General features: G+C 45.1%; 2 protein-coding genes across 2 annotated transcripts in view; both read left to right on the forward strand.

The window, feature by feature from the left end:
* The first annotated feature begins 26,195 nt into the window (after nucleotides 1-26,195).
* On the forward strand, nucleotides 26,196-60,562 carry LOC146191463 (cytochrome P450 2J4-like). Its single transcript, XM_084599954.1, has 9 exons — nucleotides 26,196-26,396; nucleotides 29,040-29,266; nucleotides 35,193-35,314; nucleotides 38,880-38,986; nucleotides 39,194-39,498; nucleotides 42,963-43,075; nucleotides 44,077-44,335; nucleotides 55,394-55,584; nucleotides 60,182-60,562. Exons 1-9 carry the CDS (start codon nucleotides 26,379-26,381, stop codon nucleotides 60,358-60,360), a joined length of 1,521 nt encoding a protein of 506 aa, XP_084456080.1. The 5' UTR covers nucleotides 26,196-26,378; the 3' UTR covers nucleotides 60,361-60,562.
* Nucleotides 60,563-61,532: 970 nt separating this feature from the next.
* The window catches only part of LOC146191464 (uncharacterized), a 12,445-nt gene continuing 6,507 nt past the window's right edge, over nucleotides 61,533-67,470 (forward strand). The window contains exons 1-2 of the mRNA XM_084601997.1: nucleotides 61,533-61,797; nucleotides 63,390-63,494. Of these exons, the coding sequence (XP_084458123.1) occupies nucleotides 61,620-61,797; nucleotides 63,390-63,494 (283 nt within the window). The 5' untranslated portion in view covers nucleotides 61,533-61,619. The remainder of the gene's footprint in view (nucleotides 61,798-63,389; nucleotides 63,495-67,470) is intronic.

Below are 67,470 nucleotides of genomic sequence, written 5' to 3' on the forward strand. Positions count from 1 at the left end.
GCCTGCTTCTTTGGCCTTTGCTGCGGGATGCAATATTAAACTCTGTCTCGGTTAGTAGACCCTCGTCGTTGCCGGGAACTGCCGATAGCAGCCCTAGCCTATATGCCAGCGCTACCCTTGAGGCTCTCGAGCCTCTTACAACAATTGCTTGTAGTGGTGAGATGTCTGCAAGCCCTTTGCAACAACTGGTATAGCTTTGGTGGGATGTCCCAGGCGAAACCGTGCCACACAATCCGCGGAGACCACAGCGGATGGCAGTAGAGAGATACGGTCAACTATATGCTGACAAGCTCTACGGCGTGCCAAGAGCAGTGCAACGAGCCCAGCTTTGTGATGACTTCTTACCCGCAGTGCGACTACTGCGCTGGATTCTTGGCTGTGAGGTTTGATGAGTGCGAGACTCTTTGCTACGAAGGTTTTCCAGGCTTCTGTTAGTGTATAAAACAGACCTGGTAATTGTGGTTGTCGCTGCTGCTGAGATATTTGCAGCAAGGCAGTTAATACGCGCTAGAAAAAGCCGCACCCAGAGCAGTCATGGATTGAAAGTCGTTGCGCAAACCGAAATTGGTGGAGCTTGCGAAGGGGTTGGGTCTGGATGTCTCAGACAAACTCAGATAACCAGAACCGCTAAAGGCTATTCTTTCGTTGGAAGCTGAAGATGACGAGCTTTCGGAATTCCTTGAAATCACTGAAGAGAGCGAACGTATCGTATCGGTGAAAAAAAACGGGAACGTAAAGCGAAAGAGTAACGGGCACTTTAACGTAGAGATAAAGAGGAACGCGAACGTTAACAGAAAGGAACGGGAACATTTTGAACAACGAGAGAAAGAGGGTCATGACTGGGAGCTTCAACACGCTCTGGAAATGAAGTGTCTCAAGGTAAAGATGGAACGGGCTCGTATCGCAAGACAGCCGCATGGTGCAAGAGAACGGGAGTCGTTCAAAATGAGTGACTTTACGTGGCCGTTTATAAGCTTGGAGAGGACATTGGCTTGTTCCTCGTTGTCTTCGAGCGAACATGCGAGAAGCAAGGTTTTTCTCAGGAACAAAAGTCAATGGCGTAGGAAAACATTTATCTAGGCCAGTGATATCCATCCACTGAAAAACCTTGAAAAGTAAGAGACACGCTTTCTTTGTCCATCGAAGAACCACCCACTGAGTTTTTCGCAAGGCAGCGGAACATCAGCTTTGAGAATCTAGGCGAAGCTAGAAGTTAGGCTGACAAGCTAGCTCTGAAGTTAATAAAAAACAGCGCGAACAGGAAGACACAAGACAAGATAAAAGGAAGCTACATAACAAGCGCTGACTCACAACTCAGCCCCAGCTTTTACTCCAAGGCCCCCAGGAATGCAGGGGTTCCCGTTTGTCAGCTTCAAGACTGGTGTCGTGTACTGGTTTCCACTCTCTTGTGGAGCCTGTTATATAGGACAAACAGAGCGGTGTATTAACAAGAGGCTACCAGAGCACCGAAACAACTTGGAAAGTGGAAAGGACAAAACCTTTCCTGGTCTCACGCTGCCTTTCCTGTGAGACAGTGAAGAATAAGAAGAAGTGTACTCCCCTATTTTACAAGGTTACAAGTTTGTATCGGCACAAAGAAAAACTGACGAGAGAACTGGTTGAAACATATTGCATATTTTATTTCAAGGGACATTAAGTGCGTCAGCAAGGCTTCCCTTGCTCTTTCAAGTAAAATGATTTCTTTTTTGAGTGAATTTTTGTTTAGCAGATGAACCCAGGGGTGTTTCACGCGAAAGCTTCGTTTTCGTCACATTTGTTTTTGTCTGAGCCTTGGAGTAAAAGATGAGGCTGAGGTGTGAATCAGCGCTTGTCATGTAGCTTCTTTTATCTTGTCTTGTGTCTTTCGAATCGCGCTGTTTTTATTAACAATGGATGTTTACCAACTCGCCCAACAAAGTGTCTAGCTCTGAAGAGGCTAGTCTCGTATATTTTCAGTTCTCACGCCAAGTTTGGACTTGAATTTTGTAAGAATATCAGCTTAAGAGACACAGAACTGGCTGTGCAAAGCGTTGTGTTGACTGTCGGTGGTGCCAAACCATGCAGCGTCATGCGTAAATAACTAGGGCGCAAACATTTGAAACGATGTTAAGAAACTTTCAAACAAATTTTAGCGTTTTGTTGTTGCTTTGCATCCGCTTCCGAGTTTTTGCGCAGGGATGCAAACTAAGTTAGCTATTGCTGAGGAAAGTTAGGGAAGATAATAGCACGTTTGAGAAAGCGGAAAATGTCCATGGTATAGCTCACATTTGTTTATTTCATAGCAGCATGATTATGTCATAAAAAGTGAAAGCTTGTCGTTCGAGACAGAAGATGCCCTCGCAAAGCTGGAACTTACGCCCACTGTAAGCATGAAGCTGTAGTGGCCTTCATCTAACTTATCACGAAGTAAATCCATGCACCAGTGGGGCAATAACCAATGTTTATATCTCTCCGCCCACGAGCTGGAAAATCATTCATGGTTTATAATTAAGAAATCTGGTAAAATGAATTCGTCAGTTCTTAACCGACTACAAATGCTATCCGGCTGGAAAATGTTCATTTTTAATTGAAAGGACCGCTTCCGCTTTTTAAATAAATCATTAGCCTGTTCAACTCTCATTTCATCCTTGATGACAGACAAGGTCACCAGCCGTTCTGGAACCGAAACCTTCTGAATCAATTTTTTTTCTTTTTACTTTTCGGACAAAGGCACCCATTGAGATACCAGCATGATCGGTGCGTATAATTTCCTCTCTGCTTCATATCGACGCCGCTGCCCCTTGAAATCGTTGCTTGCGCAATACTAATAAAAAAAGTTGCCGACTGCTTGTTAATAAAAACTTGCTGCAAGCAATTCAATATATACTTTATATATGAGTGTTTTCATTTGTTCTGACATTTTGCTTTCCTTCGTTTTCTTGTCGTGCTTGCTTTCAGTCCTAGCGTTTACTGCATAAATTTACTCTTAATAGCACTTTCTGACTCAGCACTTTTGTGTGCTTACCTCGCTCGTAGTCGGGCCACATACTGGCCTGATAATAAAGTGTGCGTTTTTTAACTGTTCACTGTTCGTTATTTCAATCCCTGTCAGAAATACCTTCGTCCGGTCGGCGCAGGTGGATTTTTCAGTAAGGCGGACATTATATATGTGACACAGTTCAGTAATTAAACTACTGATTGAATAAGAATAACTAACAAACGTTCTATATTTTTGTTACTTTAGGGGACAACATATATAAAGAAAATGAAGGCCGTCAACAAAAAAGCTGGCTCCAGTTCTTGAATTTCTCGGTATCGAAAATACAGTTTAAATTATATAACGTCAAAAATACGTATTTTTTAGATCCTAAAACTGGCTTTCCCCAATGCACGTTTTTAAAACAGCGTCGTCGGACGTGGTATTGTCTCGTAAATAAATTTTACTGCTTCTACAGCATAAAAGAAAAAAGACAAATCGAAGCCATTTAAAAAAAATTCGTATTTTGTCATTAAATATTTCTGACTGCATGCCGATAAAGAAAACTTAAAAATTACAATCAACTTCTAGTCTGCCGATCTTCATTTTCGTATATAATATTGGCCCCTAATTTGAAAAATAAAAAAAAAATTGTCCTTGATTACGTTACTTCCTAATGCGGAATTTGAGCGCAGCTCATCAGCTGTTTCACCTTTTCGATAGATTGAGGCAAAGATTTCGAGTAAGACACGTATGTACAATTACAGACAACTTTTTTTTTTCATTTTTCACACGTATTGCTCCAAGGAACACTCCACTAACAGTTCTTGGCTGTCATGAAAGAAGCTTTGTGGTCGGAGAAGTGAAGAGAGCAATTGAGTTATCGGGAGGTTGCGGGAGGCAGCGCGTGGGCCCATAAGAACGTCGCGCGACGAACAGAAAACAGCGGCGTGACTGATGCCGCTGACGCCGCTAGCGAGTGAAGCGAGTGAGAAAGGGATGCACGTACAGTGATCCGCTGATAGCGAGCCGGCGTTTCAGCAACCGGAGAGCACCCTCGCCGCCACGCAGGAAGAGGGGGGACCCCTCCTCCTCTTTCTGCATGGCGGCGACGGTGTTCTATTCTACGCAGTCACGTTGTCTTGACTCGCTAGCGGCGTCAGCGGCATCAGTCAGTCGCTGCTAGCGCTGCCTCCGGCGACCCCCCCCCCCCCCTTTCCTTGTGTTCTCGGTTGCTGCGCGCGCTCCTGCCCCCATCGTTCGCCGCTGAGTGTACCCACCCCCTTCTTCCTGCGAGGGTCCGGTTGCCGAAGCGCCGGCTCTAACTTAGGGGATGAAAGGGGGGCAGAGCTGGTTACGAGGCCGACGCCGACGCGAAACCCAGGAACGAGCGCCAAAGAGCTCTGCTCTAAAATGTTAGTTAATTGTACTTAATGGGCTCTCTCACTTGTAAAATGTCCGCCTTTCTACGCAATTCGCTCGGACAGACGGATGTAACGTATCTCACACAAAGTTAAAAATAGCAACCTCTAAACAGTTAAAAAAAAAACACCTTGAATATTCCACCGCTAAATATTCCGTCCCTAAAGATTGATTTGGCGCTTTAAAATGCGGCATCGTAGTTTTTTTCTTAACTGAGAGCTAGAGATTGTCTTCTTTTTCCAATTTTCTTTTTGTCATTTTTCCGCATTGTTTAGCGACCGCAGCGCTAGACGCTAACGAACAGCGTTTGTGAGGCGAAAAGACTCATATATTATCGCTGATTAAACAATCAGTATATATTGCTCTGAAATTAGCGGTAATGTAAACGTGACGCTTGGCAACTAATAAAAAATAGCCAACTTACTCGTGCTGGGAAAACAATTCCTGAGAATGGCACGAAAACTTACAATATTCCAAGATGACGAACGCACGTTGTTTCTTTTTCTTTTTTAATCTTCGCGCTATAAGGCGTCTATTAGAAACCAGCTCATTAACACTATATCAACCAATTACATGTGCTTCCTTTTTAAAAATATGGCTAGATTTCTAGAAACAGACTCGGAGCAATCTGACAAATTGGACAGATGTCGTGTTATGTGTTTACTGCTTGCTATCAAGCCTTCATTTTTATCGTTACACTAATTGGTAGGGTGAGTCAACGGCCAGCTAACATCCATATCAGTGCATATGCTGACGATTTCTGCATCTATGCTTCTGGTTCCACGCACACACAACTGTATTTGAGTTGCAGCGGGGTGTTAGCGACATCAACGTACCTGGGGCGCCAGAGTTTGCTGTCCGCAGCATAAAAGAGTGCAGCGATCGCATTCACGCGCAAATCAACCTGCCGTTACCAGATAACACTTCGCACCGCTGTGATACTACCTGTATCCAACCGCGGATTCTTGGAATTATCATTTACAGCGGTCTGAATTGGTCGAGGCAGGTAAACATTATCAAGAAAAGCCTCACTAATTTTGCCATGTTCTTCACTTTATAGCAGGCGACAAGTGTGGCCCAACTTAGCGCTCCTTACTAAAACTCTACCAGACTTTTTTCGTAAGCTACGTTCGGTACAGTCTCTCAGTAGTATGTGATATGAGCATTTCCTGCTTGTGGACTTTAGACTGTGTACAGGCGCAGGCCCTTAAGATGTGCATTCGGTTGCACCAATGCACCTCTAACAAAAGCACTATTGAAAAGAAGACTTGGATAAGTGGTTGGACAGCAGTTTTTCAAGTGCACTTCGATTCCATCAATCACAAATATACCATTCCTCTATTCCTTCCCAATCACCCCACCTAATCATCATGGGTGATGCCTCAACCTTCGGAGCACCTGCATGTTCCCGTGTTCCCAATACAGCGATGAAATTTATGGTGCCAATTAACGGACGAAAGCAAAGAGAGAGAGAGAGAAACAGAAGAACAGAAAGGCAGAGAGGTTAACTAAGCTTTTTCAAGTAGGCTACCCTACACTTGGGGAGGGGGTCAGAGAGAAAAAGGAAAGAGCGGCAATGAAATTAGTTTTTCACTTGTTCATAGTGCACTATGATGGCTCAACCCCGAATCTTTTAAAAATTGAAGACCGCCTTCAACGCTTTTCTTTGAGGTAAAATGTTTGTTTAAGGCCCCAGAATCTTTGCATGTGTAAGATACGAGTCAGAGAGTGGAGTGTATCAGCAAGGAGGACGCGCCTACGATCGAACCAAGGGCAGTCACAAAGCATTATCAAATCGTTTCATCACGCCTATACTGCTCACTGGTTGGAGAGTCTGCCATTGCGATTAGATGGCAATAAGCGTCAGTAAATGCCCCTCCCAGCCAGAGGAAGCACAACAGAGTAGCATCACAGCGAAGGAGGCCGAATGATATTTGCAAATGGTGACTCGAGATCGAATCCCAGCTTCAGCGGCTGCTTTTTGATGGAGGCGAAAAGCCAGGCGTCCGTGTGCTGTGCGATGTCAGCGGATGTTAAAGAACCCCAGATGATAGAAATCTCCGGAGCCTTCCAACACGGCATCTTCCTTCCTTCATTATCCTGTGTCACTTGGGACGTTATATGCCATAAACCAAACCGAATGGAATTTGTGGTTGGAGTAGGGGGCCAAAGTGGTGTGAAAAGGATGTCCAGCCTCAGGGGGTAGACCATGGAGTAGACGCTCTATCAGCAGGTCGTACATCGTAGTGGTCGCTTCTGTCGGCTGGAAAAAGAAATAAAGCTTTCTTTTGGGATGCTCGCATTCATAAATATGACAAACAAAACGTAATTAAGATGTGACCCTGCTATCACATGCTTTTTATTCCATGTCCCACGTGCGGTCATGTTTCGGGCGAGCAGTCGAAGGTGCCTTGCTGCATCGGCCCTTGTGAAAAGTATCTGGACAATTTCGCTTCTGCCGTGAGCCGATTAAGCAGCATCGTCAGCTACGTCGCTGCCAACAATGTCACTATGGCCTGGTATCCACTGAAAGGTGATTTCGTTACCATCTTTCATTATCTTGTCTTACCTCCACTACAAGTTGCTCATGGTTGCCGCGGCTCAAGGCAGATTGAACATATTGCGGGGCACTTTAGAGTCACGAAATACAGCCCTTGTTTGAGGGGTTTGTTGTGAAATGTACTGTACTGTCGAACGAAGGGCGGCCAATTCTGGTAGTCCTGTGTGAAATTAGTCGATTGATTTTGGTATGTCTCGCAGTGACGACCACGGCACAAGCAGAAGTAGTGGAGGTTACCGAACCATCCGCTAGAAGTAAGTATACGGTCCCAATAATCAGTGTAACATGGACAGTGTCATTTTCTTGAAGGCTGGTGTCGATAAATTCGAGTTCTTCGTTATCCTCGGAATCAGGCTCATACATGGAAGCCCCAGACACCAAAACGGAGGGGCAGGTCATGCTGTCAGGATGAACTATGTAAGGATGGACGACTGTTGCGTTACTATGGCATTGGCAATGCAGAATGTGGTGTCTACAGAGGCAAGGTGATGCTGTGGAATCTTTGAAATATAGAGTATGTGCATTCGCAAGGAGTCTACGGAAATGTACGTCGAAAGCGGGTGGTCTTTGGCGAGTGCATGGCACTCGCCAATAATCACTCATCAATAATAAATAATACATGAACCACATTCACTTATGCACTGACGGATCTGTTTCATCACAAACATCGGCGGAAAACGTGGTGATGGCCGCTCAGACGACGACTATCTAGTTCGTTTCAGGGCATAGTTCTACGTGAACCGTGTCTGAGCTTGTGGTCTTTCGAGCTTCCTTTCGATTCACTACTGGTCGCTTGACCAGACAAATGAAAAGCTGTACAGGCAATGGGGGCCTTTCGTCTTCTTGGGTGACACGATACTCGACAAGCGATTGTGATGCAAGCTACCGTGCCTGTATATATTTTCATACCTCTTCTCTCCACATAGTCATGCAGCACGACCTCTTTTCTTGTCCTCCTTCCGTTACCCAGTGCACAGCAGCAGGTCAGATGTTTAGCTTTCCAGTCGACATCTCTGCATTTCCATGTAATAAATTCCGCCCATCGATCCGTCTGTCCTTCCTTCCTTCCTTCCTTCCTTCCTTCCTTCCTTCCTTCCTTCCTTCCTTCCTTCCTTCCTTCCTTCCTTCCTTCCTTCCTTCCTTCCTTCCTTCCTTCCTTCCTTCCTTCCTTCCTTTCTTCCTTCCTTCCTTCCTTCCTTCCTTCCTTCCTTCCTTACTTACTTACTTACTTACTTACTTACTTACTTACTTACTTACTTACTTACTTACTTACTTACTTACTTACTTACTTACTTACTTACTTACTTACTTCCTTCCTTCCTTCCTCCCCTTCTTCCTTCCTTCCTTCCTTCCTTGCTTGCTTGCTTGCTTCCTTCCTTCCTTCCTTCCTTCCTTCCTTCCTTCCTTCCTTCCTTCCTTCCTTCCTTCCTTCCTTCCTTCCTTCCTTCCTTCCTTCCTTTCTTCCCGAAAGTATATATTCACTCAGCACTAATGCCTGCATTGGGCTCGAGCTCCACCACTGGAGCGGGCTTCGCTAGAGTCGACCTAGAGGAGCAAGTGGGATAAGAAGCAGGCGCTGGATTGAACTTGTGCGTTTTACAAGCTATACTTTGTGGTTTACTCGGCAGTATTGCTTTTTTGACGTGTACCAGCATCATGCACTTTCATCTTGCGTCTTCGCTGTTGCTTTAGTTTATTTGAGCTGTTGATATGGTTCGTTACTGCTCTGCGTACGCGACAGAACCCGGCCCACGCTCTCATTTCTACTCGAACATTTAGCTGAAGGAATGTAAAGAAGGGGGCTGGCATTATTGTGTGTGCTACATGCGTTTCATTGAGCAAGATTTTATCTATATAGAGTTTGAGAGTTCCGTGAGTTGAGGCCGAAAGACTGGCGCTAATTAAAGTTTATGTTCTCGCACTTGTCAAGTTATGAACCTAACGAAGACTATTATCTGGATAGAAAGTATACTGGCTTCTTCGCTGAGCAGTACTTATCCAGAGCAAGCAATGTTCGTCCGAAAGAGAGGAGGCGTCAAATTTCTTCTCAGTAAAGGCGCTAATGCCAGAAACAAAACGTTTCTGCTGCCGTTCGCAGCGTCACCCATTATGACTCGCCTTAGTCAGCTTCACAAATAATCTCAAATGACCGAGATAACAAATAACTTTTCATATCATGATCTTCTTAAGCAAGGGTCAACACAACTACGCGGAACAACAAGCACCCACCCGAAGCTCGAGTGGCAAGAATCGCAGTCAGTGTGCAAGAAGGAACACATCTCTGCACAATTGCTCTAAAGATTTCTTCTTGTCATCCTCACTGTAAAACTTTACTATTCAATGATCAGCCGAGTGGTGCCGCTTCTGCCGGCACAGTGCGAAGTGCCCCGCATCAGTCACTACCTGAAAGTTCCGTTCCTCCTCTGGCAGAGAAATATCATTGCTGAGCAAAGCAACAATGTAGCGGTGCAGCCCGTAATTTTCTCAAAATGATTACCGTGATTCATGACCGCTTACTTCTGACTGGATATGTAACATGCTTACATTATTTAACAACAGCGACAACAACGCTGCCGCTGTGCGGCGTCGTAGCTCTAGTTCAAACTCGCCGGACTACGCTTCGACAGTCTGCGGACTCTGTGAAATGCCTTCTTGCCGAATAGAGTTGGCGTAATACATCAAATAGTCTTCAACACGCCTAGACCGAAGTTTATATGAAATAAATAAATAAATAAGTTCAGCATCAACGCGAAAATTTGCTGCCTCGGAAAGCATCACACAGCAACAGTTCAACGCGCATTATCCCACTTACTGCGTCACACGGCGCTGCCAATAGGTGGCGCCACGATATGTCCTCGCTGAAGTTCAGTTGAGAAGTTCAGTCATCGATTTTTAATCTCTGTAAGCAAAGTGAAGCGGGGGAGAAATTTACAACGTGCTTCCAATGGGTCTTCTCTCGTATCAGAGTCGTTGATAACACAGCCGAGGTTTTAATTGTGTCAGAAATCAGCTCGTCTAAAATTACTTAGAGTTTGAAAGTGCGAAAACTTTGTAAAAACTCTTGTGGCACACTATGCTTCGATCACCTGTGAACTTGTCGTGTGATGCGCTAGGTTTGTGAAGAGAAATAGGCATCCTCGATGTTACCCTTCGCGTACTAAAAAGCGTCTAGACTGTTGTGCTATTTCCCCTTAGCGCTGTAATACTGGCGTTGTGAGTGTCGCTCATTTCTTCTATAGTGTGCCAGTGCTTTTTTTTTTTTTTTTTTTTTTTTTTAGAGCGCGGGACGTACATGCGGTAACCTAAAAAAAATGAGTACGCCACTTGATAGCGTCGCTCGCTTGGTGTTGCGTGAAGGCAAAGAGCTGAGCTACCTTTGGCATTATAATTAAGAGAAAACGCGCCTTCTAGGGGACTGCTAGAAATTATATTCTTTCTATAGGTTATGCGACACAGAGCTGTCGTCGACACTATCGATGTAAAAATAATTCCGCCTACTTCTGAACATCACTACACCACTACAACCGCTTCTTGCGACTCAGATATGACCTAAAAAGTGCGATAATTTTATGAAGAATATTTGGGAATTACAACGCTTTGTTAAGTTTGTTGGAGCATAATTTCTCATTAGCACCCTTGAAACAAAACTAATGATAAATTTATGGGAAGACAAAAAATATTTTGACTGCTCGTGCGCTGGCGATCATGTAGCAGGGGGGTCCATTTCGCACCAGATGCTCAGGCGACAAGTGATTCGCTGCTTTGTGGCGTAATCTACGAAGAAGCAGAATTCATGGAAGCCAGGAGCCGGATTACATACCGCTCTAAGTAGAAAACCAGTTTAAAAGAGCTTGCAATGCTGCGTTCGTATTTATTGGCTCGGCTCTTACCGTCGGACAACAAGGCGGCCAATAGAACTGGGACATTGTATTTTAAAAGTGATTTGTACTGAGAGCGTTATGTAATATGGACCCATATTTCGGTTTTAGGAAACTAATAAAATTTCACCACGTGCGCAACGTGCTTATGGTGCGCTTTACTACTGTATTTTGTTCATTTTCCTAATACTGAACGTCAACAATAAGGAAATACCGGAGAGCCAAAATGCTTTACTTCCTGATGACTACCTTAGCACAGTGAAGAGCATTTTCATACTTAACACGTCCATTGCAATGTTAGGCGCACGCTGCAACTCAAGAAACATCGTTGGAGGCACTAAGGTCTCCCTTAAGTGCGGTAAGAAGAAATCCTTTCCTTCGACTCCTTGCTTTTTTAATCATTTTCTTTATTTATTTATTCCTTTCTTTTTTTCTTTCCTTTCTTCCTGCCTTCTTTTTGTCTTTCTTGCTCCTTTTTCTCTTTTTCCCACGTCTTTTTATTGCACAATTTTGACGTATTTTGCACATTTCGACGACTGTGGCTGTTTTAACGTCTGCATACTATATCGATGTCTTTGGCTACTTTGATGTCGGACTATTTTGGCTCTAATAATTGAATTATTACTCCACATCAACGAATTTTTCAACAGAGACACATTTTTCACTCTGTACCTCATGCAACCATTATATTACTCATCAATCAATCATTTCTAGAAAATGACGGTGTGACACCCACCGCGGACGTACGAATCGAGTCTACTCTCATGAGTTTACAAAGGCTTTCTCCTTAATAAGTGGTCTATACAGATTAGTTGCAATTTTATACGAACTATTTACGCGCAAGTTATGATTATAAACATACATTCCTTCTGAGCATGCATGGAAGAAATAAATTAACACCCGAGTTCTTCGGATGGAATGCTGCATGGCATTATCATCATCATCATCATCATCAGCCTGACTATACCTACTGCAGGGCGAAGGCCTCTCCCATATTTCTCCACTTAACCCGGTTCTATGCTATCTGCATCCACTTGACCCCTGCGAACTTCTTAATCTCATCCGCCCACCTAACTTTCTTCCTCCCCCCCCCCCCCCCCCTGCGACGCTTTCCTTCCCTTGAAATCCAGTTTGCTACCCTAAGCGACCATCGGTTATCCTCTCTTCGCACTACATGTCCTGCCCATGCCCATTTCTTCTTAATTTCCACTAGAATGTCGGTAACCTGAGTTATTTCTCTGACCCACTCTGCACGCTTCCTATCCCTTAATGTTACCCCTACCATTTTTCGTTCCATAGCCCTCTGGGTTGTCCTCAACTTAAGTAGAACTCTCTTGGTTAGCCTCCACGTTTCAGCGCCATAGGTGAGTACAGGTAAGATGCAACTGTTATATACTTTCCTCTTTAGCGATACCGGTAAGCTGCTGGTCATAATCTCCGAGTGCTTGCCAAATGCGCTCCATCCCAATCTTATTCTTCTTGTTATTTCCTTTTCATGGTCCGGATCTGCGGTTACTACCTGTCCTAAGTAGACATATTCGCCTACTACTTCCAGTACTTCGCTACCTAATATAAACTGCTGTTCCTTCCCGAGGCTGTTGAACATTACCTTAGTCTTCTGCATATTGATTTTCAAGCCTACCTTTCTACTTCTCCTGTCTAGGTCATCAATCATTATTTGCAGTTCATCCCCCGAGTTGCTTAGTAAGGCAATGTCATCAGCAAATCGCAGATTACCGAGGTATTCTCCATCTACCCTTATCCCTAACTGCTCCCATTCCTGGTCTCTGAATACTTCCTCTAAGCAAGCTGTGAGTAGTACTGGGGAGATTGTGTCTCCTTGCCTAACACCTTTCTTTATGGGAATTTTGTTACCTTATTTATGCAGAACTATGGTTGCTGTACAGCCACTATATATATCTTCCAGCACTTTCACGTACGGCTCGTCTAACCCCTGATTTCGCAATGCCTGCATGACCGCCGAGGTTTCAACTGAGTCAAATGCTTTTTCGTAATCAATGAACGCTATGTATAAGGTCTAGTTATATTCTGGGACAGGGTGTTACGAATCCGATAGTAGAGTACCGTTTCCGAAAGCCTGTTTCATCATTCGCTTGATTGAAGTCTAAGGTTGTCCTGATTCTATTAGCGATTACCTTTGTAAATACCTGCTGCGTGTATGTAGTCCTTGTTCTGCTTTTTACTTACCCAAATCCGGCAATGCTCGCTTCTTGCAGCTACCGTCTTTTCTATCCGGGAGTTTAAAATGTGCCTGTCACATTCGAGTACTGTTTTGTGAAGAATCCCTTTAGGTTTCCTCTCGTCAACTGCTAGAATGCTTCCAAGAACAGTAACCAAGAAAACATAGTAGCAAAAAACACCGAGATGATTGCTCTAATTTGGCTGCTTTTTCAGTATTTCATAATTGTCCCTTTGTTTTCAGAGTTGCCTTTGACCTTTGCCTTTGACTTTCTTTTCAACCTTCCGCATATATCACGAAACGAGCAAAGAAACAAAGAATGATCTCATCCATCTTCCATAAAAGGAGTTGCCGTCTTCTCGGAATCGCTGAGCAGAAGCTGGTAAGAGCGTTTAACAGCATGTGAGAAACGTGCTGTATTGGGGGTACAGAGAACCCTTCAGCCCAGTGTTGTCAAGGAGCTGCGACGACTAAGCAAAAAACAAGCTCTACGCCGTTAGGCAGAAGACCATAGTGGCAATGTCGTCCAGCCTTCATGTTCTAGCTTACGTTTAAAACCTATTCTACAAACTTCATGAAGTTACCGGATATGGAGAACAGCGTATTGACTTTGACTATAACTACTTTTCTCACCAAGACATCATAAAGGTAAAGAACTAAATGATGATTTCTCCTCATTTATCCTGAGCGTCGGCATATCAAAGTACGGTGCATATTTATCGTACTTTTATAAAGCTGGACATTCACCACGGTTTCTTATTTTTCATAAACTGCAAATTATTTTCCACACAGTGAGATTTTTACGGACAAAAGGGTGCGAACGTTGAAGCAAGTCCTTCCTGTCTTGATTAACTTTGCTCATAGAATATGAGCTTAGAAATCAACATGCGATACGTATTACTGTTGCGTATTAGTTTTGAAGACGCTGTTGTCCCGTGGCGAAAGTTTATGAGTTGCGCCAGTCAAAGGGGTTATAATCCAGGAAAACGAACCGGTGGGCAAACGTAGTCTGTTCCATATAAGAACTGCTATGGCTCTTATTTGTTTTTTACCTGTGAGCTCTCTGCGCCCAGCATGCCGGTGTGTCGTCTCTTCTTCAATACCGGTTTTCACTTCGTTCTTCGACGTCATTTCATGTTCGAGCCATATGTCAGGTACTTTGATTTGACAACAAATTAAGAGCAAGTGTAGTGGCTAACAAGTACTGAACGTAACACGTGTTATGAAGACTCTGCATGAAGCTCCGAACTATACAGAAATTTTGTCACAGCTTTCTGGGATTGTTGAGGCCAAAAATGGAGTGTGCTGAAGAAAAACGCTTGTTACTGTACTTTCAGGCATTAAACCAATCTGAAAAACAGTGGCTCTATGGTATCGACTACGGCAGTACAGTGATGGATGAGACACAATGCATCTACTTCCGTACAGAGAGTTTGTCGTCTGAACAAGTGAACTTCACGAGTCACTACGGGATCGGCGATGCACCGTAAGTACGCAGTAAATCAACCGAAAACCTGTAAAGGTATGTTTGGCAAAAACGTTCAATAAATATCTTCCTGTTGTGAAAACTCTACATACACCTAGATTTTTTTATTTTTTGACCAGGGGCTTAGTTAACCTCTATGGGACATTTTATACGGACCACGGTACCACCAGTTCCCCAAATAAACGTCAAAGTCCGAACAGCGTTACAGTGCGGGTAACCTCAGGTATTCTTGCGCATGTTTTTTTTTTTTTTTTTTGTTTTTTTCACGCCCGTGAAAAATTTAGCAAAGAATGAAATATCTGTTGTCGTGAGCTTTTGTTGAAGCATAGCTTCACCTTGTTTGTCTATCAAAATTGCTTTTTTTTTTTTTCATGGTTTTATTCGTCTCGTATAGGTTGGGTCGACTGTCAGGAATATTTTTCCGCGGTACCTATCGCCCGTTTTTAATATGCGCACTTGGTTTATTTGAAGAAAACCAAACAACGCATACATTCTGGGCGGATTTTTGCAGGATATGCGCCGAGGATACAAGGTGGAAGGTGGTTGCTCAATATAATTCGACGCTTAACGAGCGCTTGGGTGCGCTAGTTTTGAACGTATAGCGCATGAGCGACTGTCGCACGCGCATAAATTTGGCAGGCACCTTAACTCTTTGTTCCCTTGCAAGTAATTTTCAATCGGGCAAGATGCACCTCCAAAACAACGCTTCAGTCCTCTTCTTCACACCCGCCAAGAGGAAATTCGCACATCTTATACGGTTAGCCTTTAAACACGCCTATGAGGCGTTTTCTCAACAGCCGCCTTTTCCAACATGAAACCAAAGACAGTGTGCTTGTCCAGCAACGTACAACCGGAAGAATAAAGCGGTTATTCAATATCCACAGCTGGGCGCTTCACAATTTCCATTGAGTTTTTCCCGGTACTACCTTTGCACATGATGAAAGACGCAGCTGAACAGACAACGATGCATAGAAGAGAGACACCCACAAATACAAGGAAGATGCTACACTGACACACGCGCACCTTCTTGTTGTTGTTGTTGTTGTCCAAATAACTTATGGCACATACCCACAGAGGGGGATCGGCCAAGAATTGGGTAGCAAAGAATTTTTTTTTAAGTATACTTGCATAAAAAAAAAATTATTTGAGGGGTAGAGGAAAGGAAACAAAACGCGAAATAAGTGAAATATAAAATTAAAAGTGGTAACACTCACCGGAGATTGACACTACAATTGTAGAACAAGTGATGTTTAAATATTTAGCAAGGCAAACGACTTGAGCCCAGTAAAAAGTTTGCATGGCGGTAAAAACAGACCTGTGACTGTGCCCAAGGATGGTGGCGCCAAATGATAACAATGTCGGGCTGCTTAAACTAAGGCCAAGCTGTTGCAATGGCCTCTCCATCAACTGTTTTCTCAACGTAGTAAAGCGGCGGCAAAACAATAAAAAGTGATCTGTTTCTTGTTCACCGCAAAATGCGCTGACGGGAGACAGTGCCAAACCAGACCTGTAAAGATAGAAATTTAAAGGTGGGATACGGCATCGCAGCCTTGTTAGAGAAATCTCAAGTTGCCGTGAATGACATAATTTTCTATTCCAAGAATAATTTAGATGCAGGTAGTCATCAGATCTTAAAAGATGTCCATTTTTTCATATTTAATAGAACGTTTCTCCGAAACCTCGCTGCGGTGATGTGTGCTGTCGCCGGAAGGATAGATAATGGGGCCATTAAGGGACTCTTTTGCCAAATTGTCAGCATAATTCTTCCTTCACTGTCCTGCCAGTAAGCTAGGAATTCCATCTCCTTCTCTAATAAGGAAACGGAAGGAGTACTATCCCATTTGTTCACCAGCCACAGTGATGACCCGGGCTTCCAAAATGGTGTATGCGCGACCGGGACATGTGTGAACGACAGGATTAGAGGGCACACCACCGCAATATCGGAGAAGTCTGGCACCAACCTTGCGGTGCATTGCAAAGACTGTAAATTATGCAATAAACAAAAACTCCCAGCTGACCTTCTTAACGTTGAGGTTTTGAAAAAGAATAAGGACAAGGTTGTCAAACCATATCCCGTAGGAGCACTCGAGCAAACGACGCTCTAAGCGAATTAAAGACGATTGTTGCTGAAAGGTGTCTCTTAGCGCAGCCTAAAGGTGGCATAAACTCGCTGAAGGCAGGAAATGATTACCATGAAGGTAATTGCATAGTGTAACCGTTGTCATACCCTCGTAGCTCTGATCGCAGCGAGCGGGTTTTCCGGCTATTAAAAACCAAAAACATCACATAATACAGGCTAAAAGGAAATACAGGCCAGGAAGGTTGTTGGTAACTTATTTTACTATTTTAATGCAGAAATAATAATTCAGAAAAAAACTGCACTACCCAATTCGAACAGATGTTTCAGTGACATCAGTGCTGAGATGATTAGTGTTAATCCATTGCGCCACAGAAATGTTTTTCTTTATTGCCAACTTCAAAACCAGATTTCGACGGGAACAGTGACATTTAAATACGCTCTTTTTTATTCTGACAATATTTCCCCTATTTGTAGCCAGGTGACGCTGCTCTGAGGAATCACTAGTCAAAGCGTCGTCTGCTTGAGTGCTCCTACGGGATATGGTTTGGCAAAACGCGTCTGACTGGCCAATGTTCTTCTTTCCACAAAACAGAGGAATTTAATACACAATCCTCTGAATGCATTCAGAACATCTCGATGCGCAGATTTACATTTTAATTTATTCTTTTTCTCATTCATTCGCGCACATATATTTTTTTACCTTGTTGGGAGCCGTGGGAATGATTTCAATGCCACGTTTCTGACTAATTTTTATCAGGTTGTGTGTAAAGCTATGAACATGGGGTACCTCCCTTTACCCTTGAGAATACATAGGTATCGTCATTACCTCCCGTTTTCCAGGTGGTCGAGAAACAGTTAACTACACGTTGATATATTCAAATTACCAGAACTGCTCAATTTTTCGCATTCGGAGTGAGATGGAAGGTAAGTGCAGTCCAAAACACGGGATATATACCCTAACCAAAGTATTTCCGAGACGCTAGAATGCTTTTCATTAGCTCTTATGTTCGGTCGGAGGTTTAATGTGGTACAACGTTTGTGTACAAATGAGTATTCGAATTTACCACGAATCAGCAGCAGATGACCGGCTCACGTCCGCCGAGAACTCAGCATAACCAAGCCTAGTTTCGATGGAACCCAAAATGAGTACGCGTACTTTTTGCGTTCAGACATAAATGCGCGAAAGTAGCAGTCTCATGTGGGCCTTGATCATTGAGGAACTTAGACTGGAAAAAGATTGGCGTGTTTATAATTTAACTATATTACGACGGTGATTTTCTTTCTCGCAACTGAACATCCATTGGCTCGTGGAAGCCAGCTAGTCGGCAACCGGCATGCAAAAATTGCTTCATTAATTAGATCCCATCAGGCGTTTTTCGTAGATGTAGCTTGAAACCGTTCAATGTTTATGAGCAGTGCTTCATAATTTTCTGTTTTCTTTTATTTTCCAGCTCATATGTGTATTGTGCTCCTTACCACTTCTGCTGTACACCCAGGCATGCCGCATTATTGTGCGACGATGTACGGTAACGCATGCAATAGGTACAGTCACTCGCTTAGAAAAGTCTTTAACGACACTTGCAAAACCGGTGAAGGTGATACTGGTTGATAAACAAAACTTATCATCCTTTATGCTTGTGCACTGAGTGTGGGCGAAAAAAAAAAAAAGCCTGTAAGCCTCTCTATTGTATTTGTATACATATATATTTCAACCTTTCCTTTTTCTTCCTTTGTTCCCCTCCCCACGTGCAGGGTAACCTACTAGGCATCGCTTGGTTAACTTCCCTGCCTTTCTATTCTATTCTCTCTCTCTCTCTCTTTCTTTCTCTCATCCTAAACATGCAATAAACATACCCTATGGTACACAATCGGCTCCTGTCTTTTAAGCGCCAGAAAAAGGATTGGCTGGCGCTAACCGCGCTTGGCGAGGCCCTCTGAGAAAGCTTCGCGAAAACCGCCAGCTTGAATATTTTGAATCACGGTGGAGTTTACAAGTCAGCTGCGCGTGACAGAGCGTAACAGACGCGCGCGCGCGCGCGCGTGTGTGTGTGTGTGTGTGTGTGTGTGTGTGTGTGTGTGTGTGTGTGTGTGTGTGTGTGTGTGTGTGTGTGTGTGTGTGTGTGTGTGTGTGTGTGTGTGTGTGTGTGTGTGTGTGTGTGTGTGTGTGTGTGTGTGTGTGTGTGTGTGTGTGTGTGTGTGTGTGTGTGTGTGTGTGTGTGTGTGTGTGTGTGTGTGTGTGTGTGTGTGTGTGTGTGTGTGTGTGTGTGTGTGTGTGTGTGTGTGTGTGTGTGTGTGTGTGTGTGTGTGTGTGTGTGTGTGTGTGTGTGTGTGTGTGTGTGTGTGTGTGTGTGTGTGTGTGTGTGTGTGTGTGTGTGTGTTGCGCGCGCGCGTGTGTGTGTGTGTGTGTGTGTGTGTGTGTGTGTGTGTGTGTGTGTGTGTGTGTGTGTGTGTGTGTGTGTGTGTGTGTGTGTGTGTGTGTGTGTGTGTGTGTGTGTGTGTTTGCGCGCGCGCGCGTGTGTGCGTGTGTGCGTGTGTGTGCGCGCGCGCGCGTGTGTGTGTGTGTGTGTGTGTGTGTGTGTGTGTGTGTGTGTGTGTGTGTGTGTGTGTGTGTGTGTGTGTGTGTGTGTGTGTGTGTGTGTGTGTGTGTGTGTGTGTGTGTGTGTGTGTGTGTGTGTGTGTGTGTGTGTGTGTGTGTGTGTGTGTGTGTGTGTGTGTGTGTGTGTGTGTGTGTGTGTGTGTGTGTGTGTGTGTGTGTGTGTGTGTGTGTGTGTGTGTGTGTGTGTGTTTAGAAAATTCGAGAAGTTCCGCGTAAAATGCCTCACAGCCGAAGAGCTGCTTTACGAGTACAAATCAATCAATGAAAAGAAGTTTCAGCGGCACGGCAAAGTATACATGTGACGGTGTCAGTTTACCAAGCGAAGCCACAGCACTCAGTAATGTGACCAATTTATTACAGGCGAAAACATTACACGTCCGACTTTCGAAAAGAAAGCTTCATTCAAAAGCATTTTGTTTTTTCTCAGTTCACAGCAAGGGCCAGGTGTCCAGGATTGCTTGTGAAGAAACATTCAAATACATTTGGTGTCAGGGGTGTTTTTTCCGCAGTTCAAGGTATTGATTAAAGGCACAAAAGCAGATGATGTTTACCGATTTTTATCTTAAACCGATGTGAGAGTCATCGATGACGCCTACACAGAGGGATAGTGCAGCAGGGCGAACAACATACCCGGGATACAGCTTAGTAATTAGAAAGATATCGAGATATAATTGCCTGATAACTTTTATTTTTGTTTTAGAGCCAAAAATATACTGCAGGATTGCACGCCATTTACATTGAACGAGAACCTAGCTTTTAAATTTTTCTAATCAAAAAATAGTTATAAATATCGCATTTTAAAAAAATTAGCACATTTGTAAGCAAACGAGTGGACTCTCCCACAAATCATTTTAATAAAATTTCACTGCGTGCGTAATCGTCATCAAAATCGTGTCAACTATGTGCGCCATCAGAAAGACAGCGTCTGTGTTTGACACGTAAGAAATTCGAACGATGCCATTTGACGATTGTGTAACGCGGGAAAGCCGACTGAACGAGCTTTCAGATGCGCATTTTTCACGTTTAATGTTGCAAACCTCATTGTCGACTGAGAAAACTTTAAAAGAAGGCTCTCCTTTAATTCTTACGACCGCATATTGATTGTAGTTAACCTTATTTAAACGCTCTTCTCGTCATTAAGCTCTATCACGTACATGATGTCCGCCTAGTCGTTCAACCCGCCCGCACATACCTTTGATACGTACCCCTCATAGGTCTTAAAATACAAATCTCAAAATGCTAAAACAATTGACGTATCGTAGTCGCAGCTGCTTTTGCGCCATTAAACCCAACTAACTAACTAACTAACTAACTAACTAACTAACTAACTAACTAACTAACTAACTAACTAACTAACTAACTAACTAACTAACTAACTAACTAACTAACTAACTAACTAACTAACTAACTAACTAACTAACTGACTAACTAACTAACTAACTAACTAAGTAACCAAAATGCTAAAACAATCGCCTGGTATACATTTATTTTGATTCTGATTAGCCGCATTACCTCCTGGGTTCTATTTTGCTCTTTAGGCGCCCTTGTTTTAGCATCCATGCTAAGATTGTTGAATAAGTTGAATGCCATATGTTAAGCTCGGACTCCAGATTGCATTTGCGGCCGCCTGGAAGATTATGGTCCTGTACTAGCGAGAACTATAGCTGTTATGTTCCTCATTTCAAGAGTTGGTATTCATTAATTTTCGCTTCACCTCTAATAATTACAGCCTCAATAATCTCCCCCCACGCGTGATATACAAAATTAGTGCGCTAAAATACTGCCAAGAAAAGTTTGAAACTTTACATTTTCTACCATATTCATGTTATATCCATGCTTTCAGCAGCCTGGATTAGTTCATCTCAACGTCAGGAGTGGAGCTAAAGTCAGCTTTATCTGTGTTTCCCCCCCCCCCCCCCCCCCTTCCATCTGCTTCCGGATATCGAAACATGTGTGAACTATGTTACAAGAGTGTCGCAACTAGCTCGCTTGAAGAGCTCTGAGTCATGCCACACAGCTCAATTGATGGCGGCTCAAACTGGTTAAGCCTGGATATGCGTAGCGAAAGCTACCAAGCGGATTGCTCACGAAGTCCGACTAGAGCGTTCTCGTCGCCGATGCACTGACTGCAAACCGTATGATGTGAACGGTGATTCGACGCGCCTTCTTGGAGTCTTCCGAATCATCTTGTTCTATTTGACCTCCTCCTCCTCCTCCTCCTTCTTCTTCTTCTTCTTCTTCCCGTCTTCTTCTTGACGTCTTTCGAATCTGCTTGCTCCATTTGACCGGCTTCTTTTCCTCCTCCTCCCTCCTCTCTTTCCTTCTCCTCCTTCTGTGGCTCGCAACAACTAGTTACCATGGTTACGGTGCATTCTCAGTAGTGATGACCGACGCTTACCCGAAATGCGCCATTGACTAGACCAGTGCAGCTTTCGTTGCAATACTGAAAAATGTTCTTGCATCTGATATCGTCCACTAAATCAGGTTAACTTCTACGTTCTCAAATATATAATGGGCGTCTCTCCATGCTTAAAAATGCTATCGCGACCAGACTATCATATACAATACGTGAGCCACCACTCACTAAGCTTTCAAATTCATATATTTTACGTTAGATATTCCGAACCACGTAACCGATTAGGAAAATTTAGTAACAGTACTCAACCTCGATGTTCGCAGCCTTCGATTTCGCAAAATAAACGTGCTATTTAGAATGAAAACTAAAATGATTGGTTATTAGGGCAGATGTGTAGGCCAGATAGTGAGGTATTGGCGACTAAAATTCGCAACAGATAAAGGGCGGACATACATTGTTGTCGCCTCCATCCGTCCCGTGTCTATTGCAATCATTAGCCTGAGTGATCAGCGATTTAGTGGTCTGATAATAATAGCAATAATATTATTTTTATTTTCACGAAACCCGCATTTCACATGCAAACAAGCTGGGCTAAGCCAGGGTTGGCTTGTGCGACCATGCCTACAAGCACAAAACAGCTGAACTATTAACACCGATGGAACAGAGAGCAAAACGAAAAAATAACAGAAAGTGGCGAATAGCGCTATAATATAGGGTTATTCTACTCCAAGTAAAAACAATTGAAGCGCTAAATATCACAATGCCAAAAGTGTTTAGGGTTTGGTTTAAAAAAAAGCATTTTTTATAACTCTTTCAGTGTGATTTTTGACGATTTATCTGCTATTTTATTAGAAATGTCCGGAACATAAGCACAGCGTCTGGCCATGACTCATCTTGTGGCTGAGCAGAAAAGGACATATAGAACGAAAGTATTTTTAAATGATCTTGTTGCGGTATTTTCAAGTTTGAACGCTGAATCCCAGAAATGTTTAACGGCAGTTCTGATGAATAAAGATTCAAAATTTGGTAGACCCAGTTCAATGAAGATATTTCCAGCTGTTACTGTTGGGATATTGTAGGCAACATTTTTTAAAATAGTATTTTACAACGCTGTCATCCCTGCTTCTCCATCGGTCCACACTGAAGCCGAATAATGGAGTGTCACGTCTCAGAGAGATCTGTTATAACTCCCTACCCACCAGAAAACACGACCGCCAAGCTCGGCAGCTTCCATAGCGTCCAAAATGTCCTGATGAATGACGTTGTCATGTGCGCCCTTTATATCCAGGAAAAACGCCGCGGTTAAACGCTTCAAAATTTTTTGACGCTGTTCAGATGATACCAGGTCAACCACGTTGTCAATAGAAGACAGTTCACGTCGAAACCCGGACATTATATCCGGATATATACAGTAGGACTGCAGCTACCACTCACTTTGTGCAAACTGAGGATGGCCCAGTACCTCCTCATTTCACTTCCCTTGGAGTTCCACAGGGTGGAGCTCTAAGTCCAACGCTTTTCAGTCTTACTCTTGTCGGACTTGTCAAACTTAAAAAATTCTAGAGGGCACTTTGGACCACTAAAGTCATGAGGAGCGTCAGTACGGTTGATGCTCCAGATATACAATGCATTATTCATGGGATTTCTTCGGTACAGCCTACCTGCAATTGGAAATATCAGAAAAACCAACATAAGAATTCTACAGAACGTACAAGCTCAAGCTCCGCGAACTTGCCTGGAATTGCCGAAATGTGCCTCTACGGCTGCTACCGCATTAATTGCTCAGGAGCATCCCATCACTACCTACCTAATAGTTGACGCCCTAAGGGCACATTTCCGACACATCTTCCGGGTTTCCTCTCATTTGGCCAGTCTTCCCATTACCAGGCCGCGTACACCGTTTACAGAGACCGTTGATGCACATTGCGCTATTCTGCTGTTCCAATTTAACTCGCCTCTAGACTTTCCTCTCCACTATGGAGCCTGCATCAACCCCGCATACTTCTTTCAATACCCAGCATCAGGAAGAAGGTAGAGCTGTCGCCGACAGAACTAAAACAAGTCACGCTTCAATACTTCCATGAGCACCATGCAAATCGTTTGCACGTCTACACCGATGGTTCAGTGAACGCCGTGAGTTCTTCAGGCTCCATGGTCATCCCTGCAAAGTATACAGAAATAAAAGTTAGGACAATTCACCATGCAGACTTCTTCAACAGCTGCAGAGCTAACCGCTCTTCGTGTCGCAATTAGGCATATCACTCAGCAGAGCCCCCAGCTGTGGTCTACTTTCACAGATTCAAAAGCAGCCCTGCGAGCCTTACAGGCGGCTGTTCACCGTGGAGCCCATGAGCACCTCGTCGCGGAAATACGAGAACTTATGCCATCAATAGAGGACACGAAATCATTTAACAATGGTTTCCAGGACACAGCGGCATAGCGGGCAATATCCGTGCGAACGAGGTCGCGCGAATCGCCCACCAAGACAGCTGTTGTTTGTTAATCTCCTTTTCCAGAGCAGATGCAGCGGACAGGATTCGCGCACTGGCACGAGAGCTCGTGCTCGCCTCCAGGAATTCTGGCCAGTTTGCGAACTCCCTCTTAAAATCCCTATACCCTGATCTGAATCTCCAGCTTCCACTCGGCCTACCCCGACGTAAAGAAACTTCGCTGTGCCTCCTGTGGGTTGGTGTAGCTTTCACGAACTCTTATTTGTTTGTGATAGGCATGGATAATAGCCCTGCATGTGCAACCTGTGGGTACGACGAGACTATAGGCCACATTCTTTGTGAGTGCCCCATATGCAGTGCAGAAATCCAGTGTATCTGCCGTGCGCTGGAGCGTCTAGATGGACGCCCACTGGCTGAAATCAAAATTCTAGGTCACATTCCGCAGCGATCGTCGGCGGTGAAGGCCTCCCAGCCACTGCTCCGCTTCATGAAAACCACGGGCCTAATCGATAGGCTGTGATTTTGCTGTGATGTGACGTGATATGACCGTGACGTGATGTGATGTGACGTCATATGGCTGTCATGTGACTATACTGACTTTACCTTTCCCTGTCTTACCCTTCACTTTTATATCCACTAACACCCTTCCCCTTGTACAGGGTAGCACACCGGTTTTTCCTTCCGGTTAACCTCCCTGCCTATCTTCCTCCTCCACTTCCTCCTCCCTTCCTCCATGTCTCAACCCACTGAACACAAAACATGTGCAATCATTTTCTTTACAAGCAGACGCATAAAACTCTATATGAATATACGAAACAGGCATACATTTACATGAATAGCAGTCTGCTCTATGTGAGTGGAGGGACATGTTAATAACAAAGTTCTGAGTGGAGATTGAAAACAGATAAGTTGTGCTTTTTGGCAATGACAATAAGTTTGTTAAAAGTAAACCAAGACATTGCATTGTTCGCATCATTTTGCAACATTTCAGTGGCTGTTTCTGTAAGAAAGGTGTTTATAAAGTAATACAATGTCATAAACATACTAAAAAAAATATTTAGAAATTGACAAATGAAAGAAATAACGAAGCTACTAAATAACATAGGCGTTGAGACTGATCCCTGAGGAACATCCGCACTAAGCGATAACTTAAAACCGAAAACTCCGTATTCATCGGTTAGCGACCACTTGGAACAATTGCTCAAGCAGTTTTGGAGAATGTTCTAAAAAGACCTTCGGCATCTCAATAAATACAGAAATAATAATAATAATAATAATAATAATAATAAGAAGAAGAAGAAGAAGAAGAAGAAGAAGAAGAAGAAGAAGAAGAAGAAGAAGAAGAAGAAGAAGAAGAAGAAGAAGAAGAAGAAGAAGAAGAAGAAGAAGAAGAAGAAGAAGAAGAAGAAGAAGAAAGTAATTTAGTTTCATTAGGCGGAAGGAAAAAAGCAGACGTGAAAAGGTACTTCGAAGAGAGTGGAGCCAGGCGGCTGCCCGATAATTAAACGGCGTTTGACTGCAGAAGGCTAGACAACGAACCGAAAATGCTCGCATAAATGAATACATTCATCTGTAGCGTAAAACATATGGGGAGCTACCAAAGGAATCACAAACATTCATGCTAGCGTTTTATGGCAGGGCCGAGGCTGTTTGGGAAACATGCATACTTAGTCCTGCTAATATGCTTGTCTGGTCGCCAGAGACAATCCGTCAGGCGCGCCTTTTTATACCGAAAAGGATTAAGCGCAGTTGTTGGCGTTATCTCTTCATTTCCGGCACAAGCGGCGTCCCATTATTCCTCACATTTTCTAAAATGTAAATCTGCAACCTTAAAACTATTACTTTATAGCTTCAGTGTAACTACAGTATTTATTTACGTGTTTCCGCGTAACCTTATACTACATCCATTTTGTCTTCACGCGGTAGAAAAGGCGGAAAAGCGATGTCTCGTAGAGCTTAAATACCAGTTTACACACACTCACACACACTACGTGCGCGTGGAAATTTCGTGTACTTGAAAGCATGTTTGCATGTGTCAATTCGATTTCGATCCGATCCGCTTTTTACGCTTAAATAGAAATTACAACAGAATGCCTTCCGCTTCCCTTCCTATCATCCAGTGACAGGCTTAGCGTGGACTGACAGCAGCTGCGTCGCTATTGCAGACCACATACACGGCTTGGAAGCAGGTCGCCCACGTCGGAGCACGTGTGCTGCCTCATGCCGTCAGACAGCGGCGCCAGACAGCCGTTCTGAGCGACCGGTCAGGCCAGGCATTCGGCGACGAAGCTTACCCAGTGACCGCCGGCGCTACATGCGAAAACTAAGGACACAGGACGCGTCCCAGTTGTCTAACGAGGAAAAAACCCAGGATATCACGTGCGTTGGTTCATCATGCCATCCTTCAGCATGGTGAGTTGTAGTGTGAAATTACAGCCATAGCTAAGTGGTAACCTGGCGAACCAAAAGGAAATAAATTTGTTGTGTCCAATTGGTATCGAATTACCCAATTATCAATCGAAAGGATTTCTTTGCGTTGCAGTGTTAGCAAATGTCTGCTGACTCGAAATGGAATCGAACTACCTATAGTTCGGGTATAGATTGCAATAATTTCTTTAGTTTGCATTGTTAGCAATGTAGTGTTAGCAATACAGTGTTAGCAAATGTCTGCTGCGCAGTATAGACACGCAACATCTGAGTAAAGATATATGTCAGAGGAGTTTTGTGTGCCCGTCCTCTCCATCCCCCCTATATATGCTGGTTCTGTTAAAACTCCTCATTTAACATATACGCACTAACTATCGCTAGAAACGCGAGACTGATTACAGAGGTTTGTGTCACTGAAAGCGAGAATGGACATGAGTTTGAGGTAAATGAACTACGTGATGTTTACAGTCTCAGTTGTGGAGGTATGCATAAAGCTGTTGATCGGCTTGTCAAGTGAGCTAACCAAGCCTCCCTGGAATTTACTAAGATTGGATGCTCTTCTGATGTGAATAGTCCTTCATGGCAGTGAGTAAGCGGTCAATTACACAACACCTGCGATCACAAGCTACTCAATACAAGAGGAAAGGTGACATTCATGTGTCTTTTCGCGAAGAAAATGTTAGAGTTAATAGATCCGAACGCAAGTGGGCTAGTGTGGATTTCCACGGATCCAATCAGCAGGTTTGCTGCTAATTTTTATTAACAGGTATTCCATGTGAAGGCAGGGTGTCTCGCCCGTGGAAGCAGCCCTTATGAACGTGTTTTAGGATCTCGTCAACTAGTATATTATCATTGCCCAAAAATGCACAGATGCCGTCCTGGGGCTCACAAAGCACCGCCAACGCGTGAGTGTACACGAGTTCTCGCGCACGACTACTCTGCAGTCCACTGTTTAAGCACATCGTAACCTAGGTAGAATTTATGTAAAATTATGCGCCTGGCCTGACTGGAGTGTGTATATAAACAGCGAACTGAATGTATTTTCTCTTCTTTTAGAAGAAATCAAAAATTTAGACTGGCTGGCAAAGAGTTACTGAACGTAATTTTTTTCGCATATTATGTAACTGCACCACTACGATTAACATATCCGTAGATCCTCTCTCGACAGGCTGGTAATGTTTGAATGCTATAGCATTTCTTGTCCCATGAATGACTCCCTCAGAATGTGTCGTCAGAGTTTGTCTGCACGAACTGTTAATCATCATTAAGAAAAAAATCATCCCAAGACAGAATACGAACCATCGGCCTTCTGTTCCTCAGCCGAGCGAGCAAACTACTACTGTACGCCGACTTTTTTTTTTCTTTTTATCATGACATTTATTACGGTTGTACGCCAACTTTGTGCGCACGAGTCCGTAAAGGACGCCGAATGACGCCGTGGAAAGGACAACAGAGGCAGTAAGTAAAAAAAATATATAAAAATGAAAAGCGCTGCCCCGAGTGTAGGTTATGGAGGATAACGAAAGCGTCTCGAAATCTGCGCGTGCAATTTTGAAAACAAAACGAAGACAATAAATTTTCCGCTAAAAAGAGATGTGGCGCCATCGAGGTTGACAAAAATACCAAACAGAGGTCTCATGCGGCACTCTCCGTGGAGCAGCAAATAACCCTGGAGCCTCGAATTAGCAATGGTTCCGCATTTCCGCATGTAAGCAGGCTTAAATGCATCTTTGTAAATTTTTGCTTTTATTTTAAAAAACAGATCTCATTGTTGACTTTTTACTTTAGTCTTGATACTCGTTGTTTGTACAGGACAATTCCGTAAGCAAGAATCTGATACGGAACCTTGGACCAATTCCATCGATGTAATCATAAAAGTATATTATAATATTTCACAGCTGCCTGATTGATAACTAAAAATCCACCCCATCGATTATGCATGGCATTCTTGTGAGCCTTTGTGAGTCGTTAAGCTCAGGTTCGTTGGTGTGGCTTACGAGTTTAACGTTTGAAAGTGACTCAGGCTATGAGAAACGCCGTAGTGGAGGGCTCTGGAAGTTTCGATCACCTGGGGCTCTTTAACATGTACTGACATCGCCAGAAGCAAATTTTCAGTAAGCACCGAAAGGTTAGACAACTTCTGTAAAATATGTTTACAATACAATATTCCTAACAATTATTATCTAAAAAGCGTCCCATCGGTTTGCTATGGAAGTTTTACTTGGAGGACGCGGAGAATAAACTTGGGATGTAAAGTTTTGCTACGCAACGGAAGCTTGCACCATTTACACCAATGCTTTCATAAAATTCTCTTACGATATTCTACAATTGCTTCAAAATTAAAAGGCGTCCCAGAAAGCTAGGTTTTTTTAAGCTAGCACAGTCTCCGAAAGTTGCGTTAGTTTCCAAGAAGAGTTAGAAACGCCGCTGGCAAGGATATTTTTCTACCCATCGTGTGAAGAGTTTTTGTTCTCATGGCACATAAAATATTGTCCAGCTTTAAAAAGAGAGACTGTGTATTGAAACCGTGCTTATACCTTATGTAACTTGGAATGCCATAAGCCACTAATTCTGTTACATAAAGCAGAATTATCCGAATTCCCTTTTATCCGAATACCGCTTCCCAAGGATTGGCTTGCAGCGACGAGTCTGGTCGGGCCCCTGCTGCTGACAGTGCTGGCGGTAGTGCTAGCTTCGGCATTACTGGCGTACCTGCGATGGGGAAGCAGCGGCCACAAAAGTCTTCCTCCGGGTCCACCCGGTCTTCCGCTACTCGGAAATCTGCTCTCGTTGAAGCGTGGATTCTACTTCCGGGACTGCATCCGCTGGGCCAAACAATACGGCCCTGTTCTCTGGTATGCCCAAACTCTCAGTAATTTTTGTCCGCATTTGTTTGTCGTTATTTTCATTCTTCTACCTGATTGCTTCACTATCTGCTATTTTTGAAAAACTGTGGCGTCTTAAAACTTATAAGGCTTTTGCACTGCGATGGAAGCGTTTTTAAAGTGCAGTTTTCGTTTATAAGTGCAGGATTACCGACTGGAAAACGATGCGTAATATAGGAAGCACGTCACAGCTATCATGGGGTGTTTATCAAGATCAGAACACTTTTAATTGATACCAGCGGTATCACAATAAGTCCATCAGGTGCATGAGGGCACAGGTGGACTGGTAAAGCATGGACGAGTGTCGGGCTTCGTACGCACCTCCTCTTTCCAGTTCACATTGTGCAGCAGTTCCGGTGCCGTCTTGCGATGGGATGTCACTTCAGTGTAGATAATTCTAAAGCTTACAGTGAGGAGTTACAAAAAAAAAATGGCTAACCTCGGAACAACAGGAATTTCTCAATTGAGTCTAAGTGAAATTTAAAAAATCTCCAACGATCTCTTCTTATTCCATAAAAACCCGACGTTTCGGAGCCGGCAGGCCTCTTTCTTCAGGGATGACGCGGGGCTTGTCTGCAGTTATAATTTCCTCTCTCTCACCTCTCCCTGCTTTAATTATGCCCGCAAACAACCAGCCCCGTGTCACCCCTGAAGGAGCCCAGTCAGTTCCGAAGCGTCTGGTTCCTCTAAAGTAAAAATGATGGCGAAATTTTTCAAACTTTACTTTATTACCAACCCAACCAGGCAAGCAATACTGTCAAAAGGGGTAAGCTTTCACGTAGTTTCTCTATGCACATCTCGGTAGTTTCCACCTGACGCACCAAAGCATGGCATATTACAAATGTTACTGCACACATTTTCGACAAAATATCTTCGTTGCAAACTTTTGCTACGATTGCATAACTCGGAAAAATGCTGTGTCTATGCACTAATAGGTTTTTGTGTTTGGTGGATGGAAAGCAGGGAGAAGCAGTAGTATGACCCTTTTATTAAACATGCGTTTAGTGTATAAGCTTAGCAGGTATGGTACGGTATGGTACGGTATGGTACGGTATGGTATGGTATGGTATGGTATGGTATGGTATGGTATGGTATGGTATGGTATGGTATGGTATGGTATGGTATGGTATGGTATGGTATGGTATGGTATGGTATGGTATGGTATGGTATGGGTATGGGTATGGGTATATGGTATGGTATGGTATGGTATGGTATGGTATGGTATGGTATGGTATGGTATGGTATGGTATGGTATGGTATGGTATGGTATGGTATGGTATGGTATGGTATGGTATGGTATGCAGGGTTTAATGTCTCGAAACGACTCGGGCAATGAGGCACACCGTTGTGGATGGATCCGCCTTAATTTTGACCCAGGCGTCTCTCATAGCCTTAGTCACTCTAGGACGTTAAACCAAATCCCACACCCAAACGAAACCAATTTCGACACCCCCTGACATCGTACAGCACACGTGGCTGCCTTACGTTTCGGCTCCATCGAAACTTGGCCCTTGGGGCCGGGCTCGAGCCTGCTTCCTCGGACTCAGCGGTTGAGCTCCCTAACCACTGAGCTACCGCGACGGATCGCTTGTAAATAAAATATCGAATAGAACCAAGAAGACTGCTTCTTGCAGCGCTATGATACACACTGCCCTGAGTCGACGGGACGTGCGGCCGACAAATACACGTCTCTGTTATTTGGTGGGGGCTGTCAAGTTTCCTGTCGCGCTTGAAATCGGACACAGCTCAGCTGAGCAGTCCACTGCAGCTGTCATTTCAATTACCCCTTGGATAAGTTACGCGGTTGGAAGGTGTACACGCACACAGCGGCTATCGAACATTTCTATCGAGCCTCCTCGTGATATTTGACGTCCCTGCATTTTACACTGGCCCGATGCTTGGGCGCCTGCCCCGCGTGACGCATGACAGACTCTGCTGCTAGACAAGCATTAAGATGTGTTCAAATCCCGAGAATGAAAATGGCGAGACGATGAAGACGTCACACTTTGCGTAGCGGACAATCCGAGGTCAATAGGCGTTGGCGTCAAGAGAAGGCAGTGCATGCTCCTGGAGGCACAGAGAAAAGGAAGCGGTCTGAAGACGCGCGACGACTGCCTCTGAAGCTGTAAAAATGGGGAGCAGCATCATGACGCCGCAACGCGTGTCATATAAGCGAAAGCAAAGAGGCGTCGGAGGCGAACGGTGGAGCTATGAGGACACTGCACAAGAAAATAGCCCTGTGTGTGTTCTTCTGCGGCAGGCACCTGGTGTCGACCAGTGAACGACGTCTTGTCGCCTTGTCACTTCTCTCATTCTCCCAACGTACACGTTTCTTGTCTAGCTATCGCCTCACTGCGGATACCGACACCGAAGATGATGAGACCAAAGCAATGGGAGTTGAGTAATATGTGCTGTGTAGGGGTAAATTTATGCGTTCCTGTTAGAGTGAGAGAGTTGGGGGTGTCCTGTTTGCACAATGCATGATAGGCCTCAGCACCGAAAAAAAAAGGGGGGGGGGGGGGGGGGGGGAGGCTTCTAATAAACATCTCTTCTCATAAATTCGGCACTCGTGATGTAAAATGCTGCGTTAGCGTAGTTATTCATCCCAGCAACGCCCTCCCTCACCCCACCTTTTTCCTTATTTACAGAACAATAAAGAAGAGGTTGGTTGTAGGCCGTCATTGCACCCGCCACTGCTTCGGTGGTGGACGACGGCTGTTGTTACGGCGCGCGTCTTTCTCTCCCTCTTCTTTTCCTTTCTTCTCTACTCTCTCTTCTGTCCGCACGAGGAAGCGGAGGTGACTCAGCTACAGAGCCAGTAGCAGGCCCGTGCATTTTCTTTTCCCTTCCTCCTACAGCCACAACAACAACAACATAGGGACTCCGGCTACTCCTTTTCCTAATTCCTAGGAACCACCTGATCTGACAATATAAAGTTCGATATTAAAATAACTGCATAACATTATACAAACATAAACTGTACGCAGCGTATAAAACAAAGTAAAAGGACCAGGAGAGGTAACATTGGTGAGCACTGTAACACTGTGTATGTGTATGTGTAACACTGTACAGAATAGTACAAAATACAAGATATGAATAAACAAAGATATAAGAACAAAAAAAGCGTTTTGCTATACACAGCAAAGTAAACAACAAAGCTGTGGAAGTGATAACAAAAAAAATTTGCCGACGATTACGTTACTTCCTAATGCGACATTTGAGCGTAGCTCAACAGGCGTTTCACCTTTTCCGGTAGATTGAGGTAAAGGTTTCGAGCAAGACATGCAGGTACAGTCACAGACAACTATTTTATTTTTCACGCATATTCCTTCAAGGAACACTCCACTAACTGTTCTTGACTGTCATGAAGGAAGCTGTGGTCGGAGAAATGGAGAAAGCCGTTAAGTTATCGGGAGGGTGCGGGAGGCAGCGTGTGGGCCCATAGGAACGTTGCGCGGCGAAGAGATTAATGCCACAAACTACAGACGAGAAGAATAAACCTTCGCAAATATCTTAAACTGACTTGAAAACGCTGTAGCAAACGTTAGCAAGCGTCTCATCGAATTTCTAGCAGTATATTTTAAAGGAATATGATGGCGGGCTAGATCAGGGCCAAGCCTTCCTCGAAAGCCAAGGGACGATCGGCTAGAGATCCAGAGTCTCAAGCCAGCTGTATATACGCAAACTACATCAAAATATGATGCTTTTCTCTGTGTGTGTGTGAATTCTCGGTTACTGTGCATGTTACCCTGCTGTTCTGTGAGGGCACTCGCATTATTCATGAATTATTATCCTTGCAGTTTGTATGGTGTGGTCATGTCTTCCACTTGAGCTCTGAAGCGTGCCTTTCATAATTGGATCAAAGGAATGGAAAGGCGTAGTATTTGTCGCACTTGTTTCTATGGACATCTAAATCGCGCCGTAAGGGAAGGAAGGAAGGAAGGTGGGAGTGAAAATAGAGCTGGTTACGAGGGACAACGACGTGGTGAAGGGTGGCAGTTTCTGGCCCTACGAGGCTGGGACGGTAGGTGAACGCGCCGCTTGCGCCGGGGGCTAGCCAGCCACCAAATTTTATCTGTTGTAGGCCGTCATTGCACCCGCCACTACTTCGGTGGTGGACGATGACTATTGTTGCGGCACGTGTCTTTCCCTCCCTCTTCTTTTTCCTTTCTTCTCTATTTTCTCTTCTGCCCGCACAAGCCAGCGGAGGCGAAACGAGGGGTCGAAATTACACCGTAGCCCTCCACTACGGCTCCTCTTTCTCTTTTTCCAGTTTCACTTCCACCTTCATCCCTTTCCCTTACGGCGCGGTTGAGGTGTCCGCAGAAAACAAGTGAGACAGTTACCGAGCCTTTCTCTTCCTATAAATCAATCAGTCCAGCGGAGGTGGCTAAGCTACAGAGCCAGTAGCAGGCCCGTGCATTTTCTTTTCCTTCTTCCTACAGCCACAACAACAACGCGAAGCCCAGGAATGGGTGCCGAATAGCTGCGCTCTAAAAGAAAAAATAATAATGAGCTTGCTTGCTTATTATTACTTCCTTTATCACCGTTTGGGCTGCCGACCATGTGCTCCCTAATTTGGAAGTACTCGCTCTGTATACATAATTCTACAGAATGGGTGTCGAGCTGATTATTCGAGAGAAAGAGCGAGCACTAAGAAACAGATGACTTTACTCTCTTCGTCGGTTCTTTTTATACCTTCCCTCTCAAAACATGACAATAATCGACTTTTGTCGAGCTCATGTAAACGTAGCTACCGATACAACAAGACGTCCACAAGCATATAATTTACGAAGAAAACGGAGATTTCCGAAGACTCTTGGTTCCACCTGGCTAAGGCTGTACACAAGAAGCAGCTTAACGGGTCTCCAGTTTTTACCAGTGTCCAAGAGGCGCTTGCCGAGCCTATGCCCTCTGAGCGCAGAGCCAGCGTCACTGACCACAGTGTCGCCCAAAGTAGGAAGTTAGAGAAGCCCTACGAATATTCGCTGTCTCGTTGTGCTTCGGTTGCTTACGTTATCACTGAGGGACGACTGAGCATCGGCGATGCAGGCTCGGAGCGCAGCGGGAACCGGCTCGGCATGTGCTTTGGCTTAGCGTCCGATGTGAAGACCTGCCAGGCTACATCCTGCTAATCTCTTTGCACAGTGCAAAAAAAAAAAGAAAAAAAAAGCTTTAGTGGCGTCAGCTTGTCAACTTTGGCGATTAGAGTGGTAGCTCTAGGTTAAAGTGCTCGACTGCACAGTCCAAGGACACAGGTTCGACACCGGCCGCAGCGACCGCATTTCAATGAAGGCGAGATGCAAGGAGCCCGCGTGATGGCAGTGCCCGTTAAATAAATCCAATTGGTCGAATTAATCCAGAGTAATTGTCCCTTATAGTCTGAGTCCATTTGAGACGTTGAGCTCCATAAAACCAAGCCATAAATTCAGCACCAAGCAGATTTATGTCATATTTTCCCAGCATTGCCACAGAATGACTGGGAAAGCTTTCAGATGGCATACGGCACACAGCTCTTTTCCTGTAAACAGCAAGCACAATGGGGAAAAACGAGAGATTTGGGAGCAATAAATCCGAATACAATGAAGGATAATATATTATCACCTTGGTACAATAAACTCCATATATCATACTATAGAAAACATTGCTTTTGTGGTTGTACAGTCCGCTTAGCTCTGTCATCGTTTCGGCTCCCCTCGTGACGTCATTTCACATGCCATATTTTTGTTCTCTTTCTGCCCGATTGCTGAGGCAGTGATGTTCTTCAGCGCATCCTTTGATAGAATGAGGTAAACATGTACGCTAACCCATAGATCGTTTGTTCCTTGGTTTGTATTGGCGCTCTTGTTTTTTGCTTTGTCAGTGAGCATCGGCTCTAGCTGGCGACATTGTTCAGGTTGAAGATGGCCGCCGCCAACGTTGTGGTCCTGGTCGACGAGCAATCCATCCATAAGTTCATGAGCAGAAAAGAGATACTGAATCGCCCTTCAAACTGGACAATTCGAAACGAGAGTAATGGTGAGCATGTTGGTTTGATTTCTTTCATGTTTTTTAACAGGTTATGGGATGTTTATTCTGCAGCCTTTCGCCTAAAATCGTATGTTAGCTAGAACTGCACTTTATTAATCGTTTTGCAACAAGAGCAGCTGTCCTTTACCTGTTCGTAGGTTCCGTTCGGCGGAATTTAGCCTCTTCGCCGTCGTATACCGTTGCCGGTGTAACCGAGCGAGAGAGTCAGCCACAGAGCATTTCTTAGAGGTAGAGAAAGAAGAGCCATGAGCTCTGCATCGCTCACTCGTGGCTCTTTCTCTTCTTCTGAGAAAATTTATTTGGCTCGTGAGAAAAATGAAGTGCTTTGTAACTGCACTACATACATACAAGCATTTCACAAATTATTTGCGTCAATATATCGCAAAAACGCTTAAATAGCTGAACTCAAATTTACCTTTAGAGAGTACCATAATCGTTCTTATTTTTTTTTTTTTTACTGTTCTTGTGTAGCAGTAGTAAAAGAAGACTTTACTGAAGCGCAACACTTAGGCGCCTTAATCGTTCGACCTTCTGGCTACCCGTGCCACATGTTGCGATAATTTCCGATTTCGCAAGAGAAAATCTATCTTCCAAGCTGATGTGATATGGAGGAGCGTAACTCCAAGACTCCGTTAAAGAAAGGCAGCGACTGCAGCCTGTAAAATTTTGTGTATAAAAATTATTCCTTTCCTACACCGCAAAGATACTTTATTAGAAGGCTTTGCAAAGGCATTACATGCCATTGTCAAATTGCTTCCAGCTTTTATTAGCAGTTTTTTTTTCTTTGAAATATATATGTATCTACATTTACTTGTGCGCTATTTTGGTACTGACAGCTAGACCTTAATATTTGGAGGAATTTGGTTTTGTGTTGTCGATACACTTTCTTTTTTTATTTTCCTGTCACAATGAGCCTCATTAAGTGAAGCATGGTGTAAGCGACGCAAAGGAATAACTGAACCTATGTTTCTATAAAGTTGGAGAGAAACACAGAAGTTGTTGTACGAATATGAAAGAAATAATGAGAGAGAATTTGCAGAAAAGCACCGAAATTATTGTGATCTTCTATTTTTAACACAATAAGTGATTCACTCGTCCATAGGTAAAACGCCTATTTCTCAAAGAGACATTTATCTCCCATCCAAATAGATAGGTTACCAGCCGTACATTTTCTTCCCAAAACAGGCATTTGTTTATGAATTAAGGAACAACCTAGACGTGAAATACCGGTGATGTCCTACCATTCGCTATTACACACTTCGTGTGACAATTATTTTGCGGCTTGGAGCTTAATTGGCTGCGTCTCGTAAATTGTTCACAAAAGGCGATGGCACAAGTTAGTGATTGTGGTGGGCGCCACTGTGGATTGTTCCCAGTTAATTTAGACCTGCTCTATATAGTTCTTTACACGTGCTGACATCTCCCAGCATGCAAGAATATTTCGCACGTCGCCTCAAAAGAAACTTGCTCGATGCTGTCGCGTTCTATCCCAGACTTTGGAATCAGTAGCCTGACGAAAAAGTCTCTCAGCCATCGGAGCGAGTGTTCGTAATAATACCAAAGCCAAAAAAGTTGACACAACTTGCTTTCTTTAATTGGGGCTAGCATAAGGCGAAAGCCTTACTAGCCCCAGTTGGCAGCCCCAGATGGCAGCCTCAGTTAGCACCATTAAGCGAAGATATATATGTCGTTGACATTCTCAACACTCGACGGTACCGATAAAGATGCCGTGGCAGTAGCCACTGTCTAGCCACTGAAGCGGCGAGTGCAACGAAGGCTTTTCAAGCTTCAAATCTATGGCGCGCAAAATCATGATGTCGAGCTTGATGTCACCAGTGCGCAGATAACTTGAAATTTTTTGGTTGGATTGCGCTTTCCTCTTTTTTTTTTTAGTTGGTTCATAGGAAGGGAAAGGCGCAGTATCTGTCACACTTGCTCTGTGGACACCTGAACCGCGCCGTAAGGGAAGGGGTGAAGGTGGGAGTGAAAGTGGATAGAGAGAAAGGGGGGCCGTAGTGGAGGGCTACGGAGTAATTTCGACCACCTGGGGATCTTTAACGTGCGCTGACATCGCACAGCACACGGACGCCACTTCGTTTCGCCTCCATCGAAACGCAGCCGCCGAGGCCGGGATTCGATCCCGGGAACTCCGGCACAGTAGTCGGGCGTCTTACCACTGCACCACCCCGGCGGGGCGCGCTTTCCTCGGCATGACGAGAATTGGCTTCTACACCGAACAAAAAAAAATAAAACTTGCGCTCTAGATAAAGTTGATTCCAAAGACGGCGCAAAAAGGACAGGGCCCATTATTTTGCATTTTATGTTGTATCTCTATCTTTCGCGCCGTACTCATCTATTTTAACTGTGAACCAACTAGACCAAACCGAAATTCTACTGCTATAGCAGTAAAATTTTGTCGCCTAATTTTGAAGGTTTTTGTAGATTTTGGCAAAACATATATATAGATTGGTGCCCAGCCATCCGACCACTCGAGAGAAATATATAATTATGTGCAGTTTTGTACAAGGCCCGTTTAAGCGCAAAGCCTTCTTTCGGAACAGGCACTTCCGTACATGCATCGCAACAGCTATCGACTGACGCAGTGACATGCGTGACCCCGTGCGCTATTGGTCAGATGGCGTGCATCACTCCTAGGCAGTACCTGAATTTTCCTGTGCTGTTTGCCTGCACGCTGCGCACTTTCACTCCCACTCTCATCCCTTCCCTTACGGCGCGGTTCAGGTGTCCACAGAGCAAGTGTGACAGATAATGCGCCTTCCCCTTCCTATGAACCAACCAACCAACCAACCTGGAACTCGGCACGTCTAAGATACGGCATGATGGCACAGGTGCACTGCCCTTGCATTCAACATTCGAAAGAGAATTAGACATCGCGAATTATGTTCAACAGCGTGCTACGTACAAGGTCAATCACACTTAACGCGAACACGACTATGCGTGACTGCGCACATGTTGAGCGTCACTGCGCCCAAGCCAGTAGCTTGGGCGCAAAATGAATGACAACACGAATCACTGCTTCGAGGTCCCCCTAATCGTGTGCCGCTTAGCATTAATTCGTGACCGAGTTATGTGCATGGGGCAAGGAACATGCGTGGTCACGCAGAGCCGTGTGCTCGCTAATTGTGATTGACACAGTGCACTGCTCTTCTCGTGCTTATCGCTCCTGCCAAAAGTAACCGGGATGCATGGCTATTTCTCAGTCGTATTGTAGAGCACTCTCTAAATCTATTTGGGATAATGAGAATCCTCGCCCTCACCTTCAAAAGCTTTTTGTGCTTTAGGAAAGCCGTAAGGGTTGTACAGTGCGTGTGAGAAGCGGACCGCATGCACAGCCTGGTAACGTTCGACAAAGGCGGCACTTTCAGCGCTCCTTCAATCCACAGTGCTGAACTGCATTTGGAGCTGCGAAAAGTCTATGTTATGTACACACTGTAACTGCACTACACATGCTCTGCGATGCAGTTGCGCCTTACTCTCACCATGTCTTATACTCCTGACATGTACGTGAGGTGCGCGTCGGTCATCGCCGCAGGAATCGTGGCTCTCAGCGGCCAGGCTTGGAAGGAGAACAGGCGCCTGTGCATGCAGATACTGGGCGACCTCGGCTACGGAAAGGAACCTATGCACGCCCAATTACAGGCAAGCACATAAGCAAACACCTCGCCCATTCGAATTAAGTAGGTATTGAGTACTTCGAATGTCGTTGCGAGTGTCCTCTTGTGCTAACGCATTTAGTTGATCCTAACCAAGAAGAAAACCACAACGCCAATTACTATTACCATACCATTCTACGCGTTTGTATGCATCAGCCGGGTGCTGATTCTAGCACAATTCTCCCTTTCGTAGGAGGAGGCACAGCACCTGGTGGCCAAGATTGCTGAAGCCGGAGGCAAGCCCATCGCAATCCGGCAATACCTGATGAGTAGCATGGTGAACAACCTCGTATCGTACCTGCTCGGGAAGCGTCACGACCTGGACGACCCGAGGCGACGACGACTGGACGATCTTGTCACTGCTTTTCTCGAGTCGGGCGTCGACTTCTCCATCGAATGGCTTCCCACCTGGCTGAGGCGCGCGTCCCAGTGCATGTTACCCTGGATGCGGAGCTCGGCAATCACGCGCCTCACCGAGGGCGTCAGCCAGTACATGAGGTGCCGTCGTTTGTTCCAGCTTTCAGCGCCTTCGCGATGCTCAGGGATGAAACGCGGGACTACGCCTGCGCAAATGCTGCGCACCCGCCCCAACTTCATTGGTGTCATCTGATTATGCGCGGTCGACGGTGCTTCTTGGATGTGCGCTTGCTAGATAGGGCCTCACGGTACAACAGATCGCAGATCGCGCTATGCTAAAGTTATTTGAACTTTCAAGGCTGAATCAAATTACAGCTAGTTTGCTCGCTTTCAACGTGGGCTCAAAAAAAAATTGGTGTCATTCAGTGCAAAAATTTGAGCGATGGGCATCACAAGCTGAGAGAAAAGTTCAAAGAGTTTAGAGCGCCGCAGCAGAAGGCAGACCTCTCTAAGCAGACCTCGCTAATGATGGTGCTCACAGCAACGCGGGCTCTCGCCTCTTTAGAATAAATTTCCCTTGTTTGAGATTGGTATATATAAGGTAGCCTGGAACAAACAGCGAGACATTACGCTGTGTACGATGAAAGCTTTCCCTGAATTGAATTAGAAAGCCTTTTAAATAGCGCTTTAAAATCAACTGGTTTCCATGGAACCCTTGAGGGCTGATGCTCAAGGTGGTCTTGGAAGACACTATACCGGCCGTCATATGCAAATTAGTGCAGTTGACCGGAAGGACAGTTCCGCCGTTTTGTGCTGTGGGAAGCACCTGATCGCCATACGTGTACTCAGCGATATACGGCGAATCACGACGGTGAGCAGTGAGAAGCTTAAAGGCACGTGCATCATCCATTTCGCAAACTCTATACAAAGCAAGCAGCTGGCTTCATATTCCCGAGATTTCAGCCAAAATCGTACGTCACTCCCGAACAAGAAATCGTACTGCGTAAAGCATATGCGCAAAGCTTGGCATTTTGCAGCCTGTGAGGAATTCAATTGTTTTGAAATGGCCTCCCCCCATATTATATCATCATAATCAGCCGGACTATACCGCAATTAGCCCGGTCTCGTGCTGGCACATCCGATCGACCCCTGCGAACTTCTTAACCTCATCCGCCCACCTAACTTTCTGTCCCCCTTTGATACGCTACCGCCCACCTAACTTTCTTTGTTATGTTTACAACTTTACAACTTTTTGTGTTGTAAACATCTCTCCTCCGCAGCTTTTCTTAGCAGCGCAGCCAAAGCCGCACATCCTGGAGCACTCCCTCACTTTCAATACTTCTTCTCATTAAAGTTTTTATCTCCTCCTCTTCTTCCTCCTCCCTCTCTTTTTAGGCAGCTAAATATAGTTTATTCTTATAAAATAGTCTAGCATTAATACTCGTTATTTAAGGTATATTTCTGACATACGTGCACGCTTTAAAGCAAAACCACTTAACTAGGTTAGAACAAATTATTTCGAGGCGTCCAGTTACAAGAAGCTTTTATGAAAGAGGAGGAGAAGAAAACAATTTTATTTAACGCATTACTAAGCATCAAGATTGTCCTGGGCCGGGGTCACCAAGCCCAACTGATTATTCTGCTGGTCAAATGCTAGCCAAGCCCGCCGCGTTGGGGGAGGCGAGTGTGGAAAGTGGGGTGATTGAATTGCGACAGGGCATGAAAACATACAATGTTCTAAGTTTGCATAGAGTTCGGAACAATTTGGGCATGGGGGGTAATGTCTGATTCGGTATATAAACGATCTGGCAGAAGTAAGCTGTGTATTTAGCTTTATGCGTCTCATCATCATCATCATTATCATCATCATCAGCCTGATTATACCCACTGCAGGGCGAAGGCCTCTCCCATATTTCTCCACTTAACCCGGTTCTGTGCTAGCTGCATCCACTTGACCCCTGCGAACTTCTTAATCTCATCCGCCCACCTAACTTTCTGCCGCCCCCTGCTACGCTTTCCTTCCCTTGGAATCCAGTTTGTTACCCTCAGCGACCATCGGTTATCCTCTCTTCGCACTACATGTCCTGCCCATGTCCATTTCTTCTTCTTAATTTCTACTAGAATGTCGGTAACTTGAGTTATTTCTCTGACCCACTCTGCACGTTTTATATCTCTTAATGTTACCCCTACCATTTTTCGTTCCATAGCCCTCTGGGTTGTCCTCAACTTAAGTAGAACTCTCTTGGTTAGCCTCCACGTTTCAGCCCCATAGGTGAGTACAGGCAAGATGCAACTGTTGTATACTTTCCTCTTGAGCGATACCGGTAAGCTGTTAGTCATAATCTGCGAGTGCTTGCCAAATGCGCTCCATCCCAATCGTATTCTTCTTGTTATTTCCTTTTCGTGGTCCGGATCTGCGGTTACTACCTGTCCTAAGTAGACATATTCGCCTACTACTTCCAGTATTTCGCTACCTAATGTAAACTGCTGTTCCTTCCCGAGGCTGTTGAACATTACCTTAGTCTTCTGAATATTGATTTTCAAGCCTACCTTTCTACTTTTCCTGTCTAGGTCGTCGATCATTATTTGCAGTTCATCCCCCCGAGTTGCTTAGTAAGGCAATGTCATCAGCAAATCTCAGATTACTGAGGTATTCTCCATCTACCCTTATCCCTAACTGCTCCCATTCCAAGTCTCTGAATACTTCCTCTAAACAAGCTGTGAATAGTACTGGGGAGATTGTGTCTCCTTGCCTAACACCTTTCTTTATGGGAATTTTGTTACTTGCTTTATGCAGAACTATGGTTCCTGTGCAGCCACTATATATATATCTTTATGCGTCTAAGAATGTGTATTTGCGTGGTAGTGAGAGATTTATCAGGAAGAGGAAGTGTACGAAGAGTTTCTCTAATGTTGTCGTAGTGGTTGATTTCTTTTTTGTAGTGAAGAGTAGTGTCTCACGTGGGTGGATAAAAATAGCTGTTGTTATTCGACCAAATTATTGAGGGGAATGATCCAGTTCTCTTCTTACTGCCAGGAAAGGTTGTCGGCGACTATAAAAGGCGCATTGCGTCATTTAGAAGAAGATGCATGAAAATGACCGGGTGATCACTGCTAAAAAGAAACTAACGAAAATTTTGTATATGAACGAATTGTATTCGATAATTAAGATGAGCCCTTCAGTCAGACCCAACTAATTGGATACAACTGGACCATCTCGTTTGTACCCATTAGGAGCCAGACAATCATTTCATCCAGCAAACCCATTGCCTCTAAAAACATACATTAAAATATAAAAAGTTTGAGATATTTAACACTAAATATTGGAGTGTATTCTACCTGCAAACGTTCGCAGGTGGAACCCTCGTTGCAGCTAAGGAATTGACAAAGAATTAATAACGAAGACACCGACATCATAGCAAAAGTTGAACCTGGATGCTGAGGGGGGGGTGCTAACGCAATGGTGGCATGCCGCTTCACAATCTAGCATACTTAGTGTTATAAAAAAAATTAACAACATTAGGCCGCAGCAACCTCCTAAACTGGAAAAAGCACTCTCTACACAACCTAAAAATGGAATGGAATGAGTTTTGTTTGTTTCACAGTGAACAAATCTATCGCTATCAGAAGATGCCGGAAAGCGAGCGTCCGAGATGCTTGGTGGACTCTTTTCTGAGGGAGATTGACAATCGGAGTGGCAACAGCGAATACATCACAAGTACGTCTCTCTGTTCTTATTTACTTACTCAGTTGCCTACTTTCTTTTCCGTTTCTCGGTCCCTAAATGGCTTACTTAGTGTTCGCTATATCGCTAATTTCATTCATTGTTGACAAGGTCAACTAGCGTGTGCTAAGAGGAAAGATGAGTCTACATGCTCTATTGACAGACTGCCAGCTGTCACCAGGAATAAATCCTCTATACAATTGGTCTGGAGCCTATCCCCCATGCTAACTGCATGCGTAAAGATTTGCCCGCTGCCCATGCAAGATTACTGCGAACCATCAGTAAAACACTTTGCGGGGCACGTTGGTGCATAGCATCAGTGAATTCAAGCGCAACGACAACGACACGCAGATAGAGGGAGAGAACAGGAAGCGCTTGTCCTGTTTCTCTTCTACCTGTGTCTCGTCGTTGTTGCACTTCAATTCTTAGAAGCTACTGCGAATCAATAGTACACAAAGGCAGGCACACAATGTTTCTCGTTTGAACGCTATGGCGTTAAAAGCCCCGTTCACCACAAAATCCGGTTTCGGCATCGTGAGGGAAAAACCACGAGTACGGCGCAGTCAGGTGGTAGCTGGTCGCGCGGTAGCTAATATTCGCTCACTGATTGGACGTAAGCTTGCCTGACTTTACGTTAGACAGGAACTGCCGGCTTGGGCATCTCCTTCAAAATGGGAGGGTGATATCAGAATCAGCCTGCCAGGACCCTTGCATTCTGAGTCAGGCACGTTCATACAACTTGGCTAAAGCGGGGCTTTATATGTGAGCTAGTAGCCTACGCTATCGCTTCATACCCTTAAAGCGGAGCTTAAGTGTCCGCCATAATTTCAAACGACAGAACATCCCACGGACTCCGACAAATAAAAGCTCCATAATAGGGCAAGTAAACTTGCGAGCGCATATATTTGCCAACTTGAGCCGCGTGTCCGTTCGCTAATCTGGGAGATTTGATAAATCTGTTTTCCGCGTTATAACGCCAAGGCGTACGCTTGCAGTGTCCCACCTGGTGGGCAACGCCTCCGACATGGTCGTGGCCGGCACGGTGACCACCACGATGACCCTCCACTGGCACCTGCTCCACCTGGCAGCTCACCCTGATGGACTGCAGGCGCAGCTGCAGCGAGAGCTTGACGCCGCCGTGGGTCGGGAGCGCCCACCATCCTGGCAGGACCGCGCCAGCATGCCCCTCATGATGGCCACCGTCTGGGAAATGTACCGCTGGAAGATGGTCACACCTCTTGGCCTGCCCAGGGAGTACGCACTCTATTGCGAGTTTTTTTTTTTTTTTTCTTCGCGCCCCTCCTGAAATAGTTCGTAGATTCTTGAAAACATAGCGCAGATAAAGACAAGGACAACAGAGATGTAGACAGATGTATCTCTGTCGTCCTTGTCTTTATTTGCGCTATGTTTTCAAGAAACTGCTACCAACTAGCCCAAATCAAGCATCTGTTACATCGCGTGTAGAGTTATAGTTTTCGCTAGGGTAGATGTATTCCGATCACAATGGTGTACGGCGCACCTGCGGTGAGAGACGTGCTTTTCCAGAAGGCCTCTGAACATATTCAGAGTGAACTCGACTTACACTGTCCGTTGTGCACACTCATAAAAGCACACTCATAAACTCTTCTCCAGGTTATTGTCGAAGCGGCGTAATAAGGTCCCGCTGCTCTTAATCTGTGCTTGCGCCACGTAGCAACAGTCCAGTGGGAAATACGCCGTTGCACACTCAGCGCTTATGAAAATTATAGCACGCATCCGCTATCCTAAAGAAAAGATGTCTGCTATATCAATTCCAAACACTTGCAGGATGCGAGATGTACAACAAAACTAAGGCCCAACGCTTCTATCCCAGCCGCGGCGGCCGCTTTTCGATGGAGGCAAGAAGCAGGGCACCCTGCGTGCTGTGCGGTATCAGTGCACGTTAAAGAACCCCAGATGGACAAAATTTCCGGAGCCCTCCACTACGGCGTCTCTCATAGCCTGAGTCGCTTTGGGACGTTAAACCCCACAAACCAAACCAGCTTCTGAACCGAACGTTGAGCGATAACCTGGTTGGTATAAAGGTAATGCTAGTTTCAAATATTATTTTAATTATTCATTTCACGCTGTAAAGGTTATAAACACAGTCTTGTGATCACCGTAGTAAATCTGAAAGCGGTGGCAGAGTTTAGATTGAGAATCGCATTGCAGTTCGTGTGCATGTGCGGTGTCAGTGCACGTTAAAGATCCCCAGATGGTCGAATCCACTACGGCATCTCTTCTTCTTACACCCTAGCCCTCCTCTTCTTCCTTACAGCGCGGTTTAGCTATTATTTTGTCAAACAAAACGGTGGCGCCGCTCCACTTTTGTCCATGGAGAGTGCCGGGTAAACTTCAGAGGCATTCTTCAACACTATCGCTCCAATATGCAGATATACGCATCTTCTCACCCAATGCTATGCAACACGCAATCAACTTTCTGGCGAATGCTTCAAACTCATACACTTTCATACCCAATAGTCATGCATGGACATTTCCCCAAACTTTTCTCCGCCTCTTGCCGACTACGCGGCAAACCGCCCGTTCTCTTGGATTTATTACTCACCTGATCCACTTATTCATCATCATCCCCCCCCCCCCCTTCCCTTCATCTCAGAGTGGGAACAGCTGAGGTCGAGCTCACAATTAAAATATCAGCGACACATCGCCACCAGTACCGCTAAAAGGCTGGCCCCCCAGGGCTTAGCACATCACCTGTAAGGGAGGACCGGATGTGGGGTCACCTCCCATAGGTCATGAGGGGTGTTCTCGCCCTGAAGAACCCTAAATACCTCAGAATCACTAAAAAGTTGTTGAATTATATTGTTTAAAATTATAAAATTTAATATAGAACTGAGAGCTTGTACTGAAAATTATCAATATTTACCCCTGCATTCTGGCACCATCAGATAAGTTGATGGCATTGAACCTTTTTTTTTTTTTTTTCAGTATTATGCAGGATTTGTTCTTTATTGCTGAAAATATTGTAGCTCTGGAATTGTCTGTTCGTTCTCTATATTACTTCGAAATTGGCCAAAATTTAAAAATATAAAAATTGAACATCTTTGATTCGAGACGGAAAAACATCACCATCTGCTATTTTCATTTAAACCACCTAAAAAGAATACTCAGTTATTCATAAATATCCGGCTCTAAAATTATTGCATTATGTAAAATAAAATATAAAAATAAATATAAAACTGAGCGCATGGCTTCATTCTATGGAATTGCTTAGGCTTTCTCCTTAAGGAGTAGGCCTCAGAAATTCGATTCATTATTTGCTGAATTTACTTACATTTTACCTCATGCAAAGTCAGAAACAATCTCAGTGCTTACAAAGTCGTTTTCTGCTTGTTGGCAGTGTTGATGGCAGCTTAATATGGAATAGATTCGCGATTCCTTGCCATTGTTACGACCAAGCATCCGCATTTGCGCGCTCTATTGTTCGCCTGTGGGCATGGATAAGTTTTGTGAATATGTGGTGATGGACCAATGGCTCTAAGTGAGCCTGTGTCCAGGAATCCTGTTTTGTAAGCATGTTTTGCTTTGTGGACAACCTGCAAATGCCAAATTGACCCTGTCAAGAGAACGTCTGGAAAAACACAAAGAAACGTCCCCCTGCGGGAAATAGCAGGAAGTGCTTTCTTTCTTTTGTTCACCCTTCCAGTCGAGAAGTGCTATCCTCCAGTGATGAATGCCTCCTATCCAAAGGAGACGACAGAGTGACATGTCCGCTGACGTGCAGGACAAGAAAGGAGCATGACTCATACGGCCATTAAGTGATTTCCCGGGAATGCAGGAAAGATTTGCAATTGTCGAAAAGGGACCATGTTGGGAGCCCTATGCGGCGCCACGTGCACTCGGGTTTCTGAGAAGTAAAACCCCTTGTCAGAACCAGCTTGTGGTTTCTTTGCTGAAGAAGAGAAATGTACCTCCTCTCCTCGCCGTTCCCAAGCTTTTCCCGCCAACAAGTGATCACGCCCAACGAATGAATGCCGGACCAGTCAGTGCTTCAGACCATCAGTGCAGTGATGTGTTCGATTGGATGCCGATACCTGAGGGGCGTGCCCTGGATTTGGTTGGTCAGCATCTTCAGAGAGGGGCTGGACATAGGGGGTTTTTAAGGACGCTGCAGAGCACGAAATGTCGCTCTGAGCCCTGGGTAAACGGCTCATCCAGTCGCTTCTCGCTATGAACTCTTAACGCTTGCCATTTTGCTGATGTACCCTTCTTTTTCGTGTAAATATTGTAAATAAGTTTTCTCAAAGTGCCATTAAACCTGCTTGTACATATTTCACCAACTTAGAAGATTCAGTCCTTCTTCAACCCCGAGTCTCTGCACGCTACCAAGTGAAGGCCGGGTCGACGTAGCCCCAGCGTCACGACAACTGGTGATCAGCGGTGGGATCTGAATCTACAAGCACAACGACTGGTGATCAGCGGTGGGATCTGAATCTACAAGCACAACATCTGGTGATTGGAGGTGGATCTGAAGCTACAAGCCACAACACCTTGTGATCGGAGGTGGCATCTCAAGCAACAAGCAGGAGCAACAATCGGCCAAGAGGGCAGCTCGGAACATCGATCGCATGTGTGGGTGAGTGCTTGGCTTTTCTTCTGATGTGGACCAGGTTCTAGAACAGGGTTAGATTTTAAGAACTGGTAAAAAGTGTTGAAACGCCTTTAGGTTTGGTAGTTTGCACTGTTGTTTTGGAAGTAGCCGACACTCGGAGCGATCATGGACCTACAAAAGCTGCAGAAACCGGAACTGTTGCTATTGTGTGAGGAATTGGGAATTAATACAAGTGGTTTGGCACGAAAACCCTTGATTATAAAGGCAATCACTGATCTGGGAACCGATGATGAGGAGCTCAGTGAAGCATGGAACCTCATCGGGCAAAAAAAGGAACAGCTCAGACAGCAGAAAGAGGAAAGGGAGCGCGAACGTCAGAGGGAAAAAGAGGAAAGGGAGCGCGAACGTCAGAGGGAAAAAGAGGAAAGAGAGCGTGAACTTGAGAGGGAAAAAGAGGAAAGGGAGCACGAACGTGAGAAGCTTGAAAGAGAAGCAAAAAAGCTGGACCAAGAAATTGAGCTCCGGAAATTAGAACTAGAGTTGAGCAAGAGGTCGGGCGATTGTCCCCAGCTAGCGGTACCTCGTCTCAACAAGGAGGCAGATTTCAAGATGTCAAAGTACATGCAGCCATATGTGATATCAGGGGATATCGGTCTGTATCTGGCTAACTTTGAGCGAACCTGCGAAAAACTGTCCTTCCAGCGAGACACTTGGTCTCAGAGATTATTGACGGTTCTGCCCAGCGAGGCAGCGGAGGTTGTCGCGCGGCTAAGCAAGGAGGACGCGGACAACTACGAGAAGGTCAAAGCTTGCCTTCTGAGAAAGTATAGGCTTAGCGCCGAGGCGTTCAGACAACGTTTTCGGAACGCTACTAAGTCCAGGGACGAGAGTTACCCTGAATTCCTGTACAATTTAAGAGTAAATTTGGGCGAGTGGCTAAAGAGCACAGATTCCTACAGTGATAGGGACGCTGTAGTCGAGCGAATTCTTTTGGAGCAGTTTTATAACTGCCTCCCAGAAAAAGAAAGAAATTGGTTACAGGACAGAGGCGAAATTAAGTCGGCAACTGAAGCTGCCGAACTTATTGAGGAGTATGCTTCGCGCCGACAATTCAGCAACCCAGCAGTGGATAGGCCCCGCAATCCCAAGTTCAGTGTGAAAAACCGTCAGGAAAGGCACTTTGCTAGAGTTGGAAACGAAGAAATGAAGGTTTCTTCAGGCAAATTCCCTAGAAAGGACGGCAGTGAGAAAAGTGGGGAAGTGACCAACGTGCAGAACACAAAGAATAAGCTTGAGGCTAGGAAGCCGCTCACATGCTTTAGGTGTAATGAGCAGGGTCACATTGCCGTCAACTGCCGGAAAGAAAAGATTGCTTTCTCGTATGTCAGGGACTGCGATGAAAATATGCAGCTTTTAGAACCCTACCTGCATGACCTAGTAGTCAACGGGAAGCCTTGCAAGGTACTGCGCGATTCGGCCGCAACGATGGATGTTGTCCATCCGGCGTATGTATCGCCTTCCGACTATACAGGACAGTGTGCATGGATCCGACAGGTAGTTGAGGAACAGAGTGTGTGCTTGCCGATCGCGAACGTGGTCATCGAGGGCCCTTTCGGCGAATTAACAACCGAGGCTGCCGTTTCAGGAAAGCTTCCTAAGTGCTATCCGTATTTGTTCTCCAACAAATCGGACATGCTACTGCGAAAGAGGGGCATCCTGTTCGGAGACAGAGTTGTGCAAGCCTTAACACGTTCAAGGGCGCGAGAACTAGCTACACTGCTCATACCAGAAAATTCCACAGCGGAAGAAACGGCAGTTAAAACAGTGGTCGATGTGGAAGATAGCAGGTCAGAAAACTTTGAGAGCGATGCATCTCAGATATGTCAACTTGAAAGTGAGCTTGATGAGACGCGGAATGAGGACGTTCTTGAGAGTAACCTCTTGCCGCCAGTGTCTAGTAATCTCACGAGACTTTTAAGTGGAACCCGAGAGGACTTAGCTATAGAGCAAGCCAATGATCCCAAGATACAGGAGATAAGGGAGCGCCACCGCGCCACTAAGACAGCAAACAATATTTCTTTCGAGATGAGAAAGGGAGTGCTGTATCGCTTATTCAAGGATAAGCGCGGAGTAGAGCGGGACCAATTAGTTGTTCCCCAAAAGTACCGCGGAGACTTACTGCGACTTTCCCATGGCAGCTCGTGGTCATGTCACCTTGGAATAAAGAAAACAAAGCAGAGGCTGTTGCAAGAATACTATTGGCCTGGATGTTTTAAGGACACGGAAAATTTTGTACGGTCATGCGACACGTGCCAGCGGGTTGGAAAGGCGCAAGATAAGTGGAAAGCGCCGATGGTGTTAGTACCAATCATTACCGAGCCGTTTCACCGGTTAGTAATAGATGTAGTTGGGCCACTTCCTGTGACAGAGTCAGGGTACCGTTATATCCTCACTATGTTATGCCCAGCCACAAAGTTTCCAGAGGCTGTTCCGCTGCGCGAGGTGACGTCCGAGAGTGTAGTGGATTCGCTGCTGTCAGTGTTTGCACGAGTTGGATTCCCTTCCGAGGTCCAAAGTGATCAGGGTAGCGTTTTCACGAGTGTCCTCACCACCTCATTTCTCGAGCGATGCGGCATTAAGGTAGTGCATAGCTCGATCCATCATCCGCAGAGCAACAGCGTAGAAAGATGGCACTCTGTTCTCAAACGAGTCCTGAGGGGACTGTGCTATGAAAACAAGCGCGAATGGGATACCTGCCTGCCTGCAGCGCTTTTCGCTTTGCGGTCAGTGCCGCACGAATCCACTGGATTTAGCCCAGCCGAGTTGGTGTACGGAAGGTCACTGCGCTCACCTTTGCGAATGGTGCGCGAAGCCTGGGAGCGGCGCGGAGAAGACCCAACAGTAGTAGAATTCATTCTGAACCTCTTGAATCGCTTACATAACACTAAGGAACTCGTTGAGGCCAGCATGAAGTCAGCCCAGGCTCGTTCCAAGGTGTACTATGATAAGTCAGCCCGTCAAAGGACGTTTTGTATCGGGGACCAGGTGATGTTGCTGAGAAGTTCAAGGCAGAATAAGCTCGAAGTACAGTGGGAAGGACCGGCTGAAGTCGTTGCAAAGCTTTCTAACACTAACTACGCAGTGAAAATTCCCGGTAGGCGTAAAGAAGTGCGCATTTATCATTGCAATCTTATGAAGCCTTATGTGCAGAGGGAAGCCGTGGTAAATCTAACGTTAAACCTTCCCGAGGAGATGGGGGACAACTTGATTTGCCTCAGCGGAAAAGGAAGCAACGCTCAGGAGCTTCTCAACAAGACGGAGCAGAGAGGAGAACTAAAGAAATCCCAGCTGTCCGATCTGGGCGAGATAATAACAGAGTTTGAGGCCTGCTTCGTGGACAGGCCAGGCAGAACTGATTTGACTGAGCACGATATTGAGCTGACTTCAGACGTGCCAGTGCGATCAAGGTGCTACCGATTTTCTCCAAGGCAAAGAGAAATTCTGGATAGGGAAGTAACTCGCATGCTGGAATTGGGAGTAATAAAACCCTCGGAAAGCGATTATGCTTCGCCTATGATCTTAGTAGAAGCTCCAGGTAAAGACCCTAGGCCTGTGGTAGACTACCGAAAGCTAAATTCTCTCACCAGGGATCAAGTGTATCCTATTCCGAATATTGAGGAGAGAGTAGAACAGGTCAGTAGAGCGGCATATGTGACTACGCTGGACCTTACTCGAGGATACTGGCAAGTACCGCTCACTGAACGCGCCAGCAGATACGCGGCTTTCGTCACTCCGACGGGCAGCTACCAGCCAACAATGATGAGTTTCGGGCTCAAAAATGCTCCATTTTGTTTTTCCCGACTCATGGATAGGGTTTTAAAGGGGTGTGAAACATTCGCGGTGCCTTATTTAGACGACATTGCGGTTTTTTCCGACTCATGGGCGGACCATATGGTACATCTAAGAGCTGTACTGAGCCTTTTGCGTCAAGCTGGACTAACCGTAAAGGCCGAGAAATGTTGCCTGGCAAGGGCGACCGTGGACTACTTGGGTCACAATGTAGGTCAAGGTTTCAGGAAACCCAGCGAGATTAAGATTTCTGCGGTAGCAGACTACCCGCGGCCGAGCACGAAGACGGAAATTCGAGCATTCCTGGGTCTGACTGGGTACTACAATCACTACATCCCTAACTATTCAGCTTTGGCTAGCCCTCTGACCGACGCTCTCCGCAAGACAGAACCGACAAATGTAGTCTGGGACGAACAAAAGGAAGCCTCCTTCGTAAACCTGAAGGCTGTGCTGATTAGCCGTCCGGTATTGCGAGCTCCAGACTATGGCCGAGAATTCACGGTCCAGTGTGATGCCAGTGATCGAGGGTTAGGTGCTGTTCTCTGCCAGAGAGATGACGACGGTAATGAGCACCCCGTGCTCTACTTGAGCAGAAAACTGAGTTCTAGAGAGAGGGCTTATTGCGCGTCAGAGAAGGAATGCGCTTGCATTGTATGGGCCATTCAAAAATTGCAGTGCTATCTTGGAGGGGCCAAATTCACCGTAGAGACGGACCATTGTCCCCTGGCTTGGCTGCAAACTGCGACATCGAAGAACAGTCGCCTTCTTAGGTGGAGCTTGATTTTACAGCAGTACAATTTTGAAATAAGATACAAAAAGGGGAGTTAAATGGGAATGCGGACGCGCTTAGCCGCTCTTTCTAAGCGGTCCGAGATGTTCCTCACCATGTATCCAAAGTGATAATCAGGTTTTTTTTTCTTTTCTTTTTTTTTTTTTTTTTTTTTTTTTTTTTTTTTTTTTTTTTTTTTTTCGTGCGCTTGAATATATGTGACTATGTAAAGCAGCACGTTTGGTTTTCGAGGCATACGTGGGTCCTGAACGTCTTGAGAGTGGGCTTTTCTCGAACAACAATGGCAGTTTTCTTTTAACCTGGTCTCTTCAGACGGGAGCCGAGTGCTTGTTTAGACATGTGGTTGAGTTTCAGACAGCTCGAACAAATTGGCCTACAACAATCAAGACAACGCGACAAGCAACAGCGAGCTTCAAGCATTCACGTGCAGGCCATTAAGTCGTCTCTTCATGCAGCAGCTGCGGCTGCTGCCCTCCGAGTCTCTTCTGGCGGGGGAGGAGGCTGTTACGACCAAGCATCCGCATTTGCGCGCTCTATTGTTCGCCTGTGGGCATGGATAAGTTTTGTGAATATGTGGTGATGGACCAATGGCTCTAAGTGAGCCTGTGTCCAGGAATCCTGTTTTGTAAGCATGTTTTGCTTTGTGGACAACCTGCAAATGCCAAATTGACCCTGTCAAGAGAACGTCTGGAAAAACACAAAGAAACGTCCCCCTGCGGGAAATAGCAGGAAGTGCTTTCTTTCTTTTGTTCACCCTTCCAGTCGAGAAGTGCTATCCTCCAGTGATGAATGCCTCCTATCCAAAGGAGACGACAGAGTGACATGTCCGCTGACGTGCAGGACAAGAAAGGAGCATGACTCATACGGCCATTAAGTGATTTCCCGGGAATGCAGGAAAGATTTGCAATTGTCGAAAAGGGACCATGTTGGGAGCCCTATGCGGCGCCACGTGCACTCGGGTTTCTGAGAAGTAAAACCCCTTGTCAGAACCAGCTTGTGGTTTCTTTGCTGAAGAATAGAAATGTACCTCCTCTCCTCGCCGTTCCCAAGCTTTTCCCGCCAACAAGTGATCACGCCCAACGAATGAATGCCGGACCAGTCAGTGCTTCAGACCATCAGTGCAGTGATGTGTTCGATTGGATGCCGATACCTGAGGGGCGTGCCCTGGATTTGGTTGGTCAGCATCTTCAGAGAGGGGCTGGACATAGGGGGTTTTTAAGGACGCTGCAGAGCACGAAATGTCGCTCTGAGCCCTGGGTAAACGGCTCATCCAGTCGCTTCTCGCTATGAACTCTTAACGCTTGCCATTTTGCTGATGTACCCTTCTTTTTCGTGTAAATATTGTAAATAAGTTTTCTCAAAGTGCCATTAAACCTGCTTGTACATATTTCACCAACTTAGAAGATTCAGTCCTTCTTCAACCCCGAGTCTCTGCACGCTACCAAGTGAAGGCCGGGTCGACGTAGCCCCAGCGTCACGACACCATTTTATGGGAAAACGCAAGTGAAAGTTTAGCCTTTACTCCTTCATTCAATCTTTTTTTTTTTTTTTTTGTGGTGCATATTTAATCCACCTCTTAATTTCATTCTTTCATATATCGGTTATGACAAAAATTAAAAATAATATATTTTTGAAGACGATTTTCCTCAAGTGCACTTACGTACTGTATCATAAGCAAAACGCTTCGCAGTACGATAGTTTGGTGGAACAATATATGTCTTCACGCCTGCGGCACGAATGAGCCGAGATGTCGGGTATTATTGTGGAAGGAGCTATCTAGCCCCAGAAAAAAGGCGAGGTAAAAGAAAGCGAACCCTCCATCCACCTAACCTGCAAAGTCTCAGGCTAAACGCGAGACTAGAGGCTTTGCAGATTAGGTGAATGGCGGGCTCGTTTTGTGTTGTGTTGCCTCGTCTCACCTAGCCTAGATAGCACTGTCGACAAAAACACTCGCCATCTCGGGACATTCATGCCTCAGGCATAAGGACATATACAATTCCACCAAAGCTATCCTGCTGCAGAGGAGGAGGAGGAGGAGGAGGAGGAGGAGGAGGAGGAGGAGGAAAGGTAGGGAGGTTAACCGGAAGAAGAAACCGATTTGCTACCCTGCACTGGGGGAAGGGGGTTAGTGGATACAAAAATGAAGGATAAACGGGTTTTACATGAGTATCAAATCAGTATAGCATAGTCAGTAAATCAGTAAAGCACAGCCTATCTGCAGGCCCATGGTTCTCAAGAAATAAACTAGTACCTTCTAGGCCTTCACCGCCGACTATCGCCGCGTCGTAACCACTGCGCCACCGCGGTAAAGCCGTGTAATCTTTGATTTTCGACTCTCAGCCGCCGACAAGGAATGAAACACGAATGTAGGACGTGACCCTTACGGCCGTGACCAGTGGACTCAAGAACAATACTGGGTTGCTAGTCTGAGCAGTCAAACTTCGATATAACAAACACGGATGCTGCGAATTATCCTCTCCGTTGAATTTCTCTTAAGAACTCTTTTTTTTTAACAAACACGTGCAAATGTCTATTCTATATATCGAACGCGGTTCACCGTGAAACGTATTTATCGAACTCGCAGTTCGAAACGGTGCTCGCTCTGATCGCAGAAGGCAGGCTTCGCCGTAGTCCATATATGCTGGGTAGTGGTGCGGTGAGCGTTCGGCCGAAGGTTCGTGTTTTATTGTGTTCATGTATCGCGTTAGCCAACGGCGCCACGGATCTTCCAGCGGCATGGGTGAGTGATGACCCGGTTTTTAGCACGACTCCACTCCTTTCATTCTCGTGTACAACACCGTGGAAGCAGCGGCGCAGACAGTTGTAGCCTCGTATACCCAGTATTTGTAAACAAAAAGAAATGTCTGCGAAAGCGCCAGCATTTTGCGACAAGCGTGTGTGGATGCTGCGTCACTCCAAACATGTGAAAAGACACTGCTTATTTGCCGCACGTTGAGCTGTGGTACCGACTGGCTTATTGAGAGGTGGCTTGCGCTAACAAAACTAGCAATTTGAAAAGATGCTATCCAGTTTTCATTCAGACCACGGCAGCGCGCTGACCGTGCCTTCTGCCGCCGTACAGGACAGCCGAGGACGTTTACGTGGACGACCACTTCGTGCCCAAGGGTACCGTGGTGATGGCGAACATGTGGGCGGCCCACATGGACCCTGATCGCTGGAAACAGCCCGAGACGTTTGACCCCTCCAGGTTCTTGAAAGCGGACGGCTCGGCCCCAGCGGTGCGTCCTGCGAGTATCTTCCCATTCGGCGTCGGTACGTTGGATGGCAGTCACTTTTGGGCTCATGTAATCTGGGAGACCGACTCCCCCTTCCCACAGTCGCGCGTGGCAAAGTCAACCATCTACGAATACAGTCCTTGCGAAGAATTACAGACACACGCTTAGGCGACGGAAAGGCACCAACGAAGTTTTCACAATCAGAACTATGCGACGCCGTATGTTTGGTTTGTGTCACGCTTTATGTGTTGCGAGTGTCCACGCAGATTGAGAAAAATCAGACAAGCACTGAATACCAGTTTAGGAGAACAGGCGTAATACTGCTAGGTTGCGACATCTTACATGTGCCACTTAACATGACGTGGCGAATATAGTAGGCAAGTCTCTCTCCCCGAACTATCGTATGCTAACCATCTAATGGAGTTGGTGGCCCCGCCGGGGTGGTGCAGTGGTAAGACGCCCGACTACAGTGCCGGAGCACCCGGGTTCGAACCCGACCTCGGCGGCTGCGTTTCGATGGAGGCGAAACGAAGAGGCGTCCGTGTGCTGTGCGATGTCAGCGCACGTTAAAGATCCCCAGGTGGTCGAAATTACTCCGTAGCCCTCCACTACGACTCCTCTTTCTTTCTTTCTTTCCACTTTCACTCCCACCTTCCTCCCTTCCCTTACGGCGCGGTTGCGGTGTCCACAGAAAACAATTGAGACAGTTACCGCGCCTCTCCCTTCCTATAAATAAATCAGTAATGGAGTTGGTGTCGGGGCTGGCAGTTGCGGAGCGAGGCCGACCGGTGGAAAGACGGTTCGTATTTTTTTTTTTTTTTTTTACGTTGAACACGTTGAATAGTTCAAACTATACTGCCTATGAAGAAATTCTATACTACTCACGATAAATTTTCAAGGCCTTCAATTCGGAATATAATTTCTTAGAACGAAAAATTTAAAAAAAAACGAATAATTATTTTACTTAATCATTTTTTCACTGCGCTTTACGGCGCAAATAATGCCCGGCTTGATATGCAATCCACGATGCACAATGAACCGCACTGACGTTTCATGAGTGAAAAAAAAAAAAATTAGTTGTGGTTTAGCTCTGGTGAACCATAGTTGAACTGCGAAAGCAACGGCGGAAGCTTCTTTTGGCTGCTACATTATTCCCCTATCACACCCAATCAGTGTAAGATGCTACATTATTGGGGACACTTGAACTCATCCTTTAAGGGAATGACGTGAGAGCATAAGCTACCAGCCCACATATAAGTCACGCTTCAACCAAGCCGTATGTGTGCCTGCCTGTCGTAGGGGTAACGAGAATGCAAACGGTTCTGGCAGGCTGATTCTGATATCACCCTCCCATATGAAAGGAGCGACCCGAGTTGGCAGCTCCTGCCCGTGGCATAAGGGTAACGTGAATTCAAATGTCATGGCAGGCTGATGTTTTTTACGAGGAAACCGTAGCAACGCCTTTTCACGGCGTAGCTACAGCCACCCGAGGTCTTGCAAGCCTACCGCATTGTAGCTTTCGCTACAAAAAAGAAAGCCTATATTAAATGATTTGAAACCAACCATACACTGCACAGAAGCAGACCCTGTCATCTGGATACTTCTGAACAGCTCCGTATCTTGAGGGCTTCGTACGCGCGTGACAGATGATTCTGAATTGGTAGCATACACGTCGTTAAATGCAGCAGATTTACTCCATCCCTATAATTTTCTCTCTTCACATTTGGCATTCCACTCTCTCCGAAGCACAGTAGTGACCCGGGAACACTTTTTGGTCGACCTACGTGCCTGTTCTCTGCTCCTTTTCTATCTTTCTGGACGCGGCTGTGAGGGCTTACACAGAGCATCGCTGATTCAAACACATACTGTCAGGCTAAAAAGAGTATTCAGACAGTTAGAACAACGTACAATACAAGTTGACAGCGTAGTATTAGAAATAGAGTGAGGACCAGCATAATGGCGGCTTCTAATACTCTCACTGCAGACGAAAAAATTAAAACACATACCAAGATTATGGAACAATATTGTTACGGACGACAAGGAAGAAGAAGCGGGCACTGGCGCGGGCAGGAGCGCTCGCGCTAGGCCCGCGAACATTCATTAAACGTCATCTACCATCGTCATCGGTCATGTTCTGTCTCCTGTCTTCATCGGCTTGCCGCTTCGTAACATTTGGTTGGAGATGCGGGGTACGGCATTCCCATCCTCGCCTTGGAGCATCGACGCCATCTTCAAGCCGGGACCATCACCGAGGGCTCAGGGACATCGCCGAGCAGCTTCGCCCCAGCCCTTCAAGCCCAGACCTGAACAACTACCACAGCCCAGCCCCCAGCCCGGACCTGAAGACGAGGAGAACAGACATACCAATCAGAACCGAGACGAAGGACCCGAAAGACCCGAATGACCAGAAGGAACCGATGGACACGAATACGCAACCCCCGCCCAAGCTGCCCGACGTGACCTCGAGCCATCGGTCCCATGGACTCTGGTGACGGATGGTTGACAGCTCCAAGGGCGGCGGATCACCCACGCATCAGACGTCGTACCGGCAAGCCGTTCTATTCTTCCTTCTTCCTCCTCTTCTTCAAGCATCCAGACACACCCATCATCATGCCATAAAATCATTAACATCGCTAAACTTCCTCGTCGACGATCGGGACGATCGCTAGGTGGCCCCGGGTCATGTTACGGACGACAAGGAAGAAGAAGCGGGCAGTGGCGCGGGCAGGAGCGCTCGCGCTAGGCCCGCGAACATTCATTAAACGTCATCTACCATCGTCATCGGTCATGTTCTGTCTCCTGTCTTCATCGGCTTGCCGCTTCGTAACAATATGAACTGCCCAAAAAATGCTATAAGAAGACGATTGATGGCTGGTAGATATTTAAGTGACAGATCAAATCTGTGTTTCGCAAAAAGTGGAAGCAAAATGTGGAAGCAATATGTAACGCATGATATGAAGTCATCAAATGGTGGAATTAGTAGTGCGAACGTGTATGACTAGTGGTACAAAAACGGTTCCACAGTATGTCATGTCATTATCATGGTCGTGTGAGTCATTGCAGTTTAAGGCATGATCAGTCAAGGTCTAAAAGTCGGGGCTATAAGGACTGGTTAATGGCTTGTGTTGTCATACAAGTTATGAGTCAGTCATGACTTGTGGGCCTCTATAGTGCTCTCAATGTTTCTATCTCGGCTTGGTCATGTGCGAGCTATTATGGTGCTGATACTCAAGCCTGTTCTGGAAAACAGTTGATATGATGTAGTTATAGTGTGGTGCAGTAGCTAATGATTTTAAATAACCAAAGTTTTTGCAAAGCATGAAAAGCTTTTAGCTCCCTTTGACGGCAACCATGAGCGGTTCTCGAAAGAAAGGACAGCAACATCCGGGCCTCGATTTTCCTTCATGGGGGCACCGAACGTTTTGCCGAGCAATGAAGCCTGGTGAAAGGAGAGGAATGAAGCGTATTTCGGCAAGATACTTCTCGTCCATGCTGAGAAAGCCATGATGATGCGGCCACTCAAGAAGGAGAAAGGCCGCCACAGACCGCACTGCTTCAACAAGAAAATCCTGCGAGAACGACTGACATAATCGCTGCGAGAATGCCTGACAGTCGCTTCATTACTCTTTTATGCTTACTTCACAAATATCGTCACAGCACCAGGCCATCTCCCTTGCCCATCGAAGAACCTACACGCATTTCCCGCCGCCTACATAACCAGTACAGTATCAAACGCATACACGGTAGAACCCAAGCCTTCAATTCATCTGCCCTTCCACGTGCCATTGTTCTTTGGAATGATCTTCCCGACAGTATCGCATCCATCAACAATCACAGACCATTCCAAGACCAGCTGCACAAACATTTTCTTCATTGAGTTTGTGTCATTTTATAGGATTTACTGTCCTATAAGTTCTTTTTCTCATAGTTACTAGTATATAATGGTTTGGTTTCTCGTGCTGTTTCATCAATTCGATTTTTTGTTATGGCTTCTGCTTATTCTTTATATGTGTACTGAGCACAAGCGATGCAAACTTCCCACTTGTTATGTACCCTTTACTAAACGGTTGCTCGCGGTGATGTATCTCTTGTCATTATATTTACCCTGTATAATCTTAATTGTTTTTACTCTCTCTTGTCCTGCGCGTTGTATTGTTCCTATTGTACTTCGCAATTTTGCCCCCCTTACTCAATGCCCTTCTGGGCCCTGTAAGGTATTTTGAATAAATAAATAAATAATGCCACTTTCAAGATTGTTGCTCCAAATTGCTATGCCCGTAACCATTTCATGCTTACTTATCTACCCTCGATTACGGAGAATGCAGTATTTGTTTTTTTTTTTTTTTTGTTTGTTTGTTTTTTTTGCTTTGAAGACACTTCTGTGGCAACAGAATAGAGTCGAAGAAACAAAATTAGGTAGGGCTTGAAGATGTCATGAGAAATATGTAATGAACACGACGTTGAAAATACAGAATACGTTTGGAAACTGCATCAAGAAATAGTCGCTTCCCTGTTAGCAACCGCTTCCCTGTTAAGAACTGTTCTGACCTGATTCAGGTGTTGCTTATATCGAAAGCTGATCCTTTTGTTGTCTGGCCGCCACGTATTGATGCTATTTCGTATCTCCTGAGCAGGAAAGAGGATGTGTCCCGGCGAGCCCATGGCCCAAGCAACGGTGTTCCTGTTCGTAACGTCACTGTTGCAGAAGTTCCGCATTTTGCCCGAAGACGGAAGCACCCTGGACATCGAAGGCGTCGACGTCTTTCCCAGCCGAGTGGCAGGCATCAGGCTGCGCTTTCTGCCTCGCCCATAACGCAGCACATTATCCCTGATACCTATTTAATAAACAATAATTTTACAGGTCTGCCCGCCTTACGAGCAGCGAATTTCACCCTCTTTGTTCAGATTTCTTTGGTTGACTACTTGTACTTGATATAAAGATATCCTACTTTGCCGCCATCTGTTCGCATACGCATGCGCTGAGTAAGATATACTTACTGCATTGCACCTTTTAATTTTCGCACTTAATAAATCATATTGATCTTACTTGCGTCGTCTATTAAAGAAAAGTGCTATATTAGTATTGCGCAAACATTTTCAATTTAAGATAAGCAAATTTCCGGTATGAGTTACTTGTACCGAGGATCTGCGGTCAAAAAGCAGTCAGGACGATCATGAAACCTTATGCCAGAAAGTCGCATTGGCAGTTACATTTACTTTCGTTGATTATTTGAATAATTCCAGAGGATGGGTTTTGGCGGGTCGTTGACAGGTAGCTGCTTTTAACTTCTGAAAAGTGATGGTTAGCGGTGGTGGGAGGTAGATTGTGAATTGTGGTGGGCGGCCGAAGTGAGATGGTTCATGGGTAGTGCTCCATAGAGAGTAGAGACTTCACTCTCGGAGGCTTCACACAGAAAACGCCTGCATTTTTTCCAAGCGCCACTGGTACAGCTGCAGCAGCAGAAATGCGCACTTAAAGCGCCAAGATTAATGCCTGTAAACAATCCTACCTTGATGTAAATTGTGACAGCTGAACGACGTCGGTTGAGTGCACATGTAGTTAAAATATAAATAATTAAAGGAAACAAGAGGTGGGTAGGTGGCTGGGTGGGCCGGAGATATCTGCGACTCTAGAATGAATTATTTCGCAGCTCAGCCATCGGATTTCTTAATGCACGCATCTCAGAACCATGTGTCTTCCAACATAGCGGACGACTAACGTTTGCCTTCAAATTTACCGCCGTTATGTGCATGTACAGGTGCTGCTCCTCAGCGGCTAAAAACAAGACCTTTGCTCTACCTTCGGCATCATGTTTGGCATGTTCTTTGGTAAGCATTGCCAGGTCTCTAGGCAGGGCTAGCAATATAAATAGCTTCGTAATTCGCAGCCGTTGCTCAAGAAATCTAAGGTTCTTGTCTTGTCCTTTAGTGATTTAGTCTTTGAAGCTTGCAAGCGGACGTTCGCTAATGCCGAACAGTGCCAAGTCAAGCCAAAATAAAGCCTCCTTTGATTTCTCTGCGCGTTGAATTGTTGTGGCGCGTTCCTACCTTTTTGAACATTCTGCAGTAAACATGCGACCTATTTCTAATCCCAATACTGACTCTGCATCATACCTGCGAGGTCGCTGGTACCAAAATCCCCTGTTCAAGCGTTACTGGCGTCACTACAATAGCACGCTTCAGTGGTTTCAGCAGCATCAACAGCTTATGCGAGACGTCACTGGGCGAAGCGTAGCAGCGCCAAGTGAAAGTGAGTCCATCCAATGCAGTAGCGAAAATTACATTATCACTTCTAGCTCGCGCATTTGCAATTACAATCGCGAGAATGATACGTCGATAAGGCGCGAATTGCGCATGCCCTGTTTTTGACCTCTTGCACCACTCGTTCGCGCAGTGGGTACTTATATGCATGCCTTTGCGATCGTTGCTTTTACATAGTACCGTATTCAATATTGACGGCATTTGTTTATTCCTTTGAAACATGCGCACATACACCTCGTGAGTACGTTATCACGAAAGCGTAAAGGCCCCGTTCTCCGAAAATCCGCTGTCGCCGTGTCAGCACCGTGTCCGGCAAGTGGTACTTGACTGATTACATGGACAGGTACGAATTTGTCGTCGGGTTTGAGACAGTTGACAGGAAGGAACTGTTAACTTAGGCAACTCCTTTGAGATGTGAGGATAAGAATCAATCTCTCTTGTACCCATAGATCCCAATTCGGACGCGCTAACCTCAGGCCATGGACGCACGTTCTTGTGGCTTGGTTAAAGTGGGGCTTTATATATTTGTCGGGTGGTCTTTCACATAATATGGTAGCTTACGACTGTATGGTAGCTACAGCTATAATGAGTGTGTGAGATAATAGAGTTGCAAGTTAAGGGATTAGTGATTAAGCGGGTAAGAAAGTATATGTACACGAACGAGGATCTGGAAGGGGAGCTGCGGACGGGAGTCACTAACACTATCTTTTCATACCATTAAATGTCAAACTTAATTGTCCCTCCAATTTTCGACATGACATAGAGTGACACAAAGTTGCATTCCCGCATTTGAGTGCTGCCCTTACCTGAAATATGGTTAGACGTACAGAGAGATGTGGATGAATTGATCAAATCTGGTTTTCTGGTCCTTTATTTGTGACTTAAGTGAAGGCCAGGTATCGAATAAGGGAATTGTGATTGGGAATTATTCTATTCAGAGATGAAAAGCTCATTTTCATGCTTGCGATATGCATCTAATACTGTTAGCAACATATTTTTGAATGATATGATAGTTAACTTGACATTGTTAGGGGCCCCCTTCTGCACATAGTTCGGCTAAATGAAAAATCATGCACGTGCCTCTGGCAGGCGTTAGCAGGTGACATGCCAGGCACTTATCAGTTGTTGGGTTGTGTGACATCACAAGACTGCATGGCATTCCAGGAGTTAACAGGAGGTGGGAATCAAACCAGAGACTGTTGTATGCCGCTACCACCAGGCAAGCACATTCGTACGGCTTGGTTAAAGCAGAACTTTATATCTTCCTGGTGTACGTTCACATAATGTGGTAACTTAAGACTGCATGCTAAGAAGGATATGTGGAAAAATAAACGCATAAATTAAGGGGTTCGTGGTTCAGTGAGTAGCAAAATGTATGTATTCGAGTGAGGACCCGCAAGGGAAGCCACAGACGGGAGCTATTAACGCTTCCATGTGATACTCCTAAAGACGAAGCTCAAGTGTCCCCCAAATTCTTGCTCACCATTATGAAGTAATTGTTGTGTGTAGATAGGCTGAATAACTTTAACTTTGCTCATGTGGCCTTCTGTAAAATTTGTTCTCTTTCCTCTTGGCTTCCAGCATCAGTCACGTATACCGAGCAAGATGATAGCAGTTTTGAGATGCCAGTCACCGAGGAGCTGATTGCTTTCTTTGAGCAAAGTGCACGACACCGCAAAAGCCTCTGTAAGTATTGCATGCAGATAAACATCTGTGGCAAATGATTCTGCTCGTGAACTTTTCGTAGGACTCACACGTAGCTATAGTTTCAAGGGTTTTTATTAAAGCACTGCTCTTTGGTGGTTTATAGAGAACATTTTTTGTGGTTAGGCTTAGCATCTGAACACTTTCTAGCTTGTCTGTTCGGTGCAGTCCTCTTTTATCTGGCTTCACCTGGCTCTGTGCTCTCAGTGTTTGGCTGCAGTGCATGGTCATTCAGGGTGATGCTTATTCTAGAAGAACACTTTCTTTTTTTCTAATTGGTTTGCAGTGGATGGTAAAGTGGTTATTGACTTTTTGCATTCATGGCACACTCGTTGAATTTGCTCACTAGCCATCAATGCTCCAAAACTGTTACTGCTCAGGTGCTGATGCTGTTGGGGATTTCATAGAGGCAGTGTAGTAGCGAAGCTCGAAAAATATATGGTAGTTAGAATATCCATGTCAACCCCAGCAGACTAAATGACATGTCACTTGAAGTTCATAGTCTGTCAAGTGCAGTCATGCCTTATAAGTTTGGAAATTTTGGATCCCAGGTAAAACTATGCATAAAGCAAGTTGTTCATAATAACAAGTTGTAAAGGAAAACAAATGTTAAGAAAAATGCATTTTATTTTTAACATCTTTTCCTGTTCACAGGGACTGTGACATAGAAGTTTGACAAAATCTTAGTAGCTCCAGGTGCATTATCTGGGAAATGACTATCTTTAAAATATAGTGTTGCAATTAGAAATGCCTGGTCGGAGCAGATGAATGATGACATTTCTCCTACTCTCATTGTTCACTGCCCATCAATAGCTAGTGCAAGCTTAGTCCACTGACAGTTGCTGAATGCAGCTTTTAATGTATCGCAACTTGTAGAGAAAACCTTCTTTACAGCTATTCATGCTATCTAGCTAATATTAAAGCACACCTGGTAAACACCTTGCACTGTAAAACTTGAAATTATTTGAATGTACCATTCTCAGGCATTCACATTTTTTCAATGCTCTTTACTCTCAAACTACAGTAAATGTTACAGCCGAGGTTTCATTCTTATAGCTGTTCATATCAATTAAAAAAAAAAACATGGTGGGATTTGTGCATCTTCACCATGGCCATTGTCCTAACAGGAGTTTTGTTATTAAGGAAGAATAGGCATTTCAAAAATTTGGCCCCAGAAAAATTGTTCATAATTCGAGACATTGATGATAAAGAGTTTGTGTAAACAGGGCATGACAGAGGTGTAGACATAAGGGAAGAGAGCACGCTATTCTGTTCTAATTGCAATCAAGCCTTCCCTGTCAGACATGAAAGAAACATTATTTTTAGAAAAAGCACTGGTGTCTACTACCAGCCTGCACCTACCACAGTTGCCATTTTTAATCAGACAACACATGAAAAACGTCAGAAGGCAATAGGGTGCTCCATTTACTTTTGTCTGCACCAATGAGAGAACTGAAAATCTTCTCAAGTTAGACTGCATCACAAATACTTTCTCGCTTCCACTTAGTTCTCATGGACAAAGCCTTAGAGCACACAGAGCAGTGTCATGTTAAAAAGGACGGGCCAACGTGTGCACCAGGCCACTGTAACTTATTAATGCGAAACAAATAAGAAAAAAGATTAAGGGGTGATGCTGGGTTAAAATCACAATTAAAAAAAAAAGGAATTTGTTTTTAAATTTTTGTTCTTTTCTATTGTGCATGCATTGAAGAAACTTCTCAGAAAGTTTGGTTGTCATCTGCAAAGTGGAAAAATGAAAATTAATTTTCTTGTTGCGAGATGAGGTGCACTCACCACCGAAAGCGCCCATGAACGCTGATTTCAGGACGCAGCCGCTTAACGGTCAAGAAACTGAACACGGAGTCTATCCTGAGGTTAAAAGGCTTCTTTTCGTGCTCTCTAACAAAAAATAACCTGTTGTCGAGAGTACAGCAGACAACTCAAAAGAAAAACAGAAAGAAAAGGCAAAATTGGGGCTGTGGCAACAGAGGATGGGCTGGTAATGGTAACAGAAGCTTGGATTGACTAAAGCGCAGGACGTAACCTTCAAATGCTATTTTCACACCACTGGGAGCCTAGCTGACCAAAGTGCTGGAAAAGCTGGAGATAGATTATTGTGACAACAGAAAACATTAATGAAGAGGTACGCCAAACAAGCAACCAAGGGAAGCATTTCACAAGCACAGACAAGAATGCTGGACAGCTGTGAAGCTGAAAAGCTGAAAAAAGAAAAAAGGTAACTCGAAGCAATCGCCACAGAGCAGTGTCATGTTAAAAAGGATGGGCCAACGTGTGCGCCAGGCCACTGTAATTTATTAATTTAGGACATAAATTTAAATAGCATGTTCTGAAATCTGTGAACTCATTTTTCTCAATTTGAACTTTTTGCAAGAGCACAATCGTTAGTAAGACTACCGTTTCCAAACTTTTTGACCGAAGGCTTTCAAGGTGGTTGTTTCTGGGATAAAATTTTGTTGGGAACAAGATAAGGTACCTTTTGGATTCCTGATTATTCTCTAAGAAAAAATAAGTTCATTTTTCAAGTGCTCAGAATTTTACGAAAATGTGTTTGTCTCGCTTTTTTTGTGTGAATTTTTTGCGCGAGGATTTTTTCCCAGTTTTTAAAGAATAAGGGTTATGCACACTACGAGTTTAAGTAGGGAAGTAGGATCGTGAAGAGACAGTGTTTTTGTTTTAGAAGTGGCCAAGTGCGAGTTTAGGTATTGCTCTGATAGCCTAATATATTGCCGCGCAGGCCAAGAAGCACCATGCACCCCTTCAGTGCTGCAAGCTAAGTCGACTTTTTGTTCTCTGCCACCGCCTAAATAGAACAAGTTATGTAGGTTCCCAAACTGAACGTAGAACACTGAAATGAAACCGCGCATGGACGTCACATAAATTAGCGCCGACTTATGGTGCCTTCGGCTGACGGCACTTTAAATGTTTCTGCGCAACCGTGTGACGTTCTGCTGGCCACCAATCGTGCAGTGCCGTACTTTCGGCTGGTGCTAGCGAGACACAGCAACGTGTCACCGTGCGGATTGACGGTGGAGCGGGGTTCAATCCCGTTGTGCGGCCTGCTCAAGCAGACGCTTGACATTGCTTGACAAACTTTCACCACCATAATCGCGGCGTCTCAGCCGAAGACGCTATTAATTTTCGGCTAAATGCAAAGTACAGTGTTTTGTTGTGGCTGTAGGAAGAAGGAAAAGAAAATGCACGGGCCTGCTACTGGCTCTGTAGCTGAGCCACCTCCGCTGCCTCGTGCAGACAGAAGAGAAAATAGAGAAGAAAGAAAAGGAAGAGGGAAAGAAAGACGCGCGCCACAGCAGCCGTCGTCCACCACCGAAGCGGCGGCGGGCGCAACGACGGCCCACAACAAATGAAAATTCAGTGACAGGCTAGCCCGCGCCGCAAGCGGCGATTACCTACCTGCCCCAGCCCCATGAGAGGAGTGCCAGGACGCTCACCCTGATCTGTGACGTAAGCACAATGCGGTGGCGCTTCTATCGCCAGCGTGGTCCATAGAGTTCCTTACACTAACTAGAGTATAGTGCCTAGAATAGTATATTCTAGGCACTATAACTAGAGGGAAAGCTGAGGGCGCTGCACTTCAGCCACCATGGGCGCGCTAAGAATCATGGGCCGGTGTGCTACTTGTTGCGGGACAGTCGGTTTTTCTCGAGTACGTGGAGTGGCGTTACTGCAATGTTTTTGTTTTCGTTATCATCATCAGCAGGTGCGTACATAGACCGCGAAAGCCATAGTAGCGAAGGCGCAAAAGCAGACGTCGCCAATAAATGGTTTCTGTTTCCCAAAATGCCACTAAAAACTTCCTTAAGTGATGGCACAACGATAAATATTTTCATAACATTTTTTTTATTTCAAAGTTTGCCTATTAAGTGCGAAATATTGGTATTTGTGCTGCTCAAAACTAAGCCAATAGGAGAAAGGGCCA

The sequence above is a fragment of the Amblyomma maculatum genome, chromosome 4, assembly GCF_055883805.1.
Source record: "Amblyomma maculatum isolate TAMU_Amacu chromosome 4, ASM5588380v1, whole genome shotgun sequence".
Classification (NCBI taxonomy): Eukaryota; Metazoa; Arthropoda; class Arachnida; order Ixodida; family Ixodidae; genus Amblyomma; species Amblyomma maculatum.

What these genes read in the sequence shown, in the direction of transcription:
- LOC146191463 (XM_084599954.1), top strand. An exon ending in CAACAGCGAATACATCACAA is followed by an intron (nt 43,076 to 44,076) that starts GTACGTCTCTCT and finishes GTACGCTTGCAG; the next exon opens with TGTCCCACCTGGTGGGCAAC. An exon ending in CCTCTTGGCCTGCCCAGGGA is followed by an intron (nt 44,336 to 55,393) that starts GTACGCACTCTA and finishes GCCGCCGTACAG; the next exon opens with GACAGCCGAGGACGTTTACG.